General features: G+C 43.7%; 2 protein-coding genes across 2 annotated transcripts; both read right to left on the bottom strand.

The window, feature by feature from the left end:
* Window positions 1-22533: 22533 nt before the first annotated feature.
* LOC123445365 (wall-associated receptor kinase 4-like) lies at window positions 22534-28214 on the bottom strand. The gene is made up of 4 exons (XM_045122338.1): window positions 27035-28214; window positions 26745-26921; window positions 23304-24244; window positions 22534-22884 (listed from the first exon to the last, which is right to left on the bottom strand). Exons 1-4 carry the CDS (start codon window positions 28116-28118, stop codon window positions 22777-22779), a joined length of 2310 nt encoding a protein of 769 aa, XP_044978273.1. The 5' UTR covers window positions 28119-28214; the 3' UTR covers window positions 22534-22776.
* Window positions 28215-44770: 16556 nt separating this feature from the next.
* Window positions 44771-64849, bottom strand: LOC123442105 ((S)-beta-macrocarpene synthase-like). Its single transcript, XM_045118205.1, has 10 exons — window positions 64562-64849; window positions 51821-51895; window positions 51194-51446; window positions 50949-51098; window positions 50738-50912; window positions 50412-50633; window positions 49791-49926; window positions 48904-49155; window positions 48143-48207; window positions 44771-44993 (listed from the first exon to the last, which is right to left on the bottom strand). The coding sequence occupies exons 1-10, from the start codon at window positions 64847-64849 to the stop codon at window positions 44771-44773; spliced, it is 1839 nt and encodes a 612-aa protein (XP_044974140.1).
* Window positions 64850-72089: the final 7240 nt, after the last annotated feature.

Genomic DNA, 72089 nt, shown 5'->3' with positions numbered 1-72089 from the left:
GAGGGAGGAGGAGTGGATGGATGTCAGACGGGGAAATGGATGGATGGATGCCATGTCACCGATCCGTGTGACAACTAATTCCACCCATAAGAATAACACATGTAATTGTGTTTTTTCTTTTGTTTTTCTTCTAATTTTCACATAAAAATCGAAAAAAATGATCTTTTATTCTAGAGACGGGTGCATATTGTAATGGCCAACAATTTTTCAAAGGAAATTTTCATTTTTTTTGCATGAAAATTCGTTTTTTATTTTTTGAGTGTCCAAAATGAGTTTTTTTTGTGAAATACCTATCATATATTTGATGTAAAATTGGACCAAATCAATTTTCTAAAATACTACGTCATATTTAATGTGCAATTGAACAAATTGTTGATTGCCAAAAGCTTTTGATCCACCTCTAGTGAAAAAGACAAATTTCCACTAATTCAGCTCGAAGGGGGTCAAATTTGAACCGCAACTGCATTATTATTTGGTTTTTATTTTTTTGAAAAATCATTTCTAAGTACATAAGTATATTTAATCAAATAAACACCAAAAGTTTTCCAAGATTCAACCATTAGCTAGCTACCACTAGTAGAAAAAGGGCCTTTGGGCTGGACCCTTTAGTCCCGACCTGTCTCTGGGCCGGGACTAAAGGCCCGGCCACGTCGCCCCAAATTGCACAAGGCTTTGGTCCCGGCCCGTAAGGAGCCTTTAGTCCCGGTTTGTGTCTCGAACCGGGACTAAAGGGTTTGGAGGATTTAGTCCCGGTTCGTGTCTTGGACCTTTAGTCCCGGTTCGTGTCTCGAACCGGGACTAAAGGGTTTGGAGGATTTAGTCCCGGTTGGTGTCTTGAACCGGGACTAAAGGGTAGACCTTTAGTCCCGGTTCGTGACACGAACCGGGACTAAAGGTGTTTAGATTTTTTTTTTCTGTTTTTAAATTCTTGTTTCTAGTTTCTGTTTTAAATTGCTTATATCTTTTAGGATATTTGATGTTTTTGATTGATTCTTTTTGCATTAGATTCAAAATTTTGTCTAGTTTCTGTTTGTGCCATTAGTTTTCAAATTTGAATGTTTTAAATTTGAATTTGTTTAAATTTGCTTCAAACCCAGTTTTTGAATAACTTGAGTTTACAAATAGTTTTCAATTTAATTCTTTTTGCTCCCACTCATGTGTTAGATTGTTGTCACAGTAAGATTTATTTGGTTATTTTTAGAATAATTGAAATTAGGATTTTAATTAAAGAAATATTGTTTTGTTTATATAGTTGTTTTACTCATTTAATTTTCATGTCCATTTCAGAATGTGGTCAAAACGGCGGACATGCCAAAGTGGTACTTACTTCACAATGCTCTTCTTTGGACACAAACTTGAAAAAATTATTGAGAAAAATTGTCTAAATGAAATGAGCTCAAATTTGGTGGAGGGAAGTTGTATAGGTAGAAACATTCCCTCATAAAGTTTTAGCAATAATTAAGCAACATAAAATATAGTTGATTTACAAACTAAAATATGACTATAATAAAAGATGGGTTAATTATCCTTTTGCCCTCAATGGTGTCTCTGTGCTCAGTTTTGCCCTAAGTTGTGAATCGTGCTCAGTTTTTCCCCTAGTCTTTCCGCACCGGCTCGTTCCGTGAAAATTGCCGTCTCCGTCAGGTCAACCTTTTGACTCGGCCCTTACAGGTGGGACCAGGCGGCAGAGACGCGCTAGACTTGTGGGACCCAGCAAATAGCCGTTGATCAGAGAGCCGTTGCGGGTGTGCGATATAAGCGGGCGACAAAGAGCGGCGGTGACCACGGCGACAGGGAGAGCACGACGGTGACCACGACGATAGATAGAGCGCGTCGGTGACCACGTCGATAGAGAGATCGGCGGTGGGAAGATAGCTGTGGAGGGCGCGGCGGCGTTGAGATGCCCTTCGGTTCCGAGCTCGATGTCTTCTTCAAGCTCCCGCGCCACCTCGCGGATGCAGAGCCCGGCGCGCGTGGAAATGCCGATCTTCGTCTGTCCGCCGTGCCGGGCGGGCATTGATCGGAGGGTTTCTCACACACCGAAGAACCATAATCGTCTATTCTACGTGTGCGGCGAGAATGGGGTAAGAATCGGGGCAATTGCACCATTTTCGTGGTTGGGATCTTTGAGCAATGGGTTGATCTGTTTGGCGTTCTTGCAGGTGAAATGTTTCTTCCTTTGGGTCGATGCTCTGGGCAAGACTCTGATGAATGAACTGCAAGAAGAGCATGAAGAATGGTTGCCCATGCTGCCATGAAGGGCAGTGGCCGTAGCACGAACTCCAGAAGAAGAGATGGAGGGCGAAGCAAGCAATGACAAAGAGCTAGCTGTTGAGCTTAGGCTGTTGAAGAAAAAGGTTAGGAAGCTTGAAGATCAAGCACAAATACCCATTTGCAATTACTTTTGGGCATTTGTAGGTATGGTAATCACACTGGGTGTAATATTGAAATTGTATGGAAAGGCATGAATTAGGACCCCATGAATTATGGAGGAATTTGTAAGCTTGAAATTGTATGAGAAATTCACCTTGTTTAAAAGATGGGTACCCTTAAAATATTGGTCAAAGTTGTTTCAATGTTGAAAAAAGGGATAAGAAATGACCAACATTTAAATATGTTGAAAAAAGGGAGAAAAAAATGAGAAATTCAGAAACTTTGATCAATGGAATGCAGCTCTGTGCTCTGCCTTTCTATAACAAAAAGTTTCTATAATAAGAAGTGCCGGCTAGGGTAATGGGCCAACTACATCTAATTAGGCCCATTCGGGGGTGGGCAAATGAGATCTCTTGCATGTTTTTTCTGTTTTCTGTTCTGATTTAGTTTAGGTAGTAATACCCTTTATTTAATGCTGAAATTTTTGTGGAAGCTAATTGAATTATTTGAGAGCCAAACAATTAAGTTTAGAATTTTTTTGGATCTATTAACTCCAATTCAAATACATCGTGATTTAAATCAAAGACCAAAATGTCATGGTAGAGGTTTACACCTGGTGCAAAAATTAATGAACATTTTTTAAGGGCATTACGTTGAGAAAAAAAATTAATTTGTCTAAAAATGAAGGGTGGAAAATGCACAAAAAATTGGTGCGGCTGGGATTCGAACCCATGACCGCGTGGGTTTGTGGCGTTTAGGGTTGCGCTGGTAACTGCTAGGGCAGATGGAAAGACTTTGACATGGATAGGGAAGGAAGCTATACATAGTGAGATTGTGACTTGGTTTAGGGTTTAAAAACGCATGTTTGTACTGAATGTTTGCACACGCATGAGAGTCGTTTTCCTTTGTTTTGCCCTGAACTTTTGGAGGGTTGGAAACGTATGTTTGCACTGTCACATGATTCTGGTTAGAGTGGCACTTGGTTTAGGGTTTAAAGGGAATAAATGTGCATGTTAGTTCATGACTTGGTTTAGGGAAGAAATGATATCTTTGGGCACATACATTTTTGAACACACATACTCCCTCTCGTCCGAGTGTGTAGGGCTCCTTATCAAAATCTATTTGTTCTGTTTTGCAACAGGACTAAGGCCAGCTTGGGTAATTAATTGCTAGTTAGTCCTCGTGAGTTACTCCTCCACAACCATTATGCTCGGTGGAAACCTGTTTGCATGCACATGTGTGAAAATTATTTGCGTGCAGGGAGTGGAAAAGCTCGTGTAACAAACCAATGCATGATCGTTTGGATCTTACATGATTGGTTGAACATATCCAGTTCACGTCGGGAGACTTTTCGCTCCACGCCTTCTTCGACCATTCGCATGTCCTAATTAACCCAGGTATTAAATATGGGGTTGTTAGACGCTAGAAATGTTGGGGAACGTCGCATGGGAAACAAAAAATTTCCTACGCGCACGAAGACCTATCATGGTGATGTCCATCTACGAGAGGGGATGAGTGATCTACGTACCCTTGTAGATCGCACAACAGAAGCGTTAGGGAACGCGGTTGATGTAGTGGAACGTCCTCACGTCCCTCGATCCGCCCCGCGAACAATCCCGCGATCAGTCCCACGATCTAGTACCGAACGGACGGCACCTCCGCGTTCAGCACACGTACAACTCGACGATGATCTCGGCCTTCTTGATCCAGCAAGAGAGACGGAGAGGTAGAAGAGTTCTCCGGCAGCGTGACGGCGCTCCGGAGGTTGGTGATGATCTCGTCTCAGCAGGGCTTCGCCCGAGCTCCGCAGAAACACGATCTAGAGGAAAAACTATGGAGGTATGTGGTCGGGCAGCCATGAGAAAGTCGTCTCAAATCTGCCCTAAAAGCCCCATATATATAGGAGGAGGGAGGGGGACCTTGCCTTGGGGTCCAAGGGATCCCCAAGGGGTCGGCCGAGCCAGGGGGGAGGACTCTCCCCCCCAAACCGAGTCCTACTTGGTTTGGTGGGAGGGAGTCCTTCCCCCTTCCCACTTCTTCCTTTTTTTTCTTTCCTTTGATTTTTCTCTCTTGGCGCATAGGGGATTGGTGGGCTGTCCCACCAGCCCACTAAGGGCTGGTGTGACCCCCCCAAATGCCTATGGGCTTCCCCGGAGTGGGTTGCCCCCCTCCGGTGAACTCCCGGAACCCATTCGTCATTCCCGGTACATTCCCGGTAACTCCGAAAACCTTCCGGTAATCAAATGAGGTCATCCTATATATCAATCTTCGTTTCCGGACCATTCCGGAAACCCTCGTGACATCCGTGATCTCATCCGGAACTCCAAACAACATTCGGTAACCAACCATATAACTCAAATACGCATAAAACAACGTCGAACCTTAAGTGTGCAGACCCTGCGGGTTCGAGAACTATGTAGACATGACCCGAGAGACTTCTCGGTCAATATCCAATAGCGGGACCTGGATGCCCATATTGGATCCTACATATTCTACGAAGATCTTATCGTTTGAACCTCAGTGCCAGGGATTCGTATAATCCCGTATGTCATTCCCTTTGTCCTTCGGTATGTTACTTGCCCGAGATTCGATCGTCAGTATCCGCATACCTATTTCAATCTCGTTTACCGGCAAGTCTCTTTACTCGTTCCGTAATACAAGATCCCGCAACTTACACTAAGTTACATTGCTTGCAAGGCTTGTGTGTGATGTTGTATTACCGAGTGGGCCCCGAGATACCTCTCCGTCACACGGAGTGACAAATCCCAGTCTTGATCCATACTAACTCAACTAACACCTTCGGAGATACCTGGAGAGTATCTTTATAGTCACCCAGTTACGTTGCGACGTTTGATACACACAAAGCATTCCTCCGGTGTCAGTGAGTTATATGATCTCATGGTCATAGGAATAAATACTTGACACGCAGAAAACAGTAGCAACAAAATGACACGATCAACATGCTACGTCTATTAGTTTGGGTCTAGTCCATCACGTGATCCTCCCAATGACGTGATCCAGTTATCAAGCAACAACACCTTGTTCATAATCAGAAGACACTGACTATCATCGATCAACTGGCTCGCCAACTAGAGGCATGCTAGGGACGGTGTTTTGTCTATATACCCACACATGTAAATGAGTCTTCATTCAATACAATTATAGCATGGATAATAAACTATTATCTTGATACAGGAATTATAATAATAACTATACATTTATTATTGCCTCTAGGGCATAATTCCAACAGTCTCCCACTTGCACTAGAGTCAATAATCTAGCCCTCACATCACCATGTGAATTACATTGTAATAAATCTAACACCCATACAGTTCTGGTGTCGATCATGTTTTGGCCATGGAAGAGGTTTAGTCAGCGGGTCTGCTACATTCAGATCCGTGTGCACCTTGCATATATTTACGTCCTCCTCCTCGACGTAGTCACGGATGAGGTTGAAGCGTCGTTTGATGTGTCTGGTCTTCTTGTGAAACCTTGGTTCCTTTGCTAAGGCAATGGCACCAGTGTTGTCACAGAACAAGGTTATTGGATCCAGTGCACTTGGCACCACTCCAAGATCCGTCATGAACTGCTTCATCCAGACACCCTCCTTAGCCGCCTCCGAGGCAGCCATGTACTCTGCTTCACATGTAGAATCTGCTACGACGCTTTGCTTGGAACTGCACCAGCTTACTGCACCCCCATTAAGAATAAATATGTATCCGGTTTGCGACTTAGAGTCGTCCGGATCTGTGTCAAAGCTTGCATCGACGTAACCTTTTACGGCGAGCTCTTCGTCACCTCCATACACGAGAAACATCTCCTTAGTCCTTTTCAGGTACTTCAGGATATTCTTGACCGCCGTCCAGTGATCCACTCCTGGATTACTCTGGAACCTACCTACCATACTTATGGCCAGGCTAACATCCGGTCTAGTGCACAACATTGCATACATGATAGAGCCTATGGCTGAAGCATAGGGGACGGAGCGCATATGCTCTCTATCTTCATCAGTTGCTGGGCACTGAGTCTTACTCAATCTCGTACCTTGTAACACTGGCAAGAACCCTTTCTTGGACTGTTCCATTTTGAACCTCTTCAAAACTTTATCAAGGTACGTGCTTTGTGAAAGTCCTATCAGGCGTTTTGATCTATCCCTATAGATCTTAATGCCTAGTATGTAAGCAGCTTCTCCTAGGTCCTTCATAGAGAAACTTTTATTCAAGTAACCTTTTATGCTCTCCAAAAGCTCTACATTGTTTCCAATCAGTAATATGTCATCCACATATAATATTAGAAACGCCACAGAGCTCCCACTCACTTTCTTGTAAATACAAGATTCTCCAACCACTTGTATAAACCCAAATGCTTTGATCACCTCATCAAAGCGTTTATTCCAACTCCGAGATGCTTGCACCAGTCCATAAATGGATCGCTGGAGCTTGCACACTTTGTCAGCATTTTTAGGATCGACAAAACCTTCGGGTTGCATCATATACAACTCTTCCTTAAGGAAACCGTTAAGGAACGCCATTTTGACATCCATCTGCCAGATTTCATAATCGAAAAATGCAGCTATTGCTAACATGATTCTGACGGACTTAAGCATCGCTACGGGTGAGAAGGTCTCATCGTAGTCAACTCCTGGAACTTGTGAAAAACCCTTTGCCACAAGTCGAGCTTTATAAACGGTCACATTACCGTCAGCGTCCGTCTTCTTCTTAAAGATCCATTTGTTCTGAATAGCCTTGCGGCCCTCAGGCAGTATCTCCAAAGTCCACACTTTGTTCTCATACATGGATCCTATCTCGGATTTCATGGCTTCCAGCCATTTGTTGGAATCTGGGCCCACCATTGCTTCTTCATAATTTGCAGGTTCATTGTTGTCTAACAACATGATTGATAAGACGGGATTACCGTACCACTCTGGAGCAGCGCGTGATCTCGTCGACCTGCGTGGTTCAACAGAAACTTGAACTGGAGTTTCATGATCATCATCATTAACTTCCTCCTCAACCGGCGTCGCAATGACAGAGGTTTCCCCTTGCCCTGCGCCACCATCCAGAGGGATGAGAGGTTCGACAACCTCGTCAAGTTCTATCTTCCTCCCACTCAATTCTCTCGAGAGAAACTCCTTCTCGAGAAAAGTTCCGTTCTTAGCAACAAACACTTTGCCTTCGGATTTGAGATAGAAGGTGTACCCAACTGTCTCTTTTGGGTAACCTATGAAGACGCACCTTTCCGCTTTGGGTTCCAGCTTTTCAGGCTGAAGCTTTTTGACATAAGCATCACATCCCCAAACTTTAAGAAACGACAACTTTGGCCTTTTGCCATACCACAGTTCGTATGGTGTCGTCTCAACGGATTTTGATGGTAGCCTATTTAAAGTGAATCCAGCTGTTTCTAATGCATAACCCCAAAACGATAACGGCAAATCAGTAAGAGACATCATAGATCGTACCATTTCTAACAAAGTACGATTACGACGTTCGGACACACCATTACGCTGTGGTGTTCCAGGCGGTGTTAACTGCGAAACAATTCCACATTGTCTTAAGTGAGTACCAAACTCGAAACTCAGATATTCACCCCCACGATCAGACCGTAGGAACTTGATCTTCTTGTTACGATGATTTTCCACTTCACTCTGAAATTGCTTGAACTTTTCAAATGTTTCAGACTTGTGCTTCATCAAGTAGACATAACCATATCTACTTAAATCGTCAGTGAAGGTGAGAAAATAACGATATCCACCGCGTGCCTCCACGCTCATTGGACCACACACATCGGTATGTATGATTTCCAACAAGTCACTTGCACGCTCCATTGTTCCGGAGAACGGAGTCTTAGTCATCTTGCCCATGAGGCATGGTTCGCACGTGTCAAGTGAATCAAAGTCAAGTGACTCCAAAAGTCCATCAGCATGGAGTTTCTTCATGCGCTTTACACCAATATGACCCAAGCGGCAGTGCCACAAAAATATGGCGCTATCATTGTTTACTCTAACTCTTTTGGTCTCAATGTTATGTATATGCGTATCTCTATCAAGATTCAATATGAACAATCCTCTCACATTCGGTGCATGACCATAAAAGATGTTACTCATAGAAATAGAACAACCATTATTCTCAGACTTAAAAGAGTAACCGTCTCGCATTAAACAAGATCCAGATATAATGTTCATGCTCAACGCAGGCACTAAATAACAATGATTTAAGTTCATCACTAATCCCGATGGTAGTTGAAGTGACACTGTGCCGACGGCGATTGCATCAACCTTGGAACCGTTTCCTACGCGCATCGTCACTTCGTCTTTCGCCAGCCTTCGTCTATTCCGCAGTTCCTGCTTCGAGTTGCAAATGTGAGCAATAGAACCGGTATCGAATACCCAGGCACTACTACGAGAGCCGGTTAAGTACACATCAATAACATGTATATCAAATATACCTGATTTTTCTTTGCCCGCCTTCTTATCTGCCAGATACTTGGGGCAATTGCGCTTCCAGTGACCCATACCCTTGCAATAGAAGCACTCTGTTTCAGGCTTAGGTCCAGCCTTGGGCTTCTTCGGCGGATTGGCAACAGGCTTGCCGCTCTTCTTGGAATTGCCCTTCTTGCCTTTGCCGTTTCTCTTGAAACTAGTGGTCTTGCTCACCATCAACACTTGATGCTCTTTACGGAGTTCAGACTCTGCGACTTTCAGCATCGCAAACAACTCGCCGGGAGACTTGTTCATCCCTTGCATGTTGTAGTTCAACACAAAGCCTTTATAGCTTGGCGGCAGTGATTGAAGGATTCTATCAGTGATAGCTTCTTGCGGGAGTTCAATCCCCAGTTCAGCTAGACGGTTTGAGTACCCAGACATTTTGAGCACATGTTCACTGACAGACGAGTTTTCCTCCATCTTGCAAGCATAGAATTTATCGGAGGTCTCATACCTCTCGATCCGGGCGTTCTTCTGAAAGATAAACTTCAACTCCTGGAACATCTCAAATGCTCCATGACGCTCAAAGCGACGTTGAAGTCCCGGTTCTAAGCCATACAAGACTGCACATTGAACTATTGAGTAGTCCTCCTTACGCGCTAACCAAGCGTTCTTAACATCCTGATCAGCCGTAGCGGGTGGTTCATCTCCTAGCGCAGCATTAAGGACATAATCCTTCTTTCCAGCTTGTAAGATTAGCTTAAGATTACGAGCCCAGTCTACAAAGTTGCTTCCATCATCTTTCAACTTAGCTTTCTCTAGGAACGTATTAAAATTCAGGATGACACTTGCGTGAGCCATGATCTACAACACAAATATATTCAAAGTGGACTTAGACTATGTTCAAGATAATTAGAGTTCAACTTAATCAAATTATATGCTAAACTCCCACTCAAAAAGTACATCTCTCTAGTCATTTGAGTGGTTCATGATCCACTTACACTATCCCAAGTCCGATCATCACGTGAGTTGAGTATAGTTTCAGTGGTAAGCATCCCTATGCTAATCATATCAACTATATGATTCATGATCGACCTTTCGGTCTCATGTGTTCCGAGGCCATGTCTGCACATGCTAGGCTCGTCAAGCTTAACCCGAGTGTTCCGCGTGCGCAACTGTTTTGCACCCGTTGTATGTGAACGTTGAGTCTATCACACCCGATCATCACGTGGTGTCTCGAAACGACGAACTGTAGCAACGGTGCACAGTCGGGGAGAACACAATTTCGTCTTGAAATTTTAGTGAGAGATCACCTCATAATGCTACCGTCGTTCTAAGCAAAATAAGGTGCATGAAAAGGATTAACATCACATGCAATTCATAAGTGACATGATATGGCCATCATCACGTGCTTCTTGATCTCCATCACCAAAGCACCGGCACGATCTTCTTGTCACCGGCGCCACACCATGATCATCCATCAACGTGTTGCCATCGGGGTTGTCGTGCTACTTATGCTATTACTACTAAAGCTACATCCTAGCAAAATAGTAAACGCATCTGCAAGCACAAACGTTAGTATAAAGACAACCCTATGGCTCCTGCCGGTTGTCGTACCATCGACATGCAAGTCGATATTTCTATTACAACATGATCATCTCATACATCCAATATATCACATCACATCGTTGGCCATATCACATCACAATCATACCCTGCAAAAACAAGTTAGACGTCCTCTAATTTTGTTGTTGCATGTTTTACGTGGTGACCAAGGGTATCTAGTAGGATCGCATCTTACTTACGCAAACACCACAACGGAGATATATGAGTTGCTATTTAACCTCATCCAAGGACCTCCTCGGTCAAATCCGATTCAACTAAAGTTGGAGAAACCGTCACTTGCCAGTCATCTTTGAGCAAAGGGGGTTACTCGTAACGATGAAACCAGTCTCTCGTAAGCGTACGAGTAATGTCGGTCCAAGCCGCTTCAATCCAACAATACCACGGAATCAAGAAAAGACTAAGGAGGGAAGCAAAACGCACATCACCGCCCACAAAACCTTTTGTGTTCTACTCGAGAAGACATCTACGCATGAACCTAGCTCATGATGCCACTGTTGGGGAACGTCGCATGGGAAACAAAAATTTTCCTACGCGCACGAAGACCTATCATGGTGATGTCCATCTACGAGAGGGGATGAGTGATCTACGTACCCTTGTAGATCGCACAGCAGAAGCGTTAGAGAACGCGGTTGATGTAGTGGAACGTCCTCACGTCCCTCGATCCGCCCCGCGAACAATCCCGCGATCAGTCCCACGATCTAGTACCGAACGGACGGCACCTCCGCGTTCAGCACACGTACAACTCGACGATGATCTCGGCCTTCTTGATCCAGCAAGAGAGACGGAGAGGTAGAAGAGTTCTCCGGCAGCGTGACGGCGCTCCGGAGGTTGGTGATGATCTCGTCTCAGCAGGGCTTCGCCCGAGCTCCGCAGAAACACGATCTAGAGGAAAAACTATGGAGGTATGTGGTCGGGCAGCCGTGAGAAAGTCGTCTCAAATCTGCCCTAAAAGCCCCATATATATAGGAGGAGGGAGGGGGACCTTGCCTTGGGGTCCAAGGGATCCCCAAGGGGTCGGCCGAGCCAGGGGGGAGGACTCTCCCCCCCCCCCCAAACCGAGTCCTACTTGGTTTGGTGGGAGGGAGTCCTTCCCCCTTCCCACTTCTTCCTTTTTTTTCTTTCCTTTGATTTTTCTCTCTTGGCGCATAGGGGATTGGTGGGCTGTCCCACCCGGCCACTAAGGGCTGGTGTGACCCCCCCAAATGCCTATGGGCTTCCCCGGAGTGGGTTGCCCCCCTCCGGTGAACTCCCGGAACCCATTCGTCATTCCCGGTACATTCCCGGTAACTCCGAAAACCTTCCGGTAATCAAATGAGGTCATCCTATATATCAATCTTCGTTTCCGGACCATTCCGGAAACCCTCGTGACGTCTGTGATCTCATCCGGAACTCCGAACAACATTCGGTAACCAACCATATAACTCAAATACGCATAAAACAACGTCGAACCTTAAGTGTGCAGACCCTGCGGGTTCGAGAACTATGTAGACATGACCCGAGAGACTTCTCGGTCAATATCCAATAGCGGGACCTGGATGCCCATATTGGATCCTACATATTCTATGAAGATCTTATCGTTTGAACCTCAGTGCCAGGGATTCGTATAATCCCGTATGTCATTCCCTTTGTCCTTCGGTATGTTACTTGCCCGAGATTCGATCGTCAGTATCCGCATACCTATTTCAATCTCGTTTACCGGCAAGTCTCTTTACTCGTTCCGTAATACAAGATCCCGCAACTTACACTAAGTTACATTGCTTGCAAGGCTTGTGTGTGATGTTGTATTACCGAGTGGGCCCCGAGATACCTCTCCGTCACACGGAGTGACAAATCCCAGTCTTGATCCATACTAACTCAACTAACACCTTCGGAGATACCTGTAGAGTATCTTTATAGTCACCCAGTTACGTTGCGACATTTGATACACACAAAGCATTCCTCCGGTGTCAGTGAGTTATATGATCTCATGGTCATAGGAATAAATACTTGACACGCAGAAAACAGTAGCAACAAAATGACACGATCAACATGCTACGTCTATTAGTTTGGGTCTAGTCCATCACGTGATTCTCCCAATGACGTGATCCAGTTATCAAGCAACAACACCTTGTTCATAATCAGAAGACACTGACTATCATCGATCAACTGGCTAGCCAACTAGAGGCATGCTAGGGACGGTGTTTTGTCTATATACCCACACATGTAAATGAGTCTTCATTCAATACAATTATAGCATGGATAATAAACTATTATCTTGATACAGGAATTATAATAATAACTATACATTTATTATTGCCTCTAGGGCATAATTCCAACAATAAATTCGAGCGATGATTGGAGGAAAAATCGGCAGAGGACCAATTTTAACGCCCAATAAGTTGTTGCCTTGGTTGCGATGACTCTCCTAGGGATCCCAAGACACCGGACCGGAGGGAGTAATAACTTAGATACTCTACATAGATAGATAAGATGCAACCCACCATACATAGATAGATAAGTCCAGGGACACGACACGACACGACACGACACAACACGCACGATATGGAAAAGCAACAAAATAAAAACGATAAAGTTAAAACATGACGAGCTTGACGAACAACTTCACTCCACGCTCGCACCCCTTCTTGAACATCTTCATCTTGACCTTTCTTCCACCTTGGCCACGCCCCTTCAACACCATCTTCAACTTCAGTACTCCTCCTCCTCATCGTAGGGAAGGGAGTGCATCTGGTTTTCGGTGGGGAAGATGCACTCGTAGTTGGTGAAGATGTTGTACACCTAGAAGAAGATGGACTCGCAGCCGCACCAATACACTCGGCCGAGGAGCTCGCGCGCGTCAAAGTGGTTGGCGAAGGTGATCGTCAGCAGTAGGAGGGTGTCGGCGCGGTCACGAACCTCGTTGAGGGTGAACATCCTAGGCGAGTCCCGTGGGAGGTGGGCATAGCCGGCTCTGAGGAAGGCGCGAGTGAGCTCGACGGCCCCCCTCCACCTGGAAGTCGCCCACACACGAAGCTCCTTCTCCACGAGCACGCCCGGTGGGTAGAGCAGCTCTGGCACGACAGGTGGACGACTGAAGGTCGGCCCATTGCACTACATCTTCACTTGGTGATTGGGGTTCTCAAAGAGGATGGAGGACTCGGACGCTTGGGTGTTTGAAGTTGGAGAGAATGGATCTGGCTTGGGTGGTGGGTGGGAGAGGAAGAGAGGCATATAAATAGGCCTGTGGGTGGGAGAGGAAGAAAGAAGGGATGAGAATGGTGAGTGTGTCAATCCGGACACGTGTGTGTATGACCCTTAAGTTTTTGCACAGAAACGATGGAGCGATGGGCGCGTGCGTGCATGTGAATCGCTGCAACAAAACAATCAGTGTACCTGAATCACTGCCGTAATCTGAAACGTCGCTCGCCTCGCTCGCATGCATGCACGCCTGTCTCCCGCGCATGCATTCCCACGTCACCGCCCTTCCCATGCATGCATGCCTGAAAGGCTGAGACGGGCATTAACAACGCTCTCAAGCCCGGACAGCGAGACGGCCCAACGGTCCATCCAGCGTGCCTGGTACGTGTTGAGAAAAAAAACGCCCAACCAATCAGATTGCATCTCGCGGATCGCCCCCTCCTCCCTGCAGATTCCTTCTAGAAGGGTTAGATCGACGGTCCTTGATGGCCGCTAGGGTTAGATGGATGATCTATTGGAAATATGCCCTAGAGGCAATAATAAAATGGTTATTATCATATTTCCTTGTTCATGATAATCGTCTATTGTTCATGCTATAATTGTATTAACAGGAAGCAGTAATACATGTGTGAATAAATAGATCACAATGTGTCCCTTCCAAGCCTCTAGTTGGCTAGCTCGTTGATCAATAGATGATCATGGTTTCCTGATCATGGACATTAGATGTTATTGATAACGAGATCACATCATTGGGAGAATGATGTGATGGACAAGACCCAATCCTAAGGATAGCACTAGATCGTGTTGTTCGTATGCTAAAGCTTTTCTAATGTCAAGTGTCTTTTCCTTCGACCGTGAGATTGTGCAACTCCCGGATACCGTAGGAGTGCTTTGGGTGTATCAAATGTCACAACGTAACTGGGTGACTACAAAGGTGCACTACGGGCACCTCCGAAAGTGTCTGTTGGGTTGGTACGAATCGAGACCGCGATTTGTCACTCCGTGTGACGGAGAGGTATCTCTGGGCCCACTCGGTAGAACATCATCATGAGCTCAATGTGACTAAGGATTTAGTCACAGGATTACGTGCTACGGAACGAGTAAAGAGACTTACCGGTAACGAGATTGAACAAGGTACAGGTATACCGACGATCGAATCTTGGGCAAGTTCTATACCGACAGACAAAGGGAATTGTATATGGGATTGATTGAATCCTTGACATTGTGGTTCATCTGATGAGATCATCGTGAAACATGTGGGAGCCACCATGGGTATACATATCCAGCTGATGGTTATTGGCCGGAGAGTGTCTCGGTCATGTCTGCATGATTCCCGAACCCATAGGGTCTATACACTTAAGGTTCGATGACGCTAGGGTTATAGGGAATTGTTATACTATACGAGGTTACTGAAGGATGTTCGGAGTCCCGGATGAGATCCCGGACGTCACGAGGAGCTCCGGAATGGTCCAGGTTGATATATAGGATGGATGGGTTTGGACGCCGAAAATGTTTCAGGCACCACCGGCAAAGTGACGGGACCATCAGAAGGGTTCCGGAGGCCCACCGGGAGGGGCCACAAGCCCCGAAGGCTACATGGGCCAAGTGCGGGAGGGAACCAGCCCCTAGGTGGGCTGGTGCGCCCCCCACACTCAGCCCAGGCGCACCAGAGAGGGAGGGAGGAGAAACCCTAGGCGCTAGTGGGCCTAATGCCCACCTAGGGGTGTGCCACCCCCTCTCCTCCCTGGCCGCCGCCCCCTCTCCCATCTAGGGCTGCCCCCCCCCCCAAGGGGGAAACCCTAAAGGGGCGCCACCCCTCCCTTCCCCCTGTATATAGTGGGGTTTTTGGCATTTGGAGATACGGTTTTCCATCTCTCTCTCAGCGCAGCCGTGCTCTTCTTCTTCCTCCTCTCCCACGGTGCTTGGCAAAGCGCTGCCGGGAGACCTCGTCTCTCCATCGACTCCACGCCTTCGTGCTGCCGGAGATCTTCCCCAACCTCTCCCTCCTCCTTGCTGGATCAAGGTGCGGGAGACGTCACCGGGCTGCACGTGTGTTGAACGCGGAGATGCCGTGGTTTGGCACTAGATCGGAATCACACCGCGATCTGAATCGCCGCGAGTACGACTCCATCAACCGCGTTCTAGCAACGCTTCCGCTTAGCGATCTTCAAAGGTATGAAGATGCACTCACCCCTCTCTCATTGCTGGTCTCTCCATAGAAAGATATGCATATGGCGTAGGAAAATTTTGAATTTATGCTACGTTACCCAACATGATCCTTGTTCAGCGCTAGGGTTAGCGGGATTTGGGAGGGGTTTTGAGCAGTCAAAGATAGGTTTGGCCAGATTTCAAATGAGCATAATAAATTAAATAAAAATCAGAAACATGAAAAACTTGCGCACATAGTCTTCTTATGTCATATACTAATGATTTAAGTTGATAAACAAGGTCTACATACATTTAAACGACAAGTCCATGTGTCTTATGTGATATCTCAAGTATCTCGAACTCTCTTGTATGAAGTGAAGATAAGTGTTTCGGGGAAATGAACATGAAAATTTCAAAAACCTCACCGCAACTTCATTTTGGAGTGACTAAGAAGGATCCAGGCTTAGTTTTTCGTTTTGATGTTTTAGACTTGTTTAAATCTTGGTCAAAGTTAAGTTTGATCAGAATTCAAATGAGCAAAACAAATTCAAAAAAATTCAAAAAAGGAAAAACCAACGCACATAGTCTGTATATATAGAATATATGTGTAGGAAAGTTATTTGGCTGATTTAGACAAGGTCCAAAAAAATCTTGCTTAGAAATGAGGCCGTTTACCCTACCTTTGGAGCTCTTTTTAGCACATTTTTCATGAAAATTTCAAAATCCTCAAAAACCTCACCACAGCTTCATTTTGGAGTAAGTAAGAAGGATCCATGCTTAGTTTTTCATTTTGATGTTTTAGACTAGTTTAAATCTTGGTCAAAGTTAAATTTGACCAGAAATCAAATGAGCAAACAAAATTTCAAAAAAATCAAAAAAAGGAAAAACCAGTGCACATAGTCTCTGTAAATAGAATATATGTGTAGGAAAGTTATTTGGCTGATTTAGACAAGGTCAAAAAAACCTTGCTTAGAAATGAGGTCGTTTACCCTACCTTTGGAGCTCTTTTTTAGCACACATTTTTCATGAATGTGAGTTTACCCTACCAAAGTTTCGAAAGAATTGCAACATCCAAATAGCATGTCAAATTTGAAGTTCCAACATAGGTCCAACATCATTCAAACATAGTTCTAACATAGGTCCAACATCATTCAACAGAAATACAACATTATTCATAAACTCTATTCATAACGTTTCATAATTAATCATAAATAGCGTTGGGGCTTCTGTTTGATCCTTGAGCTTCTTGCCATCACTTTGCTCCTCGTGCACCTTGTGCTCATTGCTTCTTCTCTTCTCCTCTTGGTTGTCGTTACCTTGCGCGTCTTCTTCAAACCTACTGCAGAGCTGTACAAAACATAAAGGGTAATGAGATCATGTCAAGTGATAAATGTACAGTAGTATTTGCAAGATTTACATACCTAGCAGAACTCGCAACGACAGAAGGTTGGTCACCATTTGGAGCCTCACTTGGATCACCATTTGAAGCCTCACTTGGATAACCATTTGGAGTCTCGCTTGAATCATCATTTGAAGGATATTTTGGATCATTGTCAAAATCATGCGGCTATTGACCATCATCATTTAGAACCTCGTCAAAATCCTCATCTGATGCAACCAGCTGTTGACCATCATTTTCATCATCTGTTGCGGCAACCGGCTGCTGACCAACATTTTCATCGAAGCCTTCATCGAAGCCTTCCTCGAAACACTCTCCGAACGCTGGATCTACTGTGTTATCACAATACTTACCGAAATAACCAGACCCACCACACCTTGTGCACTTATGCTTCCTCGCTCCAATTCCATCTCCATCGCTGTGAGATATGATTCGACTCTTCCTTGGTCTACCTGCTGCTCTCTTTAGAAATGGAGCGCAAAGCTTGAATCCAGGGTCCACTATGTCCCATTGTTGTTTTCCCTCCATAGTAGGCAAGGCATACACATATGTGGCTTTGAACCTTGCAACAAAGTAGTAATCATGCACATACTGTTGTATGTTCCCTGCTGGACCTGGGAGAGAAGTGATAAAAACAAGGCATGAATGCATGGCAACCCAGTTATCTGCCATTGCCTACAACTGCAAGTTCTAGCGTCTAAATCCCCTGGATATCTCCATTCCCTCTTCTCTTTATCCAAATATGATATCTCTGCTATGGTACCCGAGCAAAGAGTCATGTTCATTTCCAAGCCTGTTGTTTTCTGCTTCAATCCATTCATCACGATAGGGATGATAATGTGGCCCATGAATTTTGCCTCGGCTATTCCTACACGATAATAAAATTTCTGCATGTATTCTATCCTTATTCTTTCAAGCAAATCCACCACATAATGACCCTTTAGTTTCCGGATCGTTGAGTTGAAAGACTCTGCTAGATTATTGTGCACATAGTCAACTTTGCTCAGTTCACTGAATTAGCTTCTGGCCCATAACTTGGAGTGGTGTGTTTCCAAGTATTCCTTCACTGTGGGATTCATGTATAACTGCCTCAAGTGGTAGTTGTGCTTCTTCACACTGCAAGTCAAAGATGCTGGCCATAAATTTTCGGTATACACCTTTCCTTCGAATGTATTCATAAAATTTGCAGCAAGGTGACGTATGCATTCCCTATGCTCTACTCCAGGGAACACATTGTCCTCGACCACTTCTAAACCTTTGCAGGCATCTGTATGAATTACCAACCCATTGGGATGTGCAATAGCCCAGCGCAGATTATGCAAAAACCAAGTCCAGCTCTCCTCAGACTCTGTCTCCAGCACACCGTACACAACTGGAAATACGAAATTGTGTGCATCAACTGCACAAGCTGCTACTAACTATCCTTTAAACCTCCCTGTGAGAAAAGTAGCATCAATAGCCAAATAAGGCCAGTAGCCTGCCAAAAAACCCAGGCAACAAGCCTCAAAGCAGACATAAACCATCCTAAAGCACTCCTTGGTCTTTGTCACTCCCCTCAATGTGTAATCCACGGTGTGGTGGTCAATATCTACAATACTACCTGGTCTGGTCCTCTCCACTTCACCTTTGAATGAATACAACAATTGAAAACTTTCCTGCCAGTTACCACAAATAGAATTCATAGCATGTTGTTTACCATTGAATAACTTCATGTATGGTAAATGTATCTTGAACTTGTCTTTGATGTTCTTCTGCAATTCCTTTGGACCCACTTGCTGGTTTTCTTTCACCCACTTCTTTACTTCTTCTGCCACCCATCTTGACTTGGCTCTACTGATTGTATCCTTCCTAAGGGTTGATTCCTGGCATGTGTGCTTAAAAGGGTTCATGTTGACCTGAACATTCGTTCTATTTCGCATTTTAGATGTGAGCATCCTCCATGGACAACCCTCAGTCGGACAGTGCACTCTGTAATGTACTTGATCGCTCTTGTCAACTTTGAAAGTACGTTCTACCTTGATGCAGTATGTCATGAGTGCATTTCTACACTCACTCATGGATGCAAAAATAATACCTTCTTCCATATGAGGGTTCAAAGGGTCCCATTCAACAGTTGCAAGGTCTTCGTCCTCACCCACCACGTCATCATCCACACGGACTGCCCGAGGTGCCCGTCTTAAATTCCGAATAACATCAGAATATAGCTTCTCTTCATCAACCCCAGAATTGTAGGCATCAGCCTCCACTTCAAGGGGACCCTACTGCCGGTGCCCACGCTTGTCGAGCCACCACGTCGCCGTGCACTAACTGAACTGTTCTGGCTAGAGATGCCATTACGACGACTTGGTTCTGCCAGAGAAGGTGCACCCGCCATCCTAGGTCCAAATGCATGCTCAAGCACATCAATTTGCAGCCTCACATGAAAATTCTCTTTCTCCTTATGCCTAGCAAACATGGTAGCCAACTCTTCAGCATTACTAACTGTCACCCATTTCTTTTCCCCATCGTAGTATTTGTATTCCACTTCATCAAGCAAACCCCAAGGATATTGGCTGCAAATTACCTCCCCAAATTATCTGAAACTCCAATTACAAGCCATTGGCAACCGATAATCGAAACCTCCTTCGAATTTCTTCTTATTCTTTGCATTCAACATGTACCGGTCCCTTCTAATGTGCACAAAGAAAGCAAACCGCAACTCCATCCTAACCGACGAAAAACAGAGACGCAATCAACACACCTTTAGCTAAACTAACCGGGCAAAGCAACTCGAATCGACTATCGAAATGCACAACTAAGTTCAATCTAAACATGAGGCGTGACTTACCCCTCGGGAACACAGTCGTGGACGCGGCAGATCTCCGTCCTGATGCCCGCCTCGCCAAATACTCCGGGGTCGCCGTCGCTCGCCATTTCGCCCTGGGGTTCACCCTCGTACTTCCTCTGTGTGCGCAAGCCCTCCACCTATCGGCGCTTCGATCGGGCACACGGAAGGAGGCCACACCGCGCGTCGAGCAGGTGGCGGGCGCCCCACCCGTGGCGTCGCAGGACGGCCGCGGCCGCGGCAGCGCAGCTGGTGGCGGCGACACAGATGGTGGCGGCGATGTAGGACGGCCGGCGGGCGGACGGGACAGAGTGGCGTCGAGTGGCCACCCTAGGATTGATTTGGGGACGTTGTTTCACGGTCCCACATGTCAGCTCCGGACCACGTCCACGCGGTCCCACATGTAAGATCCAGACCCACTAGCACTAACACCGACGGACGGAATGGACTCAAAACTGCCCGTTTGGCCTCATCATAGTAGTTGCGCACATACTAGGGGCAAAATTAAGCATGATTCGCAAATGAGGGCAAAACTGAGCAAATGGACACCACTGAGGGCAAAAGGATAATTAACCCATAAAAGATTGTACGATGAGATCACATAGATTGCTGGATAAAGCTCAAATCTTCTGGAGAGTAAATAATTGAGCATATGAAAGATTTGAAAAAATCTAACATCATTTAGATAACCCTAAATAGTACTTCCTTCACAAAGATTATTTGTGGATAGAAACTTTCGTATTTTGCTGAGGAAGATTTACTAGGCAAATGGACCTGAATATTGTCATGTGGCAATGATTTTGATATGGAATAATGACCAAAAAGAGGGTAATAGGAAGGGTATATATAGCACTTGCTTTGCAACATGCCAATTTGGCTAGAAAATAGGAATTGAAGCTGGGCTCACATAGATGATTGGATTGATCTGAATTTTTATGAGAATGATAACTTGGGCATATGAAATCACTGCAACAATTAACTGCATACCAATTGGATAAATAAAACTGGTACTTCCTTCACAATGCTCTCCACTTAACTGGAAATTGGAAAAATATTGATGGAAATTGGATACATTAAAGTGAGCTAAGATTTGGTGGAGGGAGGTTCTATGGGCAGTGTCATGTCCTGGTAATTTGTTATTAATTATAAAGGAATAGAACCGGTATAAGCTTCCAAAAAAATTAATTATACAGCCAAACATATATGAGACATTACATACTTGGATGTGACATAGAGGACCTTACTACTGGATGTCTTAGCATTTGTAGGAGGAGCATTATGTGATTTGAGTTCTCAAAGTGTAATGTACTATTAAGGAATCAGACGCCCAACATGGTGGTAGTTAAAAACAGACAATTTCTTTCAGGCTTTCTGAGCTGCTATGGTTTCAAATTTTGGTTTAAGAAATTTTAGCCATTACCAAAATCACTCATATTCCAATAATGTTTTGGATCTACATGGGCTAGGGGCAGGGCTACATGCAGCATCCCTGATACACGGGCACCAGGGTCAAAATGTTCTTTTAGCCAATGAGAATTGTAGTAGACTAAAATGGGTTTTTGAATTATTCATGAGGGGGACAAGATGATGGGATGAGAATTTGATTACGCACTTGTTCTACCACCATGATGGCGAAGAGATTCTAAAGCTTTGTAGCCTTGTAGAGAGAAGGGCGATTCTGGTATCCATGTGGGAGAGGGTGATCTAAATGTCTGGCACTTTTAGAAAAATGGCATGTTTTCTGTGAAAAAAAGTGCGTGCAGACTGCCTTGTAGCCTTGTAGAGAGAAGGGCGATTCTGGTATGTCCAGAAATCCCGGTAATATGGAAAAAGATTGTGGGATGTTATTTGGAAGACGAATGTTCCACAAAAAAATAGTTTTTTTTCTTTTCTGGCGAGCAGCGTCAAACAGTTTAGCGGTTCAGGAAAATAGAGTTTCCCGTCAAGAAACTATGGCAGGTAGTGTTCTATATGTGGTGTTACAGGATGATAGTATTTTCTATGCTCTTGTGACTTGGCCAAAGGCGCGTGGTTTCCTGTCCACTTTGGGTTAAGTGTGGAACATCCCAGATGAGAAGTTTTTTAGATTTACGGGGCCGGACTGGTTCCTTATTCAGCTTGATCAGCTGGCTTCAGTGGCACGCGAGCAGGTGTTATTCATGTTCTGGAGAGCTTGGCACCCAAGAAACGACTTGATTTTTCAAAGGGGGAAATAATCTGTTTCCGACTCTATTATGTATGTGCAAAACTATTTGAGAACTTTCTCTTTAGGCCACTCCGGTGGCCAAGTTTTCAGTTTCAGTTTATAAAAAATTTCAGCACCAACCAAAATCACTGAAATTCAATGAAATTCAGTAATTTCAGTTTGCATTTCGGCCAAAGGGCCGAAATATTCACTTGAATTTAATTAAATATTTGAAATTTATGAAAAATATTTGATTTCCAGTGTACTACTGAAATTGCTGAAATATTTTGGCTGAAACGTAATATTTCAGTGTCTACTGAAATTAATGAAATTCAGTGAATTTCACTGAAATCTCACTGAAAACGAAAAACAGACAAAGGTAAGTCGGTAACACACGCTTGGACCTATGTCATTCCGTCCGCAAATGATCGTGTTTTTGGAAACGGCCGACTACTGAGTACACAAAAATTAACGTGGATGCAAGTTTTGTGGAGAGTGTGAGAGTTGCGAGTGTTGGGGTTGTCGCCACGAACCATCTAGGCGAAGTCTTGGTCTCCTCATGGGAATTTATCCATTGGTGTTATTGTGCGGATGAAGCAAAACTCCGTGCATGCCTTGCTGCTCTATACATAGATATTACTCTCCACAAACCAATTATCTTGGAAACTGATTGTTCCTTTGTTGCATAGCTTTTGGCAAATGAATCCATGGACATATCTCCTATTATGTATCTGAAAAAGGAGTTCTAAGTGTCTCAAAGTTCATTCAGGATCTCAAGATCGTAAAGATTGATAGGCTGGCTAGTAGGGTCGCACATGAGATTGCAAAATTTAGTTTCGATAGTGTTCCATCCTGCATAGCACTCTATGTAATAAACGATTGTAAGGATGTTGTTTTTAATTAGTTAAGGTTCTTCAACAGCAACGCCTTCACGAAGAGGGCGACAGTCACATTTCACACACTAACTCAAATATTTACATTCCAAAATTACTAGGAACCAATGTGAAACCTACTTTGGTTCTACCTTATAGGATTTAGTTCACGACAACAATATAAGATAAACATCACCACCTCTTATTTGACACGACATATACATGGAAACAAGTTAGGACTTATGAGACTGATTTATTATGAGAAGGCGCTCTAGTACCTCTGTCATCGATGGTCTTTGATCCACATCAAGGTTAAGACATTCCACAGCAAGCCCCGCCAAACTATCAAGAATATCCAAGTCTCCAGCCACAGCAATTTCCTTGTCGAACAACTCTGTCGCTTTGTTCTTTTTCTTCCCAGTTTCAAGGAAATTGTTTACTAAGCTGCTGCCATCAGAATGTGTGGCTTTCTTCCCACTAATAAGTTCCAATATGACAACACCAAAACTGTAGACGTCACTTTTGTCGGTCAGTAGGCCTGTTTGTACATATACTGGATCCATATAACTCATGTCACCAATGATAGATCCAGTGTGTTTTTTGTCTCTTGCAATCAACCTTGATATGCCAAAGTCTGAGATCTTTGGCGCAAACTTATCATCCAAGAGTATATTTGCAGGTTTAACATCACCATGTATGATTTTGGTGTTGGTTTTTGAGTGCATATAGACCAGACCATCTGCTGATTCTACAACAATACTTAAACGCACACCCAAAGTGAGAGAAACCTTCTTTTTGCTGTGAAGAATGTCATAAAGGCTACCATTGGAGAGAAACTCATAGACCAGCATTGGGGTATCAACTTCTAGGCAACAACCTATGAGCCTAATGATGTTCTTGTGGATTACTCGAGACTGAATGATGACTTCATTTGCAAACTGTTCATTCTCTAGCATAGTACCACTAATCGGCTTCTTCACTGCAACTTCTTCATTATCAAGAAAGCCCTTATAAACTTCGCCGAAGCCACCTTTTCCAATGAGATTGCTACTCTTCAGAATTGGCTTGAGATCCTCCTTTTTGAAAAGTTTTATGAATTTTGCCTTCTCTAATGTAAGCCCACCATTCTTCTGATAAAACTCTCTTGTCTTTTGTTTCTCTTTGCGAAGAAGAATAAGGAATGATATAGCTGCAATGCTAAAAATACCACATATTCCACCTACATGGACATAAAACAAACTGATTTTGTATCACTAATACTTTGAATAACTTCAACTATCTGCATAAGAGAATATAAAAATTAAACAATCATTTTTGACCCTTCCCCGGACCCTGCGCAAGCGGGAGCAACATGCACCGGGCTGTCCTTTTTTTTTACTCTGAGTGTGTCACTACTACGGAGAACAATACAACAGAGAATTCAGAAATATTATCACGGACGAATCATTCTTTACGGGTGCGTAATAATAAGAGACAATAGGCCGATAGCTAAGTGGAAGCCAAATAAATTTACCCACAACATCCGAGGATTTCCTTGTAAGGACCCCTTTGGTTCAAAGGATTCTTATAGGAATTGTAGAGGATAAGAATCCTTGAGAGAATTTCAACGTTGGAGTTGATTTGTACGACTGAATCATTTATATTTTTACGAAGAACTAGTTTACACTACATTTAAAAGAAGAACTTCATCCTGTCAGTTATCTCGAAATACCTCCTTTGTTTTTTCCTATGATGTGATTAGATAAACCAAAATCATGTAGTATCCAAATGGACATCACATTATAATTGCATGTTTTTTAGAGAAAAGGCATTAATGAATCCATCAACCGGCTAGGATACATAGGTGCTAAAAAACAGAGGTAACGACACAAAAAACTTAAAAATATGTGCACATATCACTACGAACAGTGAGCAGAGCACCAAAAGAAGCAGCGATCGAGCTACTACAGATCTACAGATCTCACGAAGCCGGAACGACGGAACCAAAGCTACCCGATGACAACAATTGGTGTGGGCATGAAGATCCAGACCGCTCGAAGGAAGATGTCGACTCCGCCGCCCGCCGCCTCGGCTCACCACCACCGAGGAGACGGACAGGGATCAGGTGACATGCACGTTTGCATGTCACCGTGTGCCTTACGGCCAAAATTTAAATTTAAACATTGCGAAAAAATCTAAAAAAATCAAGCATGTTCACAACACATATTAAGATAACCCCTAAAAAATTCAGATTAAAATTCGAAACATACATCGAGAAACAAAAAAGAGAAATCTGTCATGAATAGTTCGCAATGGTTCTGTGTATACTATTCATATCTGAGTTTCTCTTTTTTGTTTGTCGATGTATGTTTCGAATTTTGATCTGAATTTTTTAGGAGTATCTTAATATGTGTTGTGAACATGCATGATTTTTTTCAAATTTTTTCGCAATGTTTAAATTTGAATTTAGGCCGCAAGGTACACGGTGACATGTCACCTGAACCCTGTCCAGAGGAGACCACACATGACCACCAACGCACGCAGCCTGGGGAGCCAAGCACAGCCGCAACCACCAACCACCACTCACCAGGACCACAACCCCCATCCACCCCTTGAATAGTGCCTCCAGGAAGGACCAAGACGTCGGAACGCCTGCACCGTTCTGCCAAAGGCCAAGAACTTTGCTCGGAGAAGGAATGAGGAGGAAGGGGTGGATCTGGAAGCTTGAACCGCCCTCAAGATGGGAACAACATCAGAGCAATGCCGCCGTCGAGGTCGACGCAAAATTGATCGCCGCCATCGAGGTCGACGCGAAATTGACCAGGGATTTCAACCGTTCCAAGGCTCTTCCACCCTATCCTCGACGGCCAGATATGACGAGCCAACCCAGATCGATGAGAGGAGACCACTGCACGGGGAAGGGGCCGGAGGAAGAAGAGCCGCCTGCTGTTGCAGCATGACCTTACTGCCCTCACACCGCCCACGCGGCCTTAAGGACGGCCAACGCATGCGCCATCCACCGGAGAGATCAATGTCGCCATCTACACCCAAGGTCGCCGCCCTGGCTTCTAGAGTCCCTCACACCGATGTGAGGTAGCAGATCCTCACCGCCACCTTCACCGAGGGGCGACGTCAAAGCGAGAAGTTTGTTCTTCCCAAGTAGTCTGTAATTGCATCCTTTCCTATTCCCATGTTTTATAATCATGTGAATCAAAGAAGCTCTAAAATCTAAGATTTGTTTTCCCCATCCACCTTCACAACTCATACTCCAGTCTGACCACTCAAATTAAATCACATGGTCGTCTCCATCCAGGGGCGGAGCCAGCCCATCATCATGCCCCCAGCCCTCTTCATGCACTATACCTACAATACATTACTATAGCCCTCTAGTAGGCAGAAATCCTTCGCCACGACCCAGGTCTGGGCCCTGGGGCCTGGGTCCTGGCTCCCCCACTGTTTGCATCGTAACAACACGGAGGCAGGTTTCAACGTTCTTTTATAAGAAACCATACCCCATGCATATATAAAACCCCATACATATTTCTTAGCTATGGACTTATAAAATAAGACACATTTGGACTAAACACTAACTGATACCCCATATATAACAAAAATATGTACACATTAAAAACTGAGGAAAGAAAGAAAAAAAAATCTCAATAGATGCTAGATTGAGACCGTGTGCTTACTAGCTAAAAGATGGTTATAATCGATTTTGTGAGTGATGTCTTTGTGCTTACCTACAATGACCCGTGCTGCAAGGGGGAATTTATCCGTGCAAGTTCCTTTTATGCCATCGCCTTTCATTCCGGGTTTACATGGACAATCATAGCCTCCCAGCCTATTCTTGCAAATTCCGTCAGTCGAACAAGGATACAGCTCGGGATTCAGTTTTCGAAGCCTGCACTCGTCGATGTCTGAAGAAAAACAAAAGAGAAAGGTTAAAGTTCTGGAATCTGTTTTTTGCAACAGCAACAAAAGTTTGAGATCTGTAGTAAAAAAGGGATGCTAGTACGAATTAAGGCTACACCTTGGCATCCATTGGCGATGTAAGGGTTGCCATCGTAATGTTCCAAGCACCTGCAGACATAGCCATGGGCAGCACCACCACTGGCGTTGGCGCAATAGCTGTTGCCGCTGACGCAGGCGTAGTCCCGGGGTGGTTTCTGGCCTTTACCCGGACATGCACCGTTCCGGATGGAGAAGTCGAGCACGAAGGGGACGCCCCTTGGGTACCTCCTGGGCAGCACCTCGACGCCGTACAGGTCCGGCGTGGAGAAGCTGTACCACTCGCTCTCCACCACCATGGCGTAGCTGCACGGGTTGGTCTGCCACATGGGGTTTTCATCGATGCTGAACCACGTCCCGAAATCGGTGAGCGGAGCCGCCTCCGGCAGCGCGGCCTGGCAGCAGCCCCGGCTAGAGCATGACCCGTTAGTCGCCAGCTGCAGGAGCTTGGGCATGCCCATGAGGTCCGAGAGGCAGGCGAGCGAGAACTCATAGGTGGAGTTCCGGTACGCTGACCACAGGTAGCTCATGATCTTGGGCTCCACCCTCCAGCCTACGCCGACGAGGAGGTTGCGCGTGACCGACAAAATGAACGGGCCCCTCTCGCCCAGCGCCAAGTTCTGGCACTTGGCGACGTAGTCACCGCTGAGGTTGGCGGCGTTGCAGAGGGACGAAACGAGGCCATAAGCGCGCGCCTCGCCCTTGGTCACCGATATGTCTATGAGCTCCAGGGCCGTGTTGTCATGGTCGATCCTCCAGACAGGATAGTGCCACCCCACCTTGTAGTATATCTCGGCTATGTGCTGGTTAACTCCGGTGTAGGCGAGGAAGGCACGGTGGGGAGTGAAAGAGTCGTTGCAGGTGACCTGGAAACCTTCGCGGAAGCAGCCGGGCTTCGTGCCGAATGGGAAGGGGATGGGAGTATCGCCGCACCTCTCGGGGCAACCCGGAAGCGTGATTGACCGCTGCTCATCTTCTTCTTCTGCTGCTGCTGCAGCCTCTAGGATCAAGCTCCTTGATGATGATGATGCAAGGTGGAGGAGGAGGACTAAGAATATTGGTAGTCGGTGGGAGTTATGGGATTGCGAGCTTGGCGTGATGGTCATGGCCGGCGTTGTATGCTGCCTGCTCTTTTGAAGCAAAAGCTTTATTCCATTGATGCAAAATTAGGTCCTTAAGCTAAGGCAGGGCAGACTGAGAAGTGGGCGATCGACTATATATATAGCTAGCAAATCTTCGTAATCATAGAGACAGGCGGACTATATGGACAACTTCCACGTCTAACAGGTTAGCTACTGTGCAAGGAGAATATATGAATGGTGGCAGACAGCTTTTTTCATGGTGTGCTCCTTTGCTTAAAGACATTCATTACTAATCACCAAGAATCTATAAAGAATAACTATCATTTGCTGCTTTGCTCACAGTAATCAGATATCAACCCCGAAAGGATCTATAAAGACTAAAGATGAGATCGCGCTGAGTGCTGACTGTATTTCAGTGGCATGCATGACCGCATGAGAAAAGAAGCAACAGAGGGTGACATATGTGTCTTTTATTATTTTTACTTTTGACTATTGGCTTGCCGTTGGCCTCTCTAGCATGCTCATGCGATGCCAGCTAAGGGTCAGTTCTTTCGAACTATGCTGTGTGTAAATAAGTTCATGTGGAAATAAGCTCCAGATAATACGTCAGTCGGTTCTTTTCGGTTATTGTCTCTTCAACTTTTTGTCATATACACAGTGCAAAATCTGTAATGTCCTTGGACTGCAGTGTTGTTCGATTAAATGAAATTGAGTTATTTTTAATCATGGTTTTGTGTGTGTACGTCTGTATGAATATAAAATCGATTTTCAAACATCATAACTCGTTATGTCAGGCATAAATTGTTATAGTTGTACAAAATGAAGATCATTGTTTCACATGTGATCTTGAGAACAGTTATTTTCAAGCTGTATGAGACGCCAATGTTGTTCTACGCATTTTTCAAGCTGTATGCCACGCCAGTGTTGCTGTACTCACAATGTGACGTGTGTACAAACCGAAAAACTTAAAAGGGCAAGAATTCATCATGGGGATAGAAGACAGGGGAACCAATGTTGATATACGTGACGCTGGTGGAGCTTACAGCCAACGCCAGGGGAGCCAATGTTGATATACGTGACGCTGGTGGAGCTTACAGCCAACGCCTGGGGGAGGATGAATGGGAGGGGCCAATAGCTCAAATGCGACATCTTTCCGTTGAATTGGAAGCAGTGCGACATCTTTTGATGAAATAGCTCCCATGAGATGGTTTGAAGGGAGAAAATAGCTCACGGCCAACATGGCCCTTAAACAGAATTGATCGTTAGCTGTTAGGGTTATGTGACGCTTGGACCCACAACTTATCCACCTCAGCAGCGTGGGATCCACCTGGCGGAATCTATAATAGAGCTGCGCCCGTGCCCGAGCTAGTGCCTGTGCCATTTATTCCCCTTTCCCCAATCTTCCTCTTCTCCGCCCCATCTCCGGCGACGGCGCACAGGATGTCCAGCTCCTCCGCCACGCAGTCAAGATGGCCAGAGTATGGTGCAGTTCCGATGAGAAGGTGCCCGGACTGCCCACGGCCGCCAGAGGCTCTTAAGTGGATGATCAGTAAAACTGACGAGAATGGCAACCTCGGGCGACATTTTGTGTCATGCTTGAGCATTCCAATGATGGGACGGGATGGCAAGGTAAGATCTCAGTTCCTTCCCCGCAATGTCGTAATCTTTTGTTCAAATTTATCCAAATTGCCTTTTTTTTCTCCTCGAATTTGAAATCTAGGGTCATGTTACTGTTTTCAGATGCTGAAGAAATGTTCCCATTTTGAGTGAATCGATCAGTACGTTGATAGGCTTGAATCTGAGGGCCACATTGATATGAGTGATGCCGCAATCCGGCATCTAATTTTGGGGACGTTTGCTGTGGAGAGACCCACTTTCAGCTCGGGCAGATGAGCGTGGGTGGAGAGACCCATGCCTACGGCGAGGATTACGCGGATTGCTGAACGGGCTGCCCTTGTTGAACTTCCCGTGGAGGCCGAAGTAAACGAGGAATTGAAGAAGGTAAAGAAGCTTCTAAGGCAGATGGTGGATTTGCATAAGCAAGCAAATCTCATTTTATGTATCATTGTTCTGTTATTTCTTTTCCTCTTGTTCATCCGTCGTTAGAATGGACAAAAGTGTAAGCAAGCTAGTTTCATGTACAGAGTGTAAGCAGAAATTTCTTAAGTTCTTCAGTGAAGTGGGTAATTTGAAATTTGAATATGCATTTCGAGTTCTTCAGTTAGCAAGTGTGAGACCAAAGTTCAGTTTCAGTAGAAAAAAAATTAGTTGTGGGCTGGCGAATAGACGTTGGGCCATGACGCTGAAGTTGAGGAATAAGCAGGCTCAAAGAGTGCAGTTACACGAAAAAAATAAATCTGAACTGCCTAATAGATGTTGGGCCGACAAATCAGGCCCACATAGAAAACAAACCCACCTGCCTAGATTTGACTTGTTTTTATTTCAAAAATATGGTTTTACTTGTCTTAGGTCCTAAATAATTTGATTTGTTTTCATGTTTGTAATATGTACTTCATAAATGTTTTGTTACGAGTTGCATGCATTGTTGACCGAAGTATTTGTGTCAAATATTTTATTCATGAAGTAACACAGAGAGCATTCACAATGTGTTTGGTTGTTTCCTTGACTTACTCATTGGTCCTTCCCCATGCGCAGCCAGAACTAAGTCACGTAACCTTATGTTGGAATTATGCCCTAGAGGCAATAATAAATATAGTTATTATTATAATTCCTGTATCAAGATAATCGTTTATTATCCATGCTATAATTGTATTGAATGAAGACTCATTTACATGTGTGGATACATAGACAAAACACTGTCCCTAGCAAGCCTCTAGTTGGCTCGCCAGTTGATCAAAGATAGTCAGTGTCTTCTGATTATGAACAAGGTGTTGTTGCTTGATAACTGGATCACGTCATTAGGAGAATCACGTGATGGACTAGACCCAAACTAATAGACGTAGCATGTTGATCGTGTCATTTTGTTGCTACTGTTTTCTGCGTGTCAAGTATTTGTTCCTATGACCATGAGATCATATAACTCACTAACACCAGAGGAATACTTTGTGTGTATCAAACGTCGCAACGTAACTGGGTGACTATAAAGATGCTCTACAGGTATCTCCAAAGGTGTTCGTTGAGTTAGTATGGATCGAGACTGGGATTTGTCACTCCGTGTGACGGAGAGGTATCTCGGGGCCCACTCGGTAATACAACATCACACACAAGCCTTGCAAGCAATGTGACTTAGTGTAAGTTGCGGGATCTTGTATTACGGAACGAGTAAAGAGACTTGCTGGTAAACGAGATTGAAATAGGTATACGGATACTGACGATCGAATCTCGGGCAAGTAACATACCGAAGGACAAAGGGAATGACATACGGGATTATATGAATCCTTGGCACTGAGGTTCAAACGATAAGATCTTCGTAGAATATGTAGGATCCAATATGGGCATCCAGGTCCCGCTATTGGATATTGACCGAGGAGTCTCTCGGGTCATGTCTACATAGTTCTCGAGCCCGCAGGGTCTGCACACTTAAGGTTCGACGTTGTTTTATGCGTATTTGAGTTATATGGTTGGTTACCGAATGTTGTTCGGAGTCCCGGGTGAGATCACGGACGTCACGAGGGTTTCCGGAATGGTCCGGAAACGAAGATTGATATATATAGGATGACCTCGTTTGATTACCGGAAGGTTTTCGAAGTTACCGGGAATGTACCGGGAATGACGAATGGGTTCCGGGAGTTCACCGGGGGGGGGGGCAACCCACCCCGGGGAAGCCCATAAGCATTGGGGGTGGCGCACCAGCCCTTAGTAGGCTGGTGGGACAGCCCAAAAGAGCCCTATGCGCCATAGGAAGAAAAATCAAAGAGAAAAGAAAAAAAAGAGGAGGTGGGAAAAATGGGAAGGACTCCTCCTTCCAAACCTAGTTGGACTCGGTTTGGAAGGGGAGGGCTGCCCCCCTTGGCTCGGCCGAAGCCCTTAGGGGTCCTTGGACCCCAAGGCAAGGCTCCCCCTCTTCCCCCTATATATACGGAGGTTTTAGGGCTGATTTGTGACAACTTTGCCACGGCAGCCCGACCACATATCTCCACGGTTTTACCTCTAGATCGCGTTTCTGCGGAGCTCGGGCGGAGCCCTGCTGAGACGAGATCATCACCAACCTCCGGAGCGCCGTCACGCTGCCGGAGAACTCTTCTACCTCTCCGTCTCTCTTGCTGGATCAAGAAGGCCGAGATCATCGTCGAGCTGTACGTGTGCTGAACGCGGAGGTGCCGTCCGTTCGGCACTAGATCGTGGGACTGATCGCGGGACGGTTCACGGGGCGGATCGAGGGACGTGAGGACGTTCCACTACATCAACCGCGTTCACTAACGCTTCTGCTGTACGGTCTACAAGGGTACGTAGATCACACATCCCCTCTCGTAGATGGACATCACCATGATAGGTCTTCGTGCGTGTAGGAAATTTTTTGTTTCCCATACGACGTTCCCCAACACCTTAATTGTTTGGTTGTTTCCAAAACTAAGTCACCTAAGCCAATGCACGTACTTTTTGCTTGGTGCTCATTGGGCATTCTAGCCAGATTACTTAATGCGTTATAGCCAAACATGCAACCACGCAAAGTCAGCAAAGCTGACCAGCGCTAGCTGGGCTAGCTAGGCTATGGCCTATCCATTGTGATCTGCTTCACCACGTACGATCAAGCCAGTTCCTCTCCGAAGACTACCTTCACTTTCCATTGTGAATTGAACAGAAGCGATTGCTTTTTTACTTGTAGTGCATTACTCTAACGTGTACATTGTCGATCTTGATTTTTCTAAATGATGGCAACTAACAAGGACGTGTGAACAAGATTAACAAGCCAACAAACAGAATTCTATTACTACCGGAGGCAACCAATAGAGTAAAAATATTGTTACTCACCCTACTATCATCGCATATGAAACCAATTCGATGGAGGCAACCAATAGACACATAGATAAACACATAGATATAGTACGTACCTAAGACGATAGTAGTAGCGGGCACAACATTACGACTACAACTTACATAAAATGATACGATAGTTTTTGCATAGATAAGACGATAGACAAGAAACGATAAAAAACATATGATAAACGGGATAAACCCGACATGGAGACGCGCGTCTTCACTCCTCATCGTCGGCGGCCGGTAGGTTGTAGGGAAGAGTGTGCATGGCGTGCTGGTTGGGCCAGATGCTGTCGAGGTCGGTGAAGATGTTGTACGTGGTGAAGCAGATGAACTCGCACCCCCAAACCAGACACGACCGAGGAGGTGATACGCGTCGTAGGGGTTGCGGAAGCGCACAAGGAGTCGAGTTCCTCCTAGGCAGGGCCCGTCGATGGTGAACATCTGGGGAGTTCACACAGGGAGGTGGCGATACAGGGCGCGAAGGAAGAGCGCCGCAAACTCCCGTGCACCCCGTCAGCGGGACATGGCCCAGACCCGGAGCTGGTTCTCGGCGACGACCCCGACGGGATACATCCTTTCCGGTACGGTGCCGGGCGCTTGGAACGTCGGCCCGTGGAACTCCATGGTTGTGTTGGGGGCTTGGTTGCTTGGATGGGGCTTGGATGTGATGAGAGGGGCTGGGGAGAAGGAGGAAGATGAAGGTTAGATGTGTACGAGAGGAGGGGTTAAATAGGCGTTTTGGGCTGCGTCGCTTCGTCGATTTCGTGCCTGTAATTAACTGATGCCGTTTGCGTTTGCCTATTGGATCAAAGGGTACACGTCATCGATTCACAAACTGCGTCGAGCACGCCGTTCATACTGCGTCGAACACGCCCCTATTCAGACTGCGGCCCTTGATGTGCTGCTAATGGCTCAGATGCAACGCGTGCATGCATGCAAAAGAACGCAACAAAGAAGCACACGAAGTCAGACGCGCATACGTCATATCCATGCACCGCATCATTGTCAATCGTCGGATCTTCTTGAACGGTCTAGATTGTACGCCACACGGGCCCTCGATCCAAACCCCAGCTTGCCAGCCAATCAGCTTGTAGAACGAGCGCACTCGCGGATCGGCGTCAGATCCAACCGCTCACTCTCAACGATCAACGGCTCTAAACATGGCAGGGTTTCGGCTGGGGTTTTCGGGATTTTGGGGTTTAGGGTAACTGAGGTGCTATAAAAAAAATGCAAACTTGTTATATGCATATTTTAAAACCAAAATTCTCGCGTTCATGATATCGACGAAATGAGCTAGGGTTGAACATAAGTAATTTAAAAAAATATAAAACCAGCGCACATTGCCATTTTACATCACATACTTAGCAAAAAAAATATAAACTTTGATTTTGAGTCGGTCAACGTTTTTGCGAAAAAGTTGATAATTTTTCAAATGAGCACAAATAATTCGAAAAAATCAAAAAAAAAATAAAAACTTGTGCCCATAGTCATATTGTGTTGCAAAGAAATAAAAAATAATAATATAAACATGGTTTATATACAATTGATGGAAAATTCCTTCATGAAGATGGGATTTTGTTACAATGTACAATGTACTATTCCGGGGTTTCGGCTGGGGTTTCCGGGGTTTTAGGGTTTTCGGGGTTTAAGGTTTCAGTGAGTTAGGGTTGAGCACAAATAATTCAAAAAAAATCAAAAAAATATAAAACTTTCGCTCACTGTCTACTGATGCAACTATGTTGCTATAAAAAAATTGATTCTTGTTATATCCACGTTTCAATGAAACTTTTTCACACAATTCACGGTATTGATGAAATGAGCTAGGGTAGAGCATAATTAATTAAAAAAAATCAAAAAATATAGAACCAGCGCACATGGTCTACTTATGCAACTGAGGTGCTATAAAAAATGCAAACTTGTTATACGCACATTTTAAAACCAAAATTCACACGTTCACGACATCGACGAAATGAGCTAGGGTTGAATATAAGTAATTCAAAAAAATCAAAAAAATAATAAAACCAGCGCACATTGTCATTTACATCATATACTTAGCAAACAAAAATATAAACTTTGATTTTGACTCGGTCAACATTTTTGTGAAAAAGTTGACAATTTTTCAAATGAGCACAAATAATTCAAAAAAAAAAACTTGTGTCCATAGTCGTATTATGTTGCAAAGCAATAAAAATAAATATAAACATGGTTTATATACAATTGATGGAAAATGCCTTCAAGAAAATGGCGTTTACCCTACCTTATAAGGTCGTTTGAAACACATTTTTCATGACTACGAATCTAACTTAACAAAAGAGCTTAGAATGATGACATAACAACTATATTTGAGTTGTTGTGATAGCATCGAGTCAAAAGTTCAACTTGAGTCCAAATTTGAATTTAAACCGATTTCTTTATTTTTCATCCAATTTAAAATTCAGTTTGAAAACAATAATAACCAAACAAGTTCTGATGGAAACATGTGGGTACATAGTGCCCAACAAATTTTATTACATGTCATAAATTTCAAATGATCAACAGTTCTATCTCTTCCAACCACGCCGTGTACCCTTCTTCGCCTTAGCATTTCTTGTTTTTGGTTGTACTGCACACACAAGTTCACTGATCATCTTGGTTTTCTTCACTGGACTCGATGCTATCACCTCATGAAACTCGATAGCAGATTCAGTTTGATCAAATTCTACAGTGACAATAGCTTCGCTGAGGAAGGCGTGCGTCGAAGTGAGGTGTTTGCCTGAGTGGGCTGTCGGCTGAAGCAACTGAGGAAGGCAGTAACGACCGAGAGGAGGGTAGGCGAGCTACATCGTAACGAAGAAGGTGCAGCGGCAAGAGAGGCCTAACCGCCCTGCATGTCGGCGGCGCCAAAGGCGGGGGCGGCGAGCAGGAGGGTCGATGGGGATCGGCGGAGATGGCTGGCTCGGGAGGAACCCTAAGCTTCTATATTGAGCAACACGGACGACTGAAGGAGAGGAGCGAATTGCTTTTCCTGCAGGTGTGAGGGGCTATGCAGTGGCATTTTGCATTTAATACTTTTAAAGAAGTGTGGCATTGTGATATACATTTTTGCTTTTAAATGAGCTTGTGCAAAAAGTTGCCCATCCCTCATTTTTTTTTTCTGTTGTGAAGAGGACCCGGATGAAAATAAGTTAGGCTGTTTCCTGTAAAACGAGTTAATTTGAGTTTTTACGTAATTTTGATGATAAGGTCCAAGAAGCTAAAAAAAAGACCGATCCTAAGAGTATGTTGGACCGGTTTGTGGCCCTGATCAGTTTGTGAAAATTTCGTAAGAATATGTCATGCACGGTAAAAGTCATCGATAGGAATGCTAACAAGTGGAGCTGGAGTAAATCTCGTCGTGTTTGATCGGTAAATCAACTTTGAATTAAGAGTCACAGCCTTGAGGCACAATTAGCATCGCGTAAGGGCAGGGCGGCCACCATATACTTGCCCGTTCCTAAATATGTCTTTCTACAGATTTCATTAATAAACTACATACGGATGTATATAGACATATTTTATAGTATAGATTTATTTATTTTACTCCGTATGTAGGCTTCTAGTGAAATATCTTAAAAGACTTATATTTAAAAACGGAGGGAGTATATAGCAGGCAGGGCGGTTAATTAGGTCGGCCATGTGACATAAAGTGAAATCTATCTTTTTTATTGTGCAAAACCTTTGACCACTTGCACACAAACATTCGTAGGGCACTCTCAAACTTTGGGTAGATGTATGGACCGTCCTATCTGCATACAGTGTATCATCCAACACACTCTTGCATCGGTTTTCGCATCCCTCAAACGATTCGCTCGTCTTCGTACGTGTCGTTCCGCAAAGCAAAGACAAACAAAGAGACTTTGCAGGAGTCTGAACATCCTTATGGTGAATCAGAAAGCACCATGTGTCCTTTCTCGGTCCGGGTGATGGAAGGATGCCGGCTAGGTAATTAATTTGCTGGAAGCTAGCATGTTGAAAGGCAGCATCTGGCGGAAGCATTTCTAAAAATGACTCTGCATTTGGCGGATGGTGTTCTCTCACCAAATGGCTAGGGGATTGAAACCTGCGAATCACGTACATTAGCTAGCTAAATGGCGGAAACAGGCTACCTTACTATTTGGCCGATGGTAAAAGCAGGCTAAAAGTAATTAGTGACGCATATGGTCACTTTGACGGATAATCGAAGCAAGCTACTAAGAGCATCTCCAACACGCGCGCTATACAAGCGCCACGCAGCAAAAAAGGCCGTTTTAACGCGCGCGCAACGCGGCGGGCAGCTCCAGCGGGCGCGCAAAAACGACGCGCGCGCCATTTCCATTTCAGCGCGCTGGCCGAAACGCAATCCCGCGCCCTTATTTGCTGCGCCGGCTCCCGCGCGCGACTCTCCCGCGGTCGCTCCTCCTCTCTCCCGCGCTCCTGCTCCTTCCTCATGCGACTGCGCCGCCGGCGCCGCTCGCGCCCCTACGACCGATCAGCGCTTCCCCGGCCTACCCCCGGGCCACCGTCGCCGCCCGCGCCCGCCGGCGACCACTCAGGCGCTTCCCCGGCCTGTCTCCGCTGCGGGCGCCGCCCGCGCCCCCCGGCGACCGTTCAGGCGCTTCCCCGGCCTCCCCGCGCCGCCGCGCTTCCGCCCCATCCCTTCCCAGTCCGGCCGGCCCTCGCGCGCCTATTTTTTGAAATGTATATGGGATGTATATGTCGTTTGTGCGTGCTGCGCGCGCTGCATTTTTGGGCACTGCTGGAGCGGCGCGCGCACTGCGTTATAGCGCGGCTGCTGAAGCCAGCGCCTATCCCCGCGCTAAACCAGCCGAAGCGCGCGCTGCAAACGCATTTTTTGGGCGTGGCGCGAAGTGCGCCTGTTGGAGATGCTCTAAGGAGCTAATCACATTGGGGGAAACTAGCCTTCCGCCAAAACAAAGAAGGTACATCACGTAGTGTTTTTTTTCCTGTCTAGGGCATATCTAGATATGCCCTAAGTATTGTACATCTAAGTGACTCAATCGACATAAAAAAGAAAAACAAATAGCCATACAAATCTTCACGTAAAATCAATGATATATGATTTAGATGCGCAATACTTAAGACACATCTAAATATGCCTTAGAAAAGCCAATTTCTAAACATGTTACATGATTTGGGGGAAGGCTATTTAGCTGTGTCTCCTATGTGACAGAAGGTTAGTGAAAGGCAACTTTTCACAATTATAAAGGCAACATAAAGTATAGGGTTGGATGAGTGGCTCTCGCATCAGTATTGTGATATTGGTTCAGGTCGGTCCACAGACGGTTACAGTATCGCGTTTGTGGGTTAATGTTAGATGTTAGGTTTAGTCTCACATCAGTTATGAGAGCAGATATAACACGATTTATAAGGGCGAGGGTGTCCCCTCCTAACCGGAGTCTTTTGGGGGAAGAGGGCCCAGGCCTCTCATAAGTTGGTGTTGTTCTCTGGTTGGGCCTATTGGATGCATGTGGATCGAAAACACTGGTGTCAGCGGATCCGTGATTGCGTAACAATTGGTATCGGAGCCCAGATTCCTGAAATAAATCTCGATGGACTCACGAGGGTCGGTCATGATAGGTGGATTGGAAACGTTGGTCATCCATGGGTGATCGATGTGTGAGGGAGGGATTGTTAGGTTTAGTCCCACATCGGTTGTGGAAGGAGACGGTGTTGTTTTTCGGTTGAGCCTAGTAAACGCACGTGGATCGAAAATGATGGTGTTAGCGGACCCGAAATTACGTAACAATTGATATCAGAGATAGGTTATTTAAAGGCGGATTGTGGATCTATAGAAAGTATCGAGTTTGATATTGCAGCACGGTGCGACGTGGTTCTCGACGAGATCGGAAAGAGAAATCGTGAAGCAGCAGATCGGTTCGAGCGGATAGCGGCGCACGTGTGCGGCAGGAGTACTGACCGGATTTGATGGTGGAAGTGCAACGTGAAGCGACATGAGTCCAGACATTGTCAAGCCTACGTACAAGCGAAGGCGGAGGCGGCGGAGGCATGGGCAAAATCGATCAAGATGCGACGACATGTGTGGTTGTATGGTGGAGGCCAGGCAGGCGAGGCGGGCAGGCCAAGGCGGGCAGGCCAAGGCTGCATCGAGCGCTGCCCAAAGAGGCTTAGCTCCTGATTGGAATGTCGTTTCCCACAATTCTACACCTGTGAAATATACAGACCTCAGCCCCTCGTGTTTTTTCCAGTTGGAAATCATATAGGACTGGTTATGTACACCTGTAAAAGAAATACGTGTATATAAATTGGAAATCGTTTTCCATCCGCGCGCCGGCCGAACCGACGCGCCGGTCGCCCCTCGCGCGCGCCCATGCAACATTTTTCGCACCCACGCGCTTCTTTGGTTAGTGGATGTAACATTTTTCGTCTAAATTTGTTGCAACCAGCGTCATTTTTGCTGCAAGCATTTTTTTACTACATTTTGTCCCAGTAAAAAAGTTGTATATACATTTGGTTGCAACTATAGTTCGTCGGATTTTTCGTTTACAATCGATGTTTTTTACTTTTTGCTACAACCGTGTTAATTTTTACTACAACCGGCATCATGTTTTGCTTCAACCGTTCACTCAAAAAGTTGCATACACGTCATGTAAATATTTATTACAACCGGCGTTTGACTTTTGCTACCACGTACCATCAGCTTCATTTTTTTTTGCTACGATCACGTAGATATTTTTTTTGCTACAAATTTTGTTTTTTGTTGCAATCGTTGAAAAAATTGCTGCATCGCATCGAAATTTTGCTGTATAAAAGAAAAAAAATTGTTGCATGCGGATCCAACGGTGCGGACGCGCGGGGGTTAGTGGATCGTGCGGCCCGCGCACCGCCGGCCGAAAGTTTGGGCCGGCGCGCCGGCGCAGATAACTCCCCATATATATTTACCCGCATTCCAAGCGGGGCGCCCCTAGCTGGTTTCACGAAGGAAGGGAGTTGTACGCACGGGGAGACTTGTCGTGGTGAGTGGCATTCCAGAAGCTGAGGCACGTGAGATTTTGTTGAGGAAAAAAATGCAACCTGGATTGGTATGAATGTGGCTTTGGGATGCAACATGATTAAAGAAAAGGAATGTTGAAAGTTTATAGACATATGCTTGATGTATTCAGGAAGACTATCAAGAAATCCAGTTTTTTTTGGATGTGTTGCACAGGTTAGCGACGTGCATATAAGGCTTGTGAAGTCTGGAGCATGTGGTGAAGGATTATGCATAGACATGGCGTCAAGCCTTACACGAAGTGTGAGCAGACATGACGCAGGGTGGAACATGGCTGTAGCCGGATAATTTCGGTTGGGTCGGACTGGACTGTCTGGCGGATCGATGTGATTGTCGGTCAAAGCAGAAGGTGAAAGTGATTTCAACGATGACGACATAGGAGCATGATGCTGATGGTGGCCAACTTCTGGGGCGTGGAAACACGTGGTGCAGGCCTGAGTGTTTGTGCGGCTTCGACAAGACTATGACACGGTGTTGATTCAAGGCAATGTACACATGAGAGATTGAAGTCGACAGGACGCGGGGAAGCATGACGCAGCTACATGAAGTCATGTTGAAGGTGGAGCTGGAGTCTAGCGAAAGACTTCACTTTGTGCTGATGGTGGGGCTACGACGTAAATGCATGGAGAGTCGAAGCCTATTTTGCTGGATAGCGAGAGACATGTGGATCGGACTGGGTACTAGTCGTCTGATGGAGACGTGATACTCAACATCGGTCGAAGATGATTGGTGGTTCTATGCAGTAGGTGTTTGAGTGGTGTGGGTTTGCAACCCTAGAGACTCGACCAGGCAAGCAGAGGCTCGACACGGTGATAATACTAGTAAGTCCATATATTAATTACTATTTTCTACTCCATGTATGGCACATTCTAATATTAAAAACTTGCAGATCATCTTCAAACAGATAACCCATGAAGTGCTTCTTGCAGCTAAATTGTTGGTTGTTCGGAGATTTATCAGCAAGTTTTCGTCAAACACTATATGAAAGGCACCCCAGATGTTGAACATTTCAGCATGCCTTACCAATAATAAGTATGATTTCAGTTAGTGTTCATACCTAAACATGTACGTACCGATGCATTGTTTTTGATGTGATATGTTCTTCTTTCAGAAACTATAATTTTGTACTCATATGTCAATGCATCTATGAAATTTAGCTATCATTTGTTCAATTGCATATTGTGGCAAATTTTGATGAATCCTCTTCCACTAGTAGAAAACAGGGCTTTGGTTCAGACCTGACCAGCCCATTAGTCCCGGTTCTTCATGAACCGGGACCCATGGGGGGCATTAGTCCCGGTTCATGAGCACAGGGGGCCGACCGGGGCCTTGTGGGCATTGGTCCCGGTTCGTATGGACCCATTTGTCCCGGTTCTAGGCACGAACCGGGACCAATGGGCCGCGCTCCTAGCTCACATCCATTGGTACCTGTTTGTGCCTTGAACCGGTATAGAAGGGGGGGGGGCGTTAGTCCCGGTTTATGCCACGAACCGGGACAAATAATTTGCCTATATATACCCATCGCCGCGGCAGAGCACTCCGTTTTTTCTGGCCGGGGAGGGGAGGGCATTTGGGTGCTCTAGCTCACCTCCTATGCACATGAGGTGTTCGATGAAATCCCCGAGCCACACTAGTTAAGCTTTCTCCTCTCGAGGCTCGACCTCGCAGCTCCATTTTTCCCGAGATTTGTCTAGATTTAGCGGTCCGTCACGCCCCGTCTCCGTTTTCACAGCCGTTGATCGCCCGCGTCGATCTCGTCGTCGGCACCACCGTGGTGAGCCTCTTGTTCTTATCTTCTTTCTGATTTTCTTACTTTAGATAGAGACTTGTCTGATTTTCTTACTTTAGATAGATACTTGTCTGATTTTCTTACTTTTGACACACATAATTATATATAATGCACGCAGATGAACCGACAATGGATGTATGGTGACAGACACACCTCCGAGTATCGTGATGATGAAGGAGAAGGTGAAGAAGCAGGAGTGAAGATCTTAAGAACCTGATGGAGCTTTAATCTTTATAGTGTAAACCTTTTAAGTACGATAGTGTTGAACTGCTACTGCACTTTTAAGTATTATGGTGGTGTGCCTAATGAAATTTTGTGCATGCTCATGGATGCTCATGGATGAAAGATAAAATTATTTCTTTTTGTGCTTGCTCATGAATGCTCCTTGGTTGGTGTATATAACAACCTAAATTAGCCCCTAAACCAGCCCCTTTCAAAAAAAACCTCAGCTTCAGCCAGGTGCTGACGCGTGGATGCCTTTTGTTCCCGGTTGATGTCACCAACCGGGACTAAAGGCCCCCCTGCCTGGCCTGGCCGCATCGGCCACGTGGAGGCCCATCTGTCCCGATTGGTGTAAGAACCGGGACTAAAGGCCGAGGGCATTAGTAACGATCTTTTAGTCCCGGTTCCAAAACCGGGACAGAAGGCCCTTATGAATCGGGACAAAAGGACCTTTTTGTACTAGTGTTCCTATAAACACTATTTTTTCAATTGCATATTGTGGCCAATCTATTTTTTGCGGGACAATTTAAATCCATTTATTTGCCTTAATCTGGCCATATAAGTGCAAACGATTTAAGTAAGTGTGTGTGATACAAAACAAAAGTCACACGTCACTCATAATGAAACCGCCTCATAATGAAACCGTCTGTGATGTACATGAAAAGCACACAATATGATCTAAATCATGGGTGAAAAGGACAAAAATCACACGTCACTCGTAATGGAACGATTTGGAGCACTTCTACGTGTGTGTAGGGGTCCTAAATCGTGTGTGATTTTATCTTATCTCACATGTGAGCTTAGAGGAAACCATGTACGATGCAAAATACAATCCAACTCATAAATTATTTAGCCCCCTCGCGTTGCCTCCCCTGGGCGACGCTAGGGGCCCCTGAACCCTTGCGCCGCAGGCCGCCCCTCGTGCCTCCTCCTGCCGCCGCTGCCGCCAGCGTGGGCCGCGGTGGCGGGGCGGGTGGTTGTTGCGGGATCCCATCTGAGGCAGCAGGGGCACCTCACGTGGGAGTCCAAGGGCGGCGACCCTATGCGATGTGGCGGTGGCTGAAGCCCCATGTCCGGCGGAGCGGCGGCCCTGAAGGACGATGGTGGTGGCAGTGCCCCTTCCGGCGGGGTTGGCTGATCTGTGTGGAGATGGTGGCGGTGGTGGCTGCGGATCCAACGCCCCGATCGGTGGATCCGCCGTGGGGTGGCCATGCGCTGACCGGCGGCGCCTGGGGGACCGGTGAGTGGATGAAAGATCTCTGCCGAAGCACCGACGGCGGCGTACGTCTTCATGGCGAGGCTCCGCGCGGTTCCAGCCAGCCACGAGATCGGGACGACGTGGCTTCCGGTGAAAATCGTGCCTGACTGCGGTCTTGGCGGACGATGGTGGCATCTCGGACGTCGTTCCCTTCTTGAGGCATCGTCGTTGCAGGTCACGTCAACTTGATCGGGATGTTCCGGGAGAAACCCTAGATCTGGGTCTACCGGACCGGACCATGGCAACGCTTTCGGTGTCGTTTTCCCTGCTGGGGGCATCGTTTTGGAGCAAGTGCTGGCTGGAGGGGACAAGAGGAAGAGCGGTGTTACATTCACCGCAAGGCCGATGGCGGATCCCGGCGGAATGGTGCTGCGGAGTTTCGCCGACGGCCGCGTGTGGATGAATACGTGCAGGATGGTGGAGCTGTCTGGCACCGTGATGGCATCAACGGCAGGCCTGGCAAGGTCGCTGCATCAGTACCAACTCTGAAGATGGGTTGGTGGAAGACGGCGGCGACGGCCTGTGCGTCGGACCGGTTTGGACCTAGTCACGGTATGTGGCTGGGCTGGGGCATCCGGCTTTAGATGTTAGGGTTTGGTGCGATGTCTGTTTGGTATTAGGCTCGAACATTCGGCACACCTTCATCATGGGGATAGGAGTAGAGGCATGTGTTGCCAAGATGCTGGCTTCAGGCTTACTGATATATTGTTTTGTAAGTTTTTTAGGAATAATTAATAAAATGACTGCATGCATCGTCCAGATGCAGAGGCCGGGGGTATATCCTCCTTTTCTAAATAAAAAAATTTATTTAGAAACCATGCACGACGAGATATGCATGGCAGATGCTTGCCGTATAAGACTCGTATGCGATGGTCGAAATATCGCACACAGTTTCTATGATGGCCCATGTGACCAAGGTAATATTTCACAAACAGTCAAACTTCACACACCATTGGTTTCCTTGACCAATTAGACATGTTTGACTAGTAAGAGACGTGTGCCATTGATCATCAATCTCACACGTCTGTCCAAATATAGTGTGTGTAATATGTTCGTACATCGTACATCTCATACGGTTACATTTGGGAAAGCGTTTGCATTATCGTTCAGATGATTTTCTCGGTCATATGTGATTGGACCCCCCCCCCCCCCCCCCACACACACACAATCACTCAGACATGCAAGACGATTGTTTAAACCTACCCCCGCTGAAAGAGTTTAAAATTCATTAGCAAAAGAAAACAATTTATTTTCCAGCAATTAATACATGAAACATTAACCAAACCGATTAATATTATAGGGAAACCGTAAAATATTTATTTATTTGATAGAGGATTACTGATGTATTGTTACATTGTAGTAATATGGGTTCATAAATTTTGATCAACAATTTTCCGACCCTGGCTTGATGTCTAGCAAATGCAGAATACTTCATACATTTATTCTATCTGGTCCACAAAGATCAGTCTTATTGCATCTTTGATTGTGTCTGAAGTAGTGTATGCATCGTTATGTTTGTACATATTAGCCGCGGTCTTAGCAAGGTTAAGAATTGTGTGTCGCACAATAATTGGTTGATTTGTCGCAGCAAAAGTGTGTTCTAACATATCCTTCCATGAATCTTCAGCGAGTTCTTTTATCTGCTCGCAAGCATCATGCATTCACTAGTGGGGACACGGCCTTTAGTCCCGGACCGTAAGGGGCTTTAGTCCCGGTTCACCAACCGGGACTAAAGAGGCGGGACTAAAGGCTTAACCTTTAGTTCCGGTCCTGTTCCAAACCGGGACCAAAGGTGCTCCACGTGGCCGCCTCGGAGGGAGTATCTTTAGTCCCGGTTCTACTTACGAACCGGGACTAAAGGATCCGTCTGTTTTTTTTTGTTTGACCCGAAAAGGTAGATCTTTTTTATTTTTTTCAAATTTTATTTTTGAATATTTTTTATGTTTTATTCCAATTTTCTAATCTTTGAATTATTTGACAATTTGATCTCTAATTGTCCATCCTCACTGCTCTAGCGTGGAACATTCATTTCAAATCGTCTAACTTCCCGGTCAATCACCCGTCCTTTCACTACTTCAGCCCGAGCACGCTTAACTTTCTGGTTTTATCGTCCCTAGTTGCCAAGTGTGCACTTGTTGTTTTCATGACAATAGTAAGCTATCAATCCTAAACAACTTGGGTCTTGATGTCATGTCACATGATTTAATTTTTTAAATTACAAAAAATTATTAAAATAAACTTAATAAGTAACAATAATAGTGAATTTCAATGAAAACAACCTAATATTTTTAAATAAAATTATTTTTCTTTTTTTGGAAAAAACTTCTTTTTGGAATAATTTTTTTTCCATTTGGAATTTTGAGCATGTGAGAAAACTTCATCGGCCAAGCCCGGGTGAAATCAAGTACCAATTTTTTCTAGTTTTTTTATATATATTAATTTTTTTAAGATTTTATCATTTTTGTTTAATTTTTGAAGATTTTATCATTTTTTTTATTTTCTACAAAACTCAAAGTATCAAGGTTTCACACGAAAACCCACCTGCTACAAAGGCATTTTTTAAAATTAATTGAACTGTAGATTTTTTTGTGCATTAAATATGCACCATACTACAACATGTTAAAATCTACAGAAAGAACTAACTAAAAATAATAAAAAACAAAAATTAAATGACTAAAACAACTATATAAGCAAAACAATATTTCTTTAATTAAAATCCTAATTTAAATTATTCTAAAAATAACCAAATTAATCTTACTGTGACAACAATCTAACACATGAGTGGGAGCAAAAAGAATTAAATTAAAAACTATTTGTAAACTCAAGTTATTCAAAAACTAGGTTTGAAGCAAATTTAAACAAATTCAAATTTAAACCATTCAAATTTGAAAACTAATGGCACAAACAGAAACTAGATAAAATTTTGAATCTAATGCAAAAAGAATCAATAAAAAACATCAAATATCCTAAAATATATAAGCAATTTAAAACAAAAACTACAAACAAGAATTTAAAAACAGAAAAAAAAAATCTGAACACCTTTAGTCCCGGTTCGTGTCACGAACCGGGACTAAAGGGTAGACCTTTAGTCCCGGTTTAAGACACCAACCGGGACTAAATCCTCCAAACCCTTTAGTCCCGGTTCGAGACACGAACCGGGACTAAATCCTCCAAACCCTTTAGTCCCGGTTCGAGACACAAACTGGGACTAAAGGCTCCTTACGGTCCGGGACCAAACCCTCGTGCGATTTGGGGCGACGTGGCCGGGCCTTTAGTCCCGGCCTAGAGGCATTTTTTTAAAATTAATTGAGCTGTAGATTTTTTGTGTATTAAATATGCACCATACTACAACATGTTAAAATCTACAGAAAGAACTAACTAAAAATAATAAAAAACAACAATTAAATGACTAAAACAACTATATAAGCAAAACAATATTTTTTTAATTAAAATCCTAATTTAAATTATTCTAAAAATAACCAAATAAATCTTACTGTGACAACAATCTAACACATGAGTGGGAGCAAAAAGAATTAAATTATAAACTATTTGTAAACTCAAGGTATTCAAAAACTGGGTTGGAAGCAAATCTAAACAAATTCAAATTTAAACCATTCAAATTTGAAAACTAATGGCACAAACAGAAACTAGACAAAATTTTGAATCTAATGCAAAAGAATCAATCGAAAACATCAAATATCCTAAAAGATATAAGCAATTTAAAGCAGAAACTACAAAGAAGAATTTAAAAACAGAAAAACAAATCTAAACACCTTTAGTCCCGGTTCGTGTCACGAACCGGGACTAAAGGTCTACCCTTTAGTCCCGGTTCAAGACACCAACTGGGACTAAATCCTCCAAACACTTTAGTCCCGGTTCGAGACACGAACCGGGACTAAATCCTCCAAACCCTTTAGTCCCAGTTCGAGACACAAACCGGGACTAAAGGCTCCTTACGGGCCGGGACCAAAGCCTCGTGCGATTTGGGGCGACGTGGCCGGGCCTTTAGTCCCGGCCGAGAGGCATTTTTTTAAAATTAATTGAACTGTATATTTTTTTGTGCATTAAATATGCACCATACTACAACGTGTTAAAATCTACAGAAAGAACTAACTAAAAATAATAAAAAACAACAACTAAATGACTAAAACAACTATATAAGCAAAACAATATTTCTTTAATTAAAATCCTAATTTAAATTATTCTAAAAATAACCAAATAAATCTTACTGTGACAACAATCTAACACATGAGTGGGAGCAAAAAGAATTAAATTAAAAACTATTTGTAAACTCAAGTTATTCAAAAACTGGGTTGGAAGCAAATCTAAACAAATTCAAATTTAAACCATTCAAATTTGAAAACTAATGACACAAACAGAAACTAGACAAAATTTTGAATCTAATGCAAAAAGAATCAATCAAAAACATCAAATATCCTAAAAGATATAAGCAATTTAAAACAGAAACTACAAAGAAGAATTTGAAAACAGAAAAAAAAAATCTGAACACCTTTAGTCCCGGTTCGTGTCACGAACCGGGACTGAAGGTCTACCATTTAGTCCCGGTTCAAGATACCAACCGGGACTAAATCCTCCAAACCCTTTAGTCCCGGTTCGAGACACGAACCGGAACTAAATCCTCCAAACCCTTTAGTCCCGGTTCGAGACACAAACCGGAACTAAAGGCTCCTTACGGGCCGGGACCAAAGCCTCGTGCGATTTGGGGCGACGTGGCCGGGCCTTTAGTCCCGGCCTAGAGGCAGACCGGGACTAAAGGATTCATGCCAAAGGCCCTTTTTCTACTAGTGATTGTGGCCCCATGCTCCTTCATGTAACATTGGACCGTAGAGCCACAGTGGTCTCCTGTTTGCTCACGCTACAAAATATGGTTGTAAGATAATCTTAGTTATGCTCTCAATATACCCACAAGTTTACTCTTCCTAACTTCATTTATGGTTCTGATCATTAGTGATATGTTTTCAATTATGGCATAGCCGATGAATCTATGAGTATATTTAACATACATGAGTTACCAAGGATTGAACTGGTCCATGTTTATTGTTTGCATCACAATAAACTTCTACCTTGAAGCACATACATGTTAGTTATCTAACACGACAAGGTGGCTATCACGATTTCAACACACACACACACACACACACACACACACACACACACACACACATATATATATATATATATATATATATATATATATATATATATATATATATATATATAAATTTTATATGCGCAAATGTCTCCTTGTTGTTACGAAGTGTCAAACAATATACCATGTGCAGATTACTTCTTCTATGTGCCAGGATTTTTGTTACACTTATTTGTACCACATATAGTCTATTCCCCCGTATTAGCAGCTTGGGATCACTTCTTTAAACTAGGTCCGACACAAATATGAACGCTGTGTAATTGTGCCACCTTTGATGTTTGTATTCCTTTTGTTCTAAAAGTACATAATATAGTTATTTATATGCACATTCATCATTTTTACAAGATGCAAAATTAATATTCACATGAAGTTATATCCACTTGTGTAAGTATAGAGAAATACCTTGGTTGACACTATATCATTTGACAGGCGGACAAATATACCCAAACACTTGATTAGTTGTGGATTTCCTAAAACCCACTTGAAAGTCTCCTCTGTTGTTATCTCATCCATTCCGACATATGCATCACACGCTAGCAGGTAAGGTCCGATACTTGTAGATGAAACTTCAAGGTGTTCACTCATTGTTCTTGGCACATAATGTTCATCGCGCCATTTTAGTTCATCGGCGTACGCTTGAACTAATTGCTTCAGCTGTGTATTTAGAAAAACAGTCTTTTTATATGGTTGTATAGTTTGTTAGAAGTACTGATTGTAAGTTGGATTAGTTGCAACAAAAATCAATTATTTTACATTATATAACGTGTTATTCATGTCCTATAGGATAAGTTCCCTTTCAAGAAAAAAACATTAATTATATTTATGGGGAAAACATGTCAGAAGCTCTACTGGGAGATAAGGCATTTCTAGGCATGTTCACGATCTCTATGTTCAGTGAACAACATTAAATAATTTAATGACCAATTAAAATATCATTTCTTGATAAAATAACTATAAATGGTGAACAGTTGTGTTACAACCTTGAGAACAATGAAACACACACAAAAATGTCTAATAGAAAAAACGCCTAGTTTACATTACCTTGCTTTTATTTAGTGCAAATATTTACATAGTATTCAATTATTTATATGAAAATATATTCGCTTTATATCATCAACATGGTTCTATTAGGATAAGATATTAAACATAACATATTTACATCTAGACCGTTGTGGTTCTGTTTAGGCAATACACAATCCTATTATACTTATAGGAGGGCATGCATTTCATTACTAGTTGTGTAATTATGTACTATGAGCTAGGTTGGTGAAATCAAACAGAGTACTTGCCGTTTCTTTCAGGTAAACCACACGGTACCTTTCTTCATGTCCTAACTCGGCCTCGAAGGAAGAGAATGTCTCTAGTAAATAGAGGTAGAAATTCTTCATGTATTCTGGAAGGAGATCTACTGCACTTACATCCCACCTGCAATTTACTACGATATTAATGTGTATCTTCAAGAAATATATTATCTAGGATGGCGGTGGGATCTAGAGGAGTAGGCCAGGCAATTCTCCATTTATGTTCAAATTGTATTATGTGTCGTATTTACTAATCATTTCACTTCTTGGGAGCACTATAATTTGACAAGATATGTTGTTTCATCACCATAAACTCATTTCACATGAGCCCACTTTTATTAGACAAACTATTTAATATGTTTCAACAAACAATATGGCAACAGAGAATACCATGCCTAGTTAATATGTCCGATGAGAAGAGTCATGTATCTATGTGATATGCATATCGGCAACATCGACATTCCATACTAGTTAACAACTAAACTTCATTTATGTTAGTTCAATTAATCAATATTAACATACGACATACAAAATTGATGTGAGAGTCTTTTATTGAAGGTGTTAATTATCTTCAAAAAAGTATTTGGAGAAGGCAAGGAATATGGCGACCTTTTAATTGCTTCTTGAAGTTTCATACTCTCTTCGGTAGTACCATATGTGTCAAATATATCGTCTATTATGGTAATGAAAGCTGTTATCTTCGTGAGAATAATTCGCGAATGAGAATAATGAGGTTTGTAGCACGCCTCATTCATCCAGAATATACACACTTCTACTATTCGATCTCTAACGAAACTCAAATTGGATTTTCCGTAGAGCTCCTTCCACCACCTACCATATGTAAACAAAAAATAAACCATTTGTCAGTATTATGGTTGGAAGAAGCGAAGAGTTCCCGACATTAACTACAAGATGTGAAATTGTAGTAAACTTACAGTGTGACATCTTTTAACTCCTCACAGAAACGAATTTGTAGCAGGTTAAAATTCAATTTTGCAAGTTTCAATATGGCTTCATTTCGTATAGACTCCTTTTCATACTTGGATATGTAACTTCTTGTTTCTAATATTCCCACCCTTCTAACAAGAGGTGTATCTAGGGCAGAACACACTTCCTTTGCATAAGGTGATTCCAGTTTTAAATCACACAGAAGACGTCTTTTTGTGAAAGTGACAGCTGCATCAAGTACTTCCTCACCATGGGTCCTCAGATGTGCCGCATTGTATAAGCTTAGCAAACTTCTTGTATCAACATCAACAAAATCTTCTTTTTTGTCTTGAATTTTTTTGAATACATCTGCAAAGTTGATTGATAACAAACATTTACTATTTCTACTTCAATAGTAAATTGTATAATACCTAATTTTCTAGCATTAATTATCAACAACTTACCTGATGGCACCTCATATCCATTTTTTCGTAGAAGATAAAACCGGAGCGAAACCAAGTGTAGATTATTATCATCGTAACCAGAGTTGAGAACAACATTGAGTTCCTGGTTGATCTCATTCTCATAATGGTAACGCAAACCAAGTCGTTCTAGCGCCATTATAAGATCTAATATTTGTGGTGTTTCATTCGAATCTTTTATCATTGTCCTTACTTGTTCCCTTAACACTCCTGCCCTTTCTTGCATTTGAGGTAGCTGCAAGGATAAACATGCAAGTATAGGTGTCAATCTCTTGTGAACAGCTACGGCGTGGGTCTGATTTTTGAATTCATTAAAGTCGTTTCAAAACATATGGCATTAATCCACCTATTAACAAGAACATGCCAGAATAGATGGTGGTAAAGTCTAATGTGAATATTGTATGAAGGATGAACGATAATACATATCAAATCAACTATTAACATATTAATTACTACTCCCTCTGTGAAGAAATATAAGTGTGTGTAGAGATTTTTTGTGTGGATAAAACACAAAGCCTTGATTCTCATAGAAATCAAAACAGAAATTTAGATTTAAGTTAAATCTTACTACACAAACTTTACAAATCAGGCATCTCTGGTCGCTCTTACCTGCGCTGAAGACGGGGGCTGGTAAGTAAGGAAGAAATCACCCCACAGGCTTGGATGAAAAGTGCTCATCTGCTCCTGGCCAGCACTATCTCCGTGTACTACTCATAGTTTTAAATAGTCCGTTATAGCCCCGCTATAGCCCCGCTATAGCCTTTTCAGCAGGGTGCCGCTAAATGGTATCATGTATAAATATGCCGCTATAGCCCGTTATAGCTGATTTAGAGGCTCGCCACTATTTGCCGTAGCCTGCTATTTAAAACATTGGTACTACTGCCATTCGGTTCTTCTTGTGTATAGTGCTTCGTGCTCGCTGAAGTAGTTCAGAGACAAATTGTAGGTGTGTACTTGTGCATGCACAAGGGCTCAAATATATATAGAGAGAACCGGTTCTAACTCGTAGCCTTATACCAACTATTAAAGTCTTCTAACATACTCCGCATAGCAGCCATGGAGAAGACATACTCCAAAAAGGACATACTCGGTCATGGATCTAACTTGCTCCACCTTTCAGCCTTTATCAGTCGTGGAACTACGACCGATGCATTATCAACGGCCGGTGACTTAGAGCTGCGAGTAAAAAAAATGTCAATACCGCTGATTTTCGTTTTCCCAATATTTTAACCTCTGAACCGAGCTGTACATCATTTTCTTCTTCTCGGCCCTAAGACCAAGGTAGCACGAAGGTACACACCAATACTGGCTAGGATTTGGCATTGACGTGCCCTTGCACCGAGTTTACATTTTCTTTCCACTAGGGGTTCCATTAATACGAATCTTCAAACTCATTTCAACTGGCACGGTCAGAAGTCCACGACACATGCATTCCCTTCTAAAAAGAAGTCCATCACCTTCTTAAAACTCCACTAGCTAGGATTTGGCATTGCCGTGTCGGCAAATTACCATTTTCAGAGCATCTTTACATATTTTCCACTTGGAGTAGCCAATAACTCGAACTCTCAAAGTCATGTGAAATAACATCGTCAAAAGTCAATGACACATGAAATACCTCCAAAAAGAAGTCGATGGCACATGCATGGATATTCCAAAGTTACGATAATATGATAATGGACGTAGCCGTCACTCTTCCTGTTTTAGAAACGGTATTCACTAGTCAGTGCGGTAGCTAACAGTGCATCCAACGATCTACAGGTCCGTGCTAGGCGGCTAGACAGATCTAATAATGGATTCCCATAATGCAGATTCTAATATTCCCCAGGCCAATACCGACAAAATAAATAATTTAAAAGCTATCAACGGCTATTAGTCCCAATAGCTTACTGAGTTTTTTTTTTTTTTTTGCGGGGAGCATAATAAGAATCTGACAACATGAAACTTCGACGAAGGCGGCTGCAGCAGCTAGAATCTTGGACGGTGGTCTATTAGACCATAGCCTGCTTCTTTTTTCAATTCACAACAGTTATAGCATCTACACATTGCAAATATGACCTCCTAAATGCCCGCGAATGCGTCCGATCAGTGACCGGACGTGTCTCCTATTTATCCGTCCACGCAGCCAAACTTTTTTTTCTCATATGTCCGATCACTTGCACATGATTGGTGGAGAGGAAGAGAGAGAGAAAGAAAAAATGAATAAAAAAAGAAAAAGATGGTTCGGGATGGGGCCGCGTCCTGTGTGGCAGACTGAACGGGCGCGTACGCGAACCCTCATATCCTTCCCATATTTGAGATGGATATGAGGGTCCGCGGACAGCCCGGGCAAATAGGGACGATATGAGGATTTCGATTGAGTATTTTTTTTCCTTCTCTCTCCTATCCGGTCACCGATCGGACGCGTCCGCGGGCATATGAGGGATCTTTTGACGGGTCCGGATGTAGATGTCCTTAGTGAACTCCCGGGTGTGTAAGATTCCGATTAAAGAAAAATGTTTGTTGGGAGACCACCCAATATGTATCCTTACTGTTTTTGTATGTTCACATGATTAAGCTACTGTATTAATCATGTTTTATAGCTTTTATTTCAATAAAGTGCCAAGTAAAGCCTTTATGATTAGTTTGGATGATAGTTGTTTGATCATGCTGAAAAAGACAGAAACTTTGCGCTGGCGAAATCATTTCTAATTTCTATCCAGAGAGTGCTTTTAGGTTGATTCTTTTTGCTGCTGATTGATATACAAATTGCCTTAATTGTCATAAGTTTTTCAGAATTTTTGGAAGTGCAGAAGTATGGTTATCATTCAGATCATTACAGACTGTTCTGTTTTTGACAGGTTCTGTTTTCAATGCATAGTTTGCTTGTTTTGGTGTTTCCATAGATTATATTGAGTAATATAAATTGTGGAAATAGTAAGATACAGTAGGCATTGTGTGAAAATAATTATGAGTCTTGTTTTGACAGTACCCAACTGATGATTGATTTGCTCGTTATCATACTAACCCATATCAAGAAGTTCCGTTAAGTTTTGTGTTGTGAAGTTTTCAAGTTTTGGATAGAGTTCCGATGGACTATGGAACAAGGAATGGCAAGAGCCTAAGCTTGGGGATGCCCAAGGCACCCCAAAGCCATATTCAAGGACACCGAAGAGTCTAAGCTTGGGGATGCCCAAGGCACCCCAAAGCCATATTCAACGACACCAAAGAGCCTAAGCTTGGGGATGCCCCGAGAAAGCATCCCCTTTTTCGTCTTCAATCAATCGGTAACTTTACTTGGGGCTATATTTTTATTCACCACATGATATGTGTTTTGCTTGAAGCGTCATTTTATTTTATTAATACTTGCTTGCTGTTATTTAGATTAATTTTTTGCATCATTTAGTTCAATAAAAATGTCAAGGATAGCCTTTACCATGCTTAATTTGCAAGTATAGGAGTTGTTGTTCCAAAACAGAAAGTTTGCTTGTAGTGCAAAAATTCCCTAGAATTGTCTGTACGTCGGAATAGCTTGTAATTTGGACACAGTATGCTCTTATAAATTCTTTACAGAATGGAATTTTTTCAGATTTTTTTGGAGTTAATTAAGTATGGATCTTGCTGCATTCTTTACAGACTATTCTGTTTAGACAGATTGCTGTTTTGTTTGCATTGTTTGCATATGTTTGCTTGTTTAATGATTCCATTTGAGGATGAGAGTCTTAAATATGCAGAGGCATTTAGTATGCAATGTGAAATAATAATTTTAATGATATGCTACAGTAGAGGATGATATAGTTTTGCATTGATTTATACTAACCTATCTCACGAGTTCTTGTTGAGTTTTGTGTGGGTGAAGTTTTTAAGATTTGGGAAACCACCATACGAGAGGAATTAAGGAGACACAAAAGCTCAAGCTTGGGGAAGCCCAAGACACCCCCAACCCATATTTCAAGAAGTCTCAAGCATCTAAGCTTGGGGATGCCCCGGTTGGCATCCCACCTTTCTTCTTCAACAATTATCGGTTAGTATCGGTTGAACCTAAGTTTTTGCTTCTTCACATGATTCGTTCTATCGTTGGAGTGTCATTTTATTTTGTTTGAATAAGATACTTAGGATATGAAATTCTTAGATGGGAAAGTCTTCACATAGCCAAATAATTATTCAACTACTCATTGATTTTCACTTATATCTTTTGGAGTAGTTTTTCTTTTACTCTCATGCTTCACTTATATTATTTTGAGAGTCTTAAACAACATGGTAATTTTCTTAGGTTATGAATCTAGTCCTAATATGATGGGAATCCAAGAGGGATATAATAAAAACTTTCATATAGAGTGCATCGAATACTATGAGAAGTTTGATTCTTTGCATATAGTTTTGAGATATAAGGATGGTGATTTTAGAGTCATGCTAGTGAGTAATTATGGATTGGTAGAAATACTTGTGTTAGAGTTTGTGATTCCCATAGCATGCACGTATGGTGAACCGCTATGTTAGGACGTCGGAGCATGATGTTTTTATTGAGTGTCATCCTTTGTGCGGAGGTCGGGATCGCGCGATGGTTAACTCCTACCAACCCTTCCCCTAGGAGCATGCGTCCAATACTTTGTTTCGATTACTAATAAAATTTTTGCAATAAGTATGTGAGTTCTTTATGACTAATATTGAGTCCATGGATTATACGCACTCTCACCCTTCCACCATTGCTAGCCTCTCTAGTACCGTGCAACTTTGGCCGGTGCAAACAACCACCATATATCCTTCCTCAAACCAGCCACCATACCTACCCATCAGGGCATTTCCATAGCCATTCCGAGATATATTGCCATGCAACTTCCACCGTTCCGTTTATTATGACACGCATCATCATTGTGATATTGCTTTGCATGATCATGTAGTTGACATCATATTTGTGGCAAAGCCACCATTCATATCTTTCATACATGTCACTCATGATTCATTGCACATCCCGGTACACCGCCGGAGGCATTCATATAGAGTCATATCTTTTGTTCTAAGAATCGAGTTGTAAGTAAATAAAAGTGTGATGATCATCATTATTAGAGCATTGTCCCGTGTGAGGAAAGGAAGAAAGCTATGATTCCCTCACAAGTTGAGATGAGACTCCGGACTATAAAAATAAAATAAAAGAGGCCAAAGAGCCCACAAAAAAATGAAAATGAAAAAAAAAAGAAAAAAAAGAGACCAAAGAGCACAAAAAAAGAGAGAAAAGGAGAGAAGGGACAATGCTACTATCCTTTACCACACTTGTGCTTCAAAGTAGCACCATGATCTTCATGATAGAGAGTCTCATATATTGTCACTTTCATATACTAGTGGGAATTTCATTATAAAACTTGGCTTGTATATTCCAATGATGGGCTTCCTCAAATTGCCCTAGGTCTTCGTGAGAAAGCAAGTTGGATGCACACCCACTTAGTTTCTTTTTGAGCTTTCATACACTTATAGCTCTAGTGCATCCGCTGCATGGTAATCCCTACTCACTCACATTGATATCTATTGATGGGCATCTCCATAGCCCGTTGATACGCCTAGTTGATGTGACCATCTCCTCCTTTTTGCCTCACAACCACCACCATATTCTATTCCACCTATAGTGCTATGTCCATGGCTCACGCTCATGTATTGCATGAGAGTTGAAAAGGTTTGAGAAAGTAAAAGTGTGAAAAAAATTGCTTGACTAATACTGGGGTTGTGCATGATTTAAATACGATGTGTGGGAAAGATGGAGCATAGCCAGACTATATGATATTGTAGGGATAACTCTCTTTGGCCATGTTATTTTGACAAGACGTGATTACTTTGTTAGTATGCTTGAAGTATTATTGTTCTTATGTCAACATTAAAATTTTTGTCTTGAATCATATGGATCTGAATATTCATGCCACAATATATGTTAGGTAGCATTCCACACCAAAAATTCTGTTTTTATCATTTACCTACTCGAGGACGAGCATGAATTAAGCTTGGGGATGCTTGATACGTCTCCAACTTATCTATAATTTTTTATCGTTCCATGCTATTATATTATCAACTTTGGATGTTTTATATGCATGAATATGCTATTTTATATTATTTTTGGGACTAACCTATTGACCTAGAGCCGAGTGGCAGTTTCTGTTTTTTCCTTGTTTTTGACCTTTTTCAAATAGGAATATCAAACAAAGTCCAAACGGAATAAAACTTTCGCGTGATTTTTTATGGAAAATATCAAAAATACCAGAAGAAAAAGATACCGGAGAGGAGTCCCGAGGAAGCCACGAGCCAGGGAGGCACGCCCACCCCCTGGGCACGCCTGGGGGGCTCGTGACTCCCTCGTGGGCCCCCCTGACTCGTTCTCGATGCCATATGGTCTTATAAATACAGAAACCTCCAGAAATAAACCTAGATCGGGAGTTCCGCCGCCGCAAGCCTTTGTAGCAACCAAAAACCAATCGGGGGCCCGTTCCGGCACCCTGCCGGAGGGGGAATCCATCTCCTGTGGCCATCTTCATCATCCCGGCGATCTCCATGATGAGGAGGGAGTAGTTCTCCCTCGGAGCTGAGGGTATGTACCAGTAGCTATGTGTTTGATCTCTCTCTCTCTTGTTCTTGAGATGTCATGATCTCGATGTACCGCGGGCTTTGCTACTATAGTTGGATCCTATGATTTTCTTCCCCCCTCTCCCTTCTTGTAATGAATTGAGTTTCCCCTTTGAAGTTATCTTATCGGATTGAGTCTTTAAGAACACTTGATGTATGTCTTGCACGTGTCTATCTGTGGTGACAATGGGATATTCATGTGAGTACTTGATGTATATTTTGGTGATCAACTTCCGGGTTTCGTGACATCGGGAACCTATGCATATGGGTTGGCACACATTTTGACTCTCCGGTAGAAACTTTGGGGCACTCTTTGAAGTTCTATGTGTTGGTTGAATAGATGATTCTGAGATTGTGTGATGCATATCGTATAATCATGCCCACGGATACTTGAGGTGACAATGGAGTATCTAGGTGACATTAGGGTCTTGGTTGATGTGTGTCTTAAGGTGTTATTCTAGTACGAACTCTAGGATAGATTGAACGGAAAGAATAGCTTCGTGTTATTTTACTACGGACTCTTGAATAGATCGATCAGAAAGAATAACTTTGTGGTGGTTTCGTACCCGACAATAATCTTTTCGTTTGTTCTCCGCTATTAGTGACTTTGGAGTGACTCTTTGTTGCATGTTGAGGGCTAGTTATATGATCCAATTATGTTATCATTGTTGAGAGAACTTCACTAGTGAAAGTATGAACCCTAGGGCTTGTTTCCACGCATTGCAATACCGTTCGTGCTCACTTTTATTATTAATTACCTTGCTGTTTTTATAATTTCGGATTACAAAAACCTATATCTACTATCCATATTGCACTTGTATCACCATCTCTTCGCCGAACTAGTGCACCTATACAACTTACCATTGTATTGGGTGTGTTGGGGACACAAGAGACTCTTTGTTATTTGGTTGCAGGGTTGCTTGAGAGAGACCATCTTCATCCTACGCCTCCCGCGGATTGATAAACCTTAGGTCACCCACTTGAGGGAAAATTGCTACTGTCCTACAAACCTCTGCACTTGAAGGCCCAACAATGTCTACAAGGATAAGGTTGCATAGTAGACATCAATGCCCCTCTCCTTAGGTGGTGGAGATGGTTTTTAGCTATCTTGCCCATTAGTTCTTCAGCATCGTCCGGTGTACTTTCCCTGAAAACACAGCCAGCACAACTATCCAGATAGGTTCTAGATTCATCGGTTAGACCAGCATAAAATATATCAAGCAATTCATTCTTAGGGATTCCATGTACCGGTCTAGCCTTTAGTAAAGTGCAATACTGCTGCTGGCTACGCCTATAGGGATTTCCTTGGAAAATATGCAAAGGATTCCCCCGCGGCCTTGGAGCCTTGCGTTGGTGTTCCCTTGAAGAGGAAAGGGTGATGTAGCACAGTGGCGGTAAGTATTCCCCTCAGTTTGAGAACCAAGGTATCAATCCAGTAGGAGGATCACGTCAAGTCACAAGTACGTGCACAAACACAAAGAGCTTGCACCCAACGCTAGTCGTATACTTCTGGTACATCAAAAATTCCGAAAAATTACGACAGTCTGAAGAATTTACGTAGCAATCAGCAGCAAATAGAATCAACTCAAAAGCTCTCACAAAAAAAATGAAAATTATTTTCGTGAGCAGAAAGTTTCTGTCTTATCCAGCATGACCAAATGATCATCCCCAAGACTAATCATAATGGTTTCACTTGGCACAAACGCAAAAGAAACACAAAAAACACAATCATAACAGAATTATGAAAGTAAGACACAAAACAGAAAGAAAAAGGATAGATTCGTTGGATTGCCTCCCAACAAGCGCTATTGTTTAACGCCCTTAGCTAGGCATAAGGTGATGGAATCACGTATAGTCATCTTTGGTGCTCAAATCATAAGTATCCCTCATCATAGATTCATAAGGCAATCTTATTTTCTTCCTAGGAAAATGCTCCATGCCCTTCTTTAGAGGAAAATGAAATCTAATATTACCTTCCTTCATATCGATGATATCACCAATAGTCCTTAGGAAAGGTCTACCAAGAATAATGGGAGATGAAGGATTGCAATCTATGTCAAGTATAATGAAATCCACGGGTACATAGTTCTTATTTGCAACAATAAGGACATCATTGATCCTTCCCATGGGTTCCTTGACAGTAGAATCTGCAAGATGCAAATTAAGAGAACACTCTTCAATCTCATGAAAACCAAGAATATCACATAAAGACTTTGGAATCGCGGAAACACTAGCACCCAAATCACACAAAGCATTGCATTCATAGTTTTTGATTTTGATTTTGATAGTAGGTTCCCACTCATCATATAGTTTTCTAGGTATAGAGACTTCTAATTCGAGTTTCTCTTCAAGAGATTTCATCATAGCATCTACGATAGTGCGGTAAAGGCTTTGCTTTGGCTATAAGCATGTGGAGTGTTTGCAATGGATTGCATCAAGGAAATGCATTCAAACAAGGAGCAACTATCATAATTGAATCCCTTGAAATCCAAAGTGGGACTTTCATTACTACCCAGTATTTTGATTTCTTCTACTCCACGCTCCACACCTTTATCATTAAGATAGGTGGACTCCGAATCATTGGGGCGTTTTTCAACCAAAGTGGATTCATATCCAGCCCCTTCATCAATAGGTTTGACACGCAAAAACAAAGATTCAAGAGGAGTCACACCAAGCACTTTAAGATCTTCTTGATTTGCATCACAAATTTCAGGTTTAGCTGCCATCTTATTGACTAAGGTAGCCTGCTTGCAGAAATTTGGCCCACCAATTTTTCAAGGTGAGCAAGCTGAGAATTTAGTGCAAGGAATTCTTTGGCCATATCATCAACTTCTTTATTAAAATAGGCCATAAAAGAATTTTGTTCTTTTAATTCCCTACGAAAGTAACTATTTTGGTCAAACTGAAAAGACATGAAACCTTTGACACCAGTTTCAATCTCTTCCAACCTTTTGAAATAATTTGGTTTGGCCATGAGGAAAGGTCTCTCACGAACAAGCCCAAGAGCAAGCGAGAAAAACAGGCGGAAAAAGAAGGCAAAAGACAAAAGAAAACGGCAAAGGAGAAAGGAAAATGAAAACGACAAATGTGAAGTGGGGGAGAGGAAAACGAGAGGCAACTGGCAAGAAAGGTAAATGCAATAGATGAGTTTGTGACACTTGGATAGATCTTGACTTGATCTCTCCCCGGCAACGGTGCCAGAAATCATTTTGCTGCTGCCTACGCCTATAGAGATTTCCTTGGCAAATATGCAAAGGATTCCCCCGCAGCCTTGGAGCCTTGCGTTGGTGTTCCCTTGAAGAGGAAAGGGTGATGTAGCACATCGGCGGTAAGTATTTCCCTCAGTTTGAGAACCAAGGTATCAATCTAGTAGGAGGATCGCGTCAAGTCACAAGTACCTGCACAAACACAAAGAGCTTGCACCCAACGCTATGAAGGGGTTGAAAATCCCTTATAGATTGTTTGCAAAGTGAGAACTGAAAGCAAAAAGTAAACAAAGCAAAGTAAAAGTAATAGCTGAGATGATAATTGTGAGTAGACTCGGGGGCCGTAGTGTTCACGAGTGGCTTCTCACGAGTCATTGGGGAGGCAATGATGTTGATGTAGAAGCCCTCCAGCTCCAAAGTCCCCTCCGGCAGGGCACCGGGAAGGGTCTCGAGATGAGATCTCGCGGAAACGGAAGCTTGCGGCGGCGGAAAAGTGGTTTCGTGGACGCCCTTATTTTTTCTGGGATTTTAGGGAATATATAGGCCAAAGAGCGACTAGTAGAAAAAGGGCCTTTTGTCCCGGTTCGTAAGGGCCTTCCGTCCCGGTTTTGGAACCGGGACTAAAAGGTCGTTACTAATGCCCTCAGCCTTTAGTCCCGGTTCATACACCAACCAGGACAGATGGGCCTCCACGTGGCCGCTACGGCCAGGCCAGGCAGGGGGGCCTGTAGTCCCGGTTGGTGACACCAACCGGGACCAAAAGGCATCCACGCGTCAACACCTGGCTGAAGCTGAGTTTTTTTTGAAGGGACTGGTTTAGGGGTTAATTTAGGTTGTTATATACACCAACCAAGGAGCATCCATGAGCAAGCACAAAAAGAAATAATTTTATCTTTCATAAATGAGCATCCATGAGCATGCACAAAATTTCATCAGGCACACCACCATCATACTTAAAAGTGCAGTAGCAGTTCAACACTATCGTACTTAAAAGGTTTACACTATAAATATTAAAGCTCCATCAGGTTCTTAAGATCTTCACTCCTGCTTCTTGACCTTCTCCTTCATCATCCTGATGCGCTTAGAGCGGCGAAGCCCCAGGCCAGGTTGTGGGATGTACTCCTCTACCAGAATTGGTATGGCCCTGTCACCTAGCTGTGGGATCACCATCGCGAGGCCATCGTCGCTGTTACTTTTGCTGTAGCCAAAGTCGCTGCTACTTTTGCTATAGCCAGAGTCGCTGCTGCCATAGACATAGCACCTGTCGCAGTACTCGCTGCTCCTGCTCCCATTGCCTTGCCAAATGCAATTTTTTTTTTAAAAAATGGGTGTGAGACATAGCCTAATGGATAGGAAGAAGAGACAGAGGGTACTGGCATCATCATCGTCCTGGTAGCGCCTCCGACACATAGTCGTATCGAACACCTTCACGGCGAACATGGTGTTGTCGTCGTACCTGAAGACAAGGAAGTACCCATGCCGCAGGTCGTAGGCACGGACGAACTGCTTCCAGCCACGATCTAGGTACATGTTTCCATCGGTGTCAAACGCCACCTCCACGTCCCACAGCTTGTGAAGCCCGTTGCCGGCCTGCCTCAGCTTCATGTTCTGTGGCCGATGACCGTCCAACATCTTCACAAAATTGTCCGGCAGCACCTGCCTGTTGGAGGATTTCTCAAGTATAATCGTGAAGAATTCCATCTCTGAAAAGCAGCAGAAGAGACCAATTACTACCCTTTACAACATTGTCAGTACTCGCTGCTCCTGCTCCCATTGTCTTGCCAAATGCAAAAAAGTTTTTTTTAAATGGGTGTGAGACATAGCCTAATGGAGAGGAAGAAGAGACAGAGCATACTGGCATCATCGTCGTCCTGGTAGCGCCTCCGACACATAGTCGTGTCGAACACCTTCACGACGAACGTGGCGTTGCCGTCATACCTGAAGACAAGGAATTACCCGTGCCGCAGGTCGTAGGCACGGACAAACTGCTTCCAGCCACGATCTAGGTACATGCTTCCATCGGTGTCGAACACCACCTCCACGTCCCACAGCTTGCGAAGCCCGTTGCCGGCCTGCCTCAGCTTCATGTTCTGTGGCCGATGGCCGTCCAGCATCTTCACAAAATTGTCCAGCAGCACCTGCCTGCTGGAGGATTTCTCAAGTATAATCGTGAAGAACTCCATCTCTGAAAAGCAGCTGAAGAGACCAATTACTACCCTTTACAACATTGTCATACAACATTTACAGCAACATGATCATCAGTATTAGGTAGGACTTTTCTGCATAGTGCTCTCCAATTTTAGCATTCAAAGTAGGAGTACTTTTCCAATTTGAGCATTCAATAAGCAAAACCAAATCGTAAAATAAAGTAGTATTCAAATTAGCATGCATTCAATTATAAACAAAACTACATCATCTCTTGTCATACATATAGCCTCACTAATACACCTAGAACCGTAGCGCCCGACGGGTATCGTCGCAGGCGGTGGACACCCAAAGAGAAGGAACCATCACAGGATCATAGCTCCAGTGAGACCCCTGAAGAACCTGTCAGGTATTGTCGAACCTGCCCTCCAACGCAACCATGTAGCACGGACGTGCTCGTCCTCCTCTCTGACACGGTGACGTACCACCTCCGCGGTGTCCGGAAGCCTCGGCACCGTCACTGGCCCACGCGACCGCCACCAAACAAGGATCGGGTCAACAACGGGCTGGCTCCTCACCAACCTACGCCCCCGGAAGGTAGCACCTCCCAATACCAGCCGGGCGGAGCCTAGTCCCGGACAGGGCCCCTCTGATCAAGCAGGTGTCGTCCTCCGCCGAGTCGACGACGAGGATGCGGGATAGGCATCGTAAAATGAACTAAAAAATAAAATAGTTCTATTAATTTTCTTGCTAAAAATAAACTACTTCTTATATCAGTGTGCTTCTAAAAGTAAATAACAAATTACCACATCACCACATCACAGTATTTAGAAAGAGTGTGTGTTGACTATATGAGACAATTATGGTCCTATAGGCCATGGATTTTTCATGCTCTTTGCAAGTCAAGGATAAAACAATGATCTTGGTTATAGAAACAATAAAGTATAGGTATTGGTGAAGCTTCTAAAAATTGGACCATGGTCCTATAGGCCATGGATTTTTCATGCTCTTTGCAAGTCAAGGATAAGACAATGATCTTGGTTATAGAAACAATAAAGTATAGGTATTGATGAAGCTTCTAAAAACTGGACCGTAAACATGCATTTAGAAGTGGTGCTCATAGCCACAGGCTTTGCTTTATCTAGAGGAATGTACAGTCTATAGTTGCACAATTTTTCTATACATACACAATATGAACATATACATAAATTGACAAAGAAAATACTATGAACAAAAAAATCATTAAAATTCTATGAACAAAATTACAACAGAAAAAAATCATAAAAATTCTATGAACAGAAAAAATCATAAAAATTTGACATATTCGATCTTTGCATATATATGAACATACAAACATGCATATTCAACAATAATATCACCAAAAAATTAAAAATTAAAAACAATAAATAAAAAAAACAGAGCCGTGGCGGCGGCGGCTCAAATCGGGGGCGGTCGGGGCGACGGCGTGGGCGGTGAGGGCGACGACGAGGGCGGCGTGGGCGGAGGGTGAGGGCGGCGGGGGGCGGAGGGCGAGGTTGACGGTGACGGGCGACGGCTCGGGGGCGGCGGAGGGCGACGGCGACGACGGCGGGGGGCGGGCAGCGGAGGCCGACGACGACGGGCGACGACGTGGGCTCGGGGGTCGGAGGGCGACGTGCGACGGCGACGGGGCAGCCTGGCGGCGCCGTGGATGAGCTCGCGGCATCGTCGGGCATGGATGAGCTCGCGACACTGTGAAATCTGAAAATTTCCAAAGTGTTGGCTTATATTGCAAAGGCATTGGTCCCGGTTAGTGGCACCAACCGAGACTAAAGGGTTGCATTGGTCCCGGTTGGTGCCACCAACCGGGACCAAAGGCCTCTTTTCAGCAGCCCGAAGGGCGGGAAACAGACACTAAACAGAGACCTTTGGTCCCGGTTGGTGGCACAAACCAGGACGAATGCACTCTTTTCAGCAGCCCAAAGGGCGGGAAACAGAGACCTTTGGTCCCGGTTGGTGGCACAAACCGGGACCAATGCACCCCTTTAGTCCCGGTTGGTGCCACCAACCGGGACGAAAGGTGTGTTCGCGGCAGTTCCGAAGAAGTTTAGTCCCACCTCGCCAAGCGATGCGCCCTGTTAATGGTTTATAAGCCCCTCTACGGCTGCTTATTCAAAGTGTCTTACAAAGAAAATTCAACCTAAAAATCGAAGGGTGTTTAGGTTGAATTTTCTTTATAAGCGCATCTATTTTGTTGCAATTTTTTTTTCATTTTATGAAAACTTTTTTTAGTTGATATTTTTTGATTTTTTAGTTTATTCTTTTTATTAATGTTTTATTTGATTCTTTTTAATTCATTCTTTTTAGTCCATTTTTTAACAAATAAATACCAACCGGGACGAAAGGGCGTGTGCTGGCGCGGTGCGGTGCTATGTTTAGTCCCACCTCGCTAGCCGAGAGGGGCTCGGAGTGGTTTCTAATTACTTATTTATTTTCTTTTACGATAATTCTTTTTGCTATTAAAGTTTGTAACAAAATTCTAATTACTTATTTATTTTCTTTTCTGATAACTCTTTTTGCTTTTAATGTTTTGAACAAAATTGTAAATACTTATTTATTTTCTTTTATGATAATTCTTTTTGCTATTAAAGTTTGTAACAAAATTCTATATAATTTTAGTTTCAATAATACTAGAGGTTTATAAAAGCTTTTTAGTTGATTCCTTTAGTACCAGTTCTAAGGCTGTTACAAATGCATTTTATACGGAAACTTGTGTGTTAAAACATGCATATTCATACGGAAACTTGTCTGTTACAACATGCATTTCAAATGAACTACAAAAAGGTTGAAAGTTGGCATGGTATCATTATATAATAGTTGTGGAGAAAGTCTTCACTTTTTCTTCGCTTGTGTCCTTTCCTTATTGCGCCGTAACCATGGATAATGTTCATCATTTATCAGGATGCTTGGGTCAGCCTTGACTTTGAAGGGAGGAATTTCATAAAACTTTTCATAATCTTCGGACATGTCTGTCTTGCCCTCCACTCCCACGATGTCCCTTTTTCCTGAAAGAACTATGTGACGCTTTGGCTCATTGTATGATGTATTCACTTCCTTATTTTTTATTTTTCTCGGTTTGGTAGACATGTCCTTCACATAGATAACCCGTGCCACATCATTGGCTAGGACGAACGGTTCGTCAGTGTACCCAAGATTGTTCAGATCCACTGTTGTCATTCCGTACTGTGGGTCAACCTGTACCCCGCCTCCTGAGAGATTGACCCATTTGCACTTAAACAAAGGGACCTTAAAATCTACTCCGTAGTCAAGTTCCCATATGTCCACTATGTAACCATAATATGTGTCCTTTCCCCTCTCGGTGGCTGCATCAAAGCGGACACCGCTGTTTTGGTTGGTGCTCTTTTGATCTTGGGCGGTCGTGTAAAATGTATTCCCATTGATCTCGTATCCTTTCCAAATCGTAACAGTCGAAGATGGTCCCCTGGACAACGAGTACAACTCATCACAAACAATGTTTTCATCTCTGAGACATGTTTCCAACCAACTGTTGAAAGTCCTGATGTGTTCACATGTAATCCAGTCGCCGCACTGCTCCGGGTGTTTGGAGCGCAGACTGTTCTTGTGTTCATCGACATAAGGGGTCACCAAGGTAGAGTTCTGTAGAACTGTGCAGTGTGCTTGAGACCAAGAATATCCGTCCCTGCATATTATTGTCTCCCCTCCAAGCGTGCCTTTTCCAGTCAGTCTCCCTTCATACCGCGATTTAGGGAGACCTATCTTCTTAAGGTCAGGAATGAAGTCAACACAAAACCCAATGACATCCTCTGTTTGATGGTCCATGGAGATGCTTCCTTCTGGCCTAGCGCGGTTACAGACATATTTCTTTAGGACTCCCATGAACCTCTCAAAGGGGTACATATTGTGTAGAAATACGGGGCCCAGAATGACAATCTTGTCAACTAGATGAACTAGGACGTGTTTCATGATATTGAAGAAGGATGGTGGGAACACCAGCTCGAAACTGACAAGACATTGCACCACATCACTCCTTAGCCTTGGTATGATTTCTGGATCGATCACCTTCTAAGAGATTGCATTGAGGAATGCACATAGCTTCACAATGGCTAATCGGACGTTTTCCGATAGAAGCCCCCTCAATGCAACCGGAAGTAGTTGCGTCATAATCACTTGGCAGTCATGAGACTTTAGGTTCTGAAACATTTTCTCTTCCATATTTATTATTCCCTTTATATTCGACGAGAAGCCAGTCGGGACCTTCATACTAAGTAGGCATTCAAAGAAGATTTCCTTCTCTTCTTTGGTAAGAGAGTAGCTGGCAGGACCTTCATACTGCTTTGGAGGCATGCCGTCTTTTTCGTGCAAACGTTGCAGGTCCTCCCGTGCCTCAGTTGTATCTTTTGTCTTCCCATACACGCCCAAGAAGCCTAGCAGGTTGACGCAAAGGTTCTTCGTCACGTGCATCACGTCTATCGAAGAGCGGACCTCTAGGTCTTTCTAGTAGGGTAGGTCCCAAAATATAGATTTCTTCTTCCACATGGGTGCGTGTCCCCCAGCGTCACTCGGAACAGCTAGTCCACCGGGACCCCTTCCAAAGATTACGTGTAAATCATTGACCATAGCAAGTACGTGATCACCGGTACGCGTGGCGGGCTTCTTCCGGTGATCTGCCTCGCCTTTGAAATGCTTGCTTTTCTTTCGACATTGATGGTTGGTCGTAAGAAATCGACGATGGCCCAGGTACACATTCTTCCTGCAGCTTTCCAGGTATATACTTTCGGTGTCAGATAAACAGTGCGTGCATGCGTGGTATCCCTTGTTTGTCTGTCCTGAAAGGTTACTAAGAGCGGGCCAATCATTGATGGTTACAAACAGCAACGTGTGCAGGTTAAATTCCTCCTGTTTGTGCTCATCCCACACACGTACACCGTTTCCATTCCACAGCTGTAAAAGTTCTTCAAATAATGGCCTTATGTACACATCAATGTCGTTGCCGGGTTGCTTAGGGCCTTGGATGAGAACTGGCATCATAATGAACATCCGCTTCATGCTCATCCAAGGAGGAAGGTTATACATACATAGAGTCACGTGCCAGGTGCTGTGATTGCTGCTCTGCTCCCCAAAAGGATTAATGCCATCCGCGCTTAAACCAAACCATACGTTCCTTGGGTCACGTGCAAACTCAGCCCAGTACTCTCTCTCGATTTTTCTCCACCGCGACCCGTCAGCGGGTGCTCTCAAATTCCCGTCTTTCTTATGGTCCTCACTATGCCATCACATCAATTTGGCATGCTCTTTGTTTCTGAACAGTCGTTTCAACCGTGGTATTATAGGATCATACCACATCACCTTCGCAGGAACTCTCTTCATGCGGGGCTCGCCGTCAACATCACCAGGGTCATCTCGTCTGATCTTATACCGCAATGCACCACATACCGGGCATGCGTTCAAATCCTCGTACGCATCGCGGTAGAGGATGCAGTCATTAGGGCATGCATGTATCTTCTGCACCTCCAATCCTAGAGGGCATACGACCTTCTTTGCTGCGTACGTACTATTGGGCAATTCATTATCCTTTGGAAGCTTCTTCTTCAATATTTTCAGTAGCTTCTCAAATCCTTTGTCAGGCACAATATTCTCTTCCTTCCACTGCAGCAATTCCAGTACGGTACCCAGCTTTGTGTTGCCATCTTCACAATTGGGGTACAACTTTTTTTTGTGATCCTCTAACATGCGATCGAACTTCAGCTTCTCCTTTTGACTTTCGCATTGCGTCCTTGCATCGATAATGACCCGACGGAGATCATCATCGGGCACATCGTCTGGTTTCTCTTGATCTTCAGCAGCTTCCCCCATTGCAGCATCATCAGGCACATCGTCTGGTTCCTCTTGATCTTCAGCAGCTCCCCCCGTTGCGGCATCACCGTATTCAGGGGGCACATAGTTGTCATCGTCCTCTTCTTCTTCGCCGTCTTCCATCATAACCCCTATTTCTCCGTGCCTCGTCCAAACATTATAGTGTGGCATGAAACCCTTGTAAAGCAGGTGGGTGTGAAGGATTTTCCGGTCAGAGTAAGACTTCGTATTCCCACATTTACTGCATGGACAACACATAAAAGCATTCTTCTTGTTTGCCTCAGCCACTTCGAGAAAAATATGCACGCCCTTAATGTACTCGGAGGTGTGTCTGTCACCATAAATCCATTGCCGGTTCATCTGCGTGCATTACATATAATTATGTGTGTCAAAATTAAGAAAATAAGACAAATATCTATCTAAAGTAAGAAAATCAGAAAAGTATCATAAAGAAGATAAGAACAAGAGGCTCACCACGGTGGTGTCGGCGACGAGATCGGCACGGGCGATCAACGGCGGTGAAAACGGGGACGGGGCGTGACAGACCCCTAAATCTAGACAAATCTCGAAAAAAATGGAGCTCCTAGGTCGAGGTTCGAGAGGAGAAAGCTTAACTAGTGTGGCTCGGGCATTTCATTGAACACCTCATGTGCATAGGAGGTGAACTATAGCACCCAAATGCCCTCTCCTCACCGGATTGAAAAAAGAGAGCACCGTGGAGAGCTCTGCCGCGGCGGTGGGTATATATAGGCAAGTTATTTGTCCCGGTTTGTGCCACGAACCGGGACCAATGGTTGTGGGCCAACAGCGAGGACCATTGGTCCCGGTTCATGGCTCGAACCGGGACAAATGGTTCTACACGAACCGGGACCAATGCCCACGAGGCCCCGGCCGGCCCCCTGGGCTCACGAAACGGGTATAATACCCCCCCATTAGTCCCGGTTCTTGAAGAACCGGGACTGATGGGCTGGCCAGGGCCGAACGATAGCCCTATTTTCTACTAGTGAGCTAGGGCAGGGGAGGTCCAGGGAGGCCACAAGCCTGGTAGCCGCGGGCCCCCTGGACACGGCTACATGGCTTGTGGGCTCCCTGTGGGCCTCCTGCCTTGGCCCTCAAGTCCCCCGATCTTCTTCTGTTCTAGAAAAATTCATTTCGGGGATTTTATTCCATTTGGACTCCGTTCCAAAATCAGATCTGAAAAGAGTCAAAACACACAGAAAAAACAGGAACTGGCACTTGGCACTGAATTAATAAGTTAGTCCCAAAAAAGATATAAAAGGTATATAAAACATCCAAAGTTGACAAGATAACAACATGAAACCATCAAAAATTATAGATACGTTTGAGACGTATCAAATACCTCCCCCAAGCTTTAGGGAGGTGCTCATCGTGCAAATGTTTAAAGTTATAAATTTTTTGTCAAGCAGCATGTTGCTTATGAGTAGGAAAATATTTAGCAACAAAAGATTGAGCTAAATCTTGAGGACTGTTAATGGAACCACATGGTAGTGCATCATACCATGCTTTAGCATCTTCCTTCAAAGAGAAAGGAAGTAGCTTAGTAACATAATAGTTTCTCTTCTTGTCCTCTATAGTGAATAAGCCACCCAACTCAGTGAGTTTGGTAAGGTGTGCAATAACATTCTCATTTTCTCTGCCATAGAAGGGGTCAGCTTCAACTATGGATATAAGTGAAAGTTCAGTAGAGAAATCAAATCAGCATCCTCAATGCAAATAGGAGATGAAGCAAATTTAGGATCAGGAGTAAATTTGTTCTTCATAGAATGCTTTTCAAGCAGTTTCTTATCAGAAGCAGGGTCAGAGTCAGCACACTCGATAAGTTCCCTGCATAGATCATCATCAAGTTCAATATAATCATCATCAAGAATTCTTTCCTTGAGACCACTCAAGTCTGGGTAACCAAAAGATCTACCAATGGGGTAGCGTGTAACAGGAAGTTCAATTCCAGACTGCTTAGCAGCCTTAGAAATCCGAGACTCAATAAAATAATCAAGTAAACTAGGCTCATCAATAGTAGTAGAAGCATCATCAAAAGTACATGCATAGTGACAGACTCGGTAGAAGCAGCATGTGGTGGTGGTGAAGCAAACTTACTGATAATGGAAGGTGAATCAAGCGTAGCGCTAGTGCTGAGAACAGTACCTTTGCTCGTAGTGGATGGTAAAATTGGAACCTGGGGTCTCCTTTCTTACCCATAGTGAATAAATCGCAGCAAGCAAAATAACTCCAAGTAGACTTGTAAATAAATCTATGCTCCCCGGCAACGGCACCAGAAAATGGTCTTGATAACCCACAAGTGTAGGGGATCGCAACAGTTTTCGCGGGTAAGTTAACCCAATTTATTGATTCGACACAAGGGGAGCCAGAGAATATTTATAACCTTTAATAGTTGAGTTGTCAATTCAACCACACCTGAAAGATACTTGCTTGGCAACGAAATGTTAGTAGGAACGGTGATATGGAAGTGATGGTGGTAACGGAAATAATAGTGGCAAAGCAACAAAAGTAAAACAACGAAAGTAAAGTAACTTGTGACAAGCAGGATTAAAATGTTGTAGGCTAGGGAGATGGATGAATGGTCATGGATGAGAGATATCATGTATTTAACTTGGGGTAAGGCACATAGAAAAGTAATGATCATCTAGGCATATATCAAACATTAGGCATGTATCCCAAGGTATAGTCGTGCGTGCTTGCAATAAGAACTTGCACAACATATTTTGTTCTACCATCCTGTTATCAACGGAGCCAAAAGGAACTTATGGAGATTAAGGTGCTTATGTCACAGAGCACCGGAACAAAGCATTAACAATCAATGGATACATGGAATCCTCAAACTATAGTCTATCCCCTTTGGTGTCCCAAGTTGTCACCATTGGGATCGCCGGTTCCGTACTATAATAGGTGCATACTACTCATAGATAGGATCAAGAACACAAATATATTCATGAAAACATAAGGTATTCAGATCTGAAATCATGGCACTCGGGCCCAAAGTGACAAGGATTATGAGTAACAAGTAGTAGCAAAGATGATAAACACCATAGTAG

Source organism: Hordeum vulgare, chromosome 3H (assembly GCF_904849725.1).
Source record: "Hordeum vulgare subsp. vulgare chromosome 3H, MorexV3_pseudomolecules_assembly, whole genome shotgun sequence".
In the NCBI taxonomy this organism is placed as follows: domain Eukaryota; kingdom Viridiplantae; phylum Streptophyta; class Magnoliopsida; order Poales; family Poaceae; genus Hordeum; species Hordeum vulgare.
The sequence above is the reverse complement of the archived record's forward strand: the minus strand, read 5'-3'. Positions and strand labels throughout refer to the sequence as shown.

What these genes read in the sequence shown, in the direction of transcription:
- LOC123442105 (XM_045118205.1), bottom strand. Translation starts at nt 64,849, where the DNA reads ATGCCGCGAGCTCATCCACGGCGCCGCCAGGCTGCCCCGTCGCCGTCG. An exon ending in CTTCAAGAAGCAATTAAAAG is followed by an intron (nt 49,927 to 50,411) that starts GTCGCCATATTC and finishes AGTAAATTGCAG; the next exon opens with GTGGGATGTAAGTGCAGTAG. An exon ending in ATGATATAGTGTCAACCAAG is followed by an intron (nt 48,208 to 48,903) that starts GTATTTCTCTAT and finishes CATATTTTGTAG; the next exon opens with CGTGAGCAAACAGGAGACCA.
- LOC123445365 (XM_045122338.1), bottom strand. Translation starts at nt 28,118, where the DNA reads ATGACCATCACGCCAAGCTCGCAATCCCATAACTCCCACCGACTACCA. An exon ending in TGCAGCACGGGTCATTGTAG is followed by an intron (nt 24,245 to 26,744) that starts GTAAGCACAAAG and finishes ATGTCCATGTAG; the next exon opens with GTGGAATATGTGGTATTTTT. An exon ending in AAAGACCATCGATGACAGAG is followed by an intron (nt 22,885 to 23,303) that starts GTACTAGAGCGC and finishes CTCCTTTTTCAG; the next exon opens with ATACATAATAGGAGATATGT.